The sequence below is a fragment of the Strix aluco genome, chromosome 10 (genome assembly GCF_031877795.1).
Source record: "Strix aluco isolate bStrAlu1 chromosome 10, bStrAlu1.hap1, whole genome shotgun sequence".
NCBI lineage: Eukaryota > Metazoa > Chordata > Aves > Strigiformes > Strigidae > Strix > Strix aluco.
Window position 1 is genome coordinate 14,311,216 of NC_133940.1, and position 72,089 is coordinate 14,383,304.

The 72,089-nt window shown below is 41.3% G+C and overlaps 1 protein-coding gene and 1 long non-coding RNA gene across 3 annotated transcripts; one reads left to right on the forward strand and one right to left on the reverse strand.

Annotated features, from left to right (window-relative positions):
• Positions 1-390: 390 nt before the first annotated feature.
• FGF16 (fibroblast growth factor 16) lies at positions 391-11,511 on the reverse strand. Its single transcript, XM_074834983.1, has 3 exons — positions 11,235-11,511; positions 5,044-5,147; positions 391-761 (listed from the first exon to the last, which is right to left on the reverse strand). The coding sequence occupies exons 1-3, from the start codon at positions 11,509-11,511 to the stop codon at positions 516-518; spliced, it is 627 nt and encodes a 208-aa protein (XP_074691084.1). The 3' UTR covers positions 391-515.
• Positions 11,295-49,037, forward strand: LOC141927731 (uncharacterized). 2 transcript variants are annotated; one of them, XR_012624566.1, is made up of 6 exons: positions 11,306-11,343; positions 28,446-28,511; positions 42,680-42,764; positions 43,292-43,385; positions 44,142-44,554; positions 48,363-49,037. It is a non-coding gene; the product is annotated as an uncharacterized LOC141927731 (long non-coding RNA). The 2 variants fall into 2 exon arrangements; XR_012624567.1 differs by lacking the exon at positions 28,446-28,511 and having other exon boundaries at positions 11,295-11,343.
• The last annotated feature ends 23,052 nt before the right edge of the window (positions 49,038-72,089 follow it).

Sequence of the window (72,089 nt, forward strand, 5' to 3'; positions counted from 1 at the left end):
CACACATCAGGACCAGTCCATGTAGCATCATCCATGTAGCAAACTCCATGGCTGCTTAAGCAGGGTACCATTTTAAAGGCTTTTTCTTAGCAGGTAACCATCCCGAGCTTAGCAGCAGCATCTGCAGCAGTTCCTGTGGTCTCTTGTTTTCTTTCCTTCTCTTCATTTTAAGATTTTTTTCCCCCCCTGGTGATCAGGTTTGCTCGCCTGCTTGTTCCTTTAAGCAACCATAACATTGAATATTTGGCCTCTCTTGTAGCAACCGGGTAAAGAAAGTGAATGAAAATGAAAGATTATATGTAGGGTTCCCTCCCTTCCCCTACCCCCACCCCCATAAATAACCCAGGTTTGATATACACTTGAAACAAGGAGGAACAGCAGTGTCTGAATTCAATGTAAGTGCTTTCCTACGTCATCTACGCTTACAGGAATGATGGAATGACTATTAATATAGTGCTCTGGGAAAAAGCTTGGGAGCCCAAGTATGTACACTGATGGGGCAGCTGCAGGAAACATCACCTGTAGTGAAAGAGGTCTCTGTACATCGCAGGTATTTTGGCAGGGTCCACAGGCCTGGGTAAAAAATGAGTGAATTTTTGATGTCTCTTAGTCCTGTACCCCTCTCGGGGGGAGCCGTCCTTGTTCAGAGCCACGTAGTAATGCCTCTCCGAGTCGGGGTGCTTGTAGAGGGTCGAGGCGTACGTGTTGTACCAGTTCTCTTCAAACTGCTCGCGGAAAACGCACTCCCGTGTGAGCTTCTTCTGCGTTGGGGCAGAGGCGGGAGGGGAAGAAGAAGACATTTGTGTGAAAAATAAAAAAATAAATCTTTTCCTCCTTCCTTCCCTTTATTTTCTTACAATTTTCCCAGCTACCTTCTCCTGGCTGCCCTGAGGACAGGGACTGAGCTGCCGGGGAATGCTTCCCCTGAGTGACAGCTGGAAATGGGCACAAGCTGTACAAACCAGGACTTCTGCAGCTGAAGAGGAAGGAGACAAAAGGAGGAGGAGAAGGTGGGTGTGTGTTTTGCAAAGGTGACCTATAAAGAAATAAACCAGGGCCGTAGCAAAACTCTAAATCTGACTTTGTGATCAGGGCGTGAGTTTGGAGCTTGCTGGGGTGGCTGTGCTGCCTGGCAGGGCCGTGTCCTGGGCAGAGGGCTGCCCACCCGCGGCCACGTCCGCGGGTACCTCACACACACCAACACTGCTCTCTTAGGTGAGAGGCAACCCCGGGAGAAGCAGCAGGCAGAGCATCTGAAACGTTTAAACAGGAGCAAGCACCGCTTTGAAAGTTCAAGGCACATAAATAGTATACACTGCAAGGGGAATGAAAGCATTCCTCAGGCCTTTCATCTTCTGAAGCACCAGAGAGCTGTGATGTGAGGCCATACCAAGACCCAGGGAGGTCTGGATGGGGAGCAGCGCTGCGGGGATGTCTAACCCCAGGGAAGATTTACGGCAGCGATAGGTGATGTGATGAGCATGTGCCAGCCAATGGCTGGTGCATCCCGCACTGGGCCGGGGGGACGGATGACACTGGTGTCCCCGCCACCACAACCAGCCTTTCCCCCCAACCCTTCCGGCCAAGGACTGTCAGTAGCAACTGTTCGATGGCAGCTTCATGCCCGTCGCTCCCTCTGCCTCCCCCATGCCAGCTAAAGGGACGTGCCCAGCCACAGTGAGGAGCGGGGCTGTCCCCCTGTCCCCACCACCCGTTGGTGGCTTTGCCAGTGCTGCCACGCCGTGCCGCAGAGGGACCCGCCATCCCATCCCATCCCGTGGCGGGGGTGCAGGGGGGACGTGGGAGTCCTTTCAGATGAAAGGCAGTCTACAAACGTAGGATGCTAGAATATTGCAAACACTACCTACACTGTAAACTATTCAGGTAGAGAATGTGTCTTATCTACAGCACACGGAGTGCTAAGTAAATGTTATTAACTGCAGTAGATGTTTTGTAATACGATCCAGGAGCTCACCTGCACTTAGAACCTGTTTTGAATGTTTTGCTGCTAATTAAATAAACCCGGAGGTGAGTTGTGAGCCCTAAAAAAGCCTAAGCCACAGCCCTTGCCATCTGAGACCTGGGGAAACGGGAACCGTGGGTTTCTACTCCCAGATCCATCAATAAATACAGACATTTTTTTTCTTCCTGTAGGATGCCATTTACTTGGAATACGTTGGGAACTGCTGACCGGCTGAACTCACACGCTGCTGCTCCGCCCCAGTTTACGTGCTCTTCACCGGGCTGTCTGGAGGTACAGAGTTTGTGTAAAATGTTTGGAGAGTCCGGGGTGACTCTGCAAGGCGCGATTTATTTCTTTCCAAGCCCCGGGATGTCCCCACTGAGCCTGACACTAGACAGGCAGGATGAAGGTGCTGCCTGCGATTTTTCTGCTCTAAGTATTAGTTGCGTTTCTGAAATCAGTGGAAAGCTTAACAGAAACATTAGTACAAGGTTAACAGGGACAGCAAAAAAGCTGCCTGTCCCGAGGGGACTCCACGTGTCACTGTGGGGATGGCTGGCTCTGGCTACATCAACACACAGATCAGCCAAAATTGGCACAGAGGGAAATAATCAACTTGCTGAAAATTTAAAAATACCGCTGTACTGTCATCTCCTAAAATACCATTGTAATGCTAATGCTGTTGTTAGGCACTATTTTATGGACCTTTAATTAAGAATACTGTAGTGGCTTTCGATTTCAAAAAGCCATCATTGTACAACCCACGTATCCCAGATTTTAAAACTCTAGGGTCATTTGGGGACCTGGCTCGTGACTTTTGGATCAGCAGTTTGACTGCGTCCCTGCAGCGTATTGTCTGGTGTGCAAGATGCAACGACAGAGAGAAAAGTCCCATGATTATGTCTTCAGGTCAATTCTGTTGCCAGATGAAGTATTGTAAAATGTGATGATGTGCTGTAAAACGTTATCCTATTTTTGTTTCTGTGTCGTAACATGAACATAGGCCCTAGAATTTAATTAACCCATCATGAAACTGTTGATTCATAATCAGAGCTGCAGGGTTTGAAAGCACGGAAGGGAATATGCAGGCTTGTGTCCTCCTTTTCAGCAGGCACGTGTAAAAGCTGCAACTCCAGGAGCTGCTGAGAGCCTCAGGGTTTGACAGGAGAGGTGCTGCTGCGCGGGTGTAGGCTCCAGCCCTGCTTTCTGAAGTGTGCTTTAAGATTATTTTGTGTTTTACAGAATCCTGGTGATTTTACTTTTTATCTGTCTTGAACATTTGTAATTTAACTGCTGCCTCTAACTTTTGTTTAGGGTAGACGTTGTTATAGAAACAAAGTGGAAGAAGAGCAGTTATCTATGCATATAAACATCAGTAACTGCATCTTAAATAGTGAAAGGGTCTGTGGCAGTCCCAGATGGGGGAATGGGAGAAGAAAAGATGATGGAAATTCGTGGTTTAGTGTTACTGTTTTCGAAGTAAAGGTTTTCTGAAGGCTCCTCTATATGCAGAGTACATTAATTCAACGCTGTGAGATTGATCTGATTTGGTTAGAGGAATTATGTGTCTTCCGCTTTGATTTAAAACTGGTTTATTTTATTTCATTTTAAATTTACTGTGATCCATCCTTAAAAATCAGTATCCTCACATACAGTAGTGCTGTGATCTAGAAACAGGCATTTAAAAAATCACACACAGGTGATGGGATGAATTAAAGGCAATGGGGTATCTGAAGAAAAAGCACCAATACAGTGCAGCAGCTACAGAAAAGGAAACTTAAAAATGGCTACCTAGAATGCAATCAATATTTTAAAATAGAAGTGATTCTTCTAGCTAACTAGAAATAACTATTTTATATTGAGTTAAATAATTAGGAATTGAGTTAAATTAACCTGTAGGAAGCACCTCTGCCCAGTTGTTAAGACCTGACATTTTGACTGCAAGTCTTAACACTTAATTAAATAGAATGAAGCAGAGGAGAGCCCAGATCTCTTCAGGTTGATGGGAGACTTTATCCATGATGCCAAAGCTCTTCACAACACCCTTTCCACACCATCCCGGCTGAGCTTTGCAGAAGCGTTCGATCTGTGTGTGGGTGTTTCATCCAGCAAAACCCTGATACACACTCTCTTTTTGGGGCTGGCTCATCAGAGCACCTGCCCATGTTCAAAATGGTTTACAGGATGGTGCAGGTTCGGTAACATTGGGCAGACAAGCAGCGAGGTGGACCTGAGCTGGTCCCAGCTGTGGCAGTGCAACCCGTGAGTCACGGCTCTAAGGGCATGGCCCAAATCAAGGGAGCAAATGAGAAACTCACAAGCTGCCACCAGAAACCTGAGCCTGGACTGGAAATGGGGTGTCTTCTGCTTTCTCTGTCCTACAGCAGCACAGGATGAGGCAGAATCTGCTATATGTGATGTTAGGAAGAGTCTATAGGTATTCAGGAGTTTGTGTGGAGTGAGAAACTAACAAGGGGTTTACACTTGGTTTTTGGCAAAACAGAAAATTTTAGTCTGAAAAGGGCACTTCTAGAAAATAACGAGCAACCCCCCCTAAGTCCTAAAAGGAGTTGTGGTCTGAGTGTTATTTTATTGTAACATTCTCTACAACTTCAGCTTCTGTTAGTTAAAGGGCTATAACACAAAATCTGCAGATAGGTGCAGGTCCTGACCATGCAGAGAAGAAAATTGATGTGTTCCCAGGCAATGAAAACACACAAAAAGCCCCTGGTTTTATGCTAAATTTCCCCCCTGCCTTTAGTTGACCGTTGCCACACTGTTTCTGCAAGGCAAAAGCTCGATAAGCCCCCCAGCTCCTCAGGCACTGCCCCAAGCGCTGACTGGGGCTGGCACCACCATGGGCTCTCACTGCACGAGCGTATCCTCCCTCTGCAACCCTATTTCATATATATCATTTATGTCGTAACAACAGCAGTATCACGGGTAGGATGGAGGTATGTGGCAGCCCAAGGACTTCGGAGGCCTGTGACACGCACAACTCGTGACACCAATGAGGCCCCGCAGTCTGCATTGCTTGTATGTTATATAGTGTTGTAATCGGCACAAACCCTTAAACTTACCGACCCATACAGCTCGCCTCTCTCGTTCATGCCGAGGTAGAGTCCTGAGTCCACCCCACGGATGCTCACCAGCCCCACTGCCAGGCTAATAAACTCCAAAATCCCTAAAACAGAAAAGAAGTCCAAATCATACAGAGAATAAAACCAACACTATGCTCCAGTGACAAATGTGAACCAGCCTTTCCCAACCTTTGCAGAACTTACTACAGACCCTGTCTTCCTTATTTATAACAACACAGTTCTTAAACCTATAGTCCCACATGCGTGCAATCTTCCAATTTCCACTCTAGGCTTCTCCCCAGCATTGCAAATTTGACTTGCCCAAGAGGAATTACCTTTGCTAATGAGGTTTGCTAGGTTTTGTTGTTTTGAATTATCACCAAGACAACAGATGAAACTTGTGCCTGGCCCACTAGAAATATCAGAAGGCTGTTCCATGCTGGGTTTTATTCTTCACCAAAAGGAGAGTGATTTTTGCCACCATGGGGCTCCTGGTTTGAGATGATAGTCCCACATGTTTTGAAGTGATGAGTTCAATAAAAGTAAGTAAAAAGCACTAGAAGAGATGTCTGTGAGGGCTGTCTTCATGCTGGCACTCCAGTGGGGGGTACTTGCTCCCCCAAATGTATATACAAGCTCCAGGGATAAAATCCAACTTCAAATGTATGCCAGTAGAAATGCCTTCAGAGCCAGGGAGCTGCTGGTCCTTCCTCTGTCACTCCCTGCCACTGTTACTGCCAGAAACCCCCTCCTGCCCCATATGTCCTGCTGCCTGCTCCAGCTTCGTGCCAGCCCCTTCCCAGTCCAGCAGCATCTGTCCCAGCCATCCCCGGCCCTGTGAGCACAACCATTTTACCCGTGGGCTTCAGTCTACAACAATGGCGTCAGATATTTAAGTAATGAGGGGCTGCCTCACTTCCTCTGGCAAAGAAATTAGCGGGGTCTGCTGTGCTGCCTGCTGCACCCCCACTGCCGGTAAGGGGGACAGCAGCTGTTTTGATGGAGGAAAGACTTGTAATTGGAGAACCCTTGGTGAAGCACTTAAAAACAAACAGCCCCCAAGTAGGTGTGTTTTTAACTGGTCTGAACAAAGCCAACATCACAAGTGGTGGAGACCTTCGAACTTCACAGGAAAACCTCCTGAAGGCATTAGTAGGGCTTTGTTAGGCTCTGGATGTCACACGCTCCCCAGCTAGAGGCCACGGGCAGTCTTTACCGCGTCCAGTGCTGAATTAATTAGCTGGGAGGTAGCAGCAGAGGAAGGAAGAGGGTTTTCACCATCCCATCTGATGACTGGACAAGATGTCTCCACTGACAGGAGGACAAAGTTGCTCTAACCTTTAGCGTGGCTCCAGGTCTCTTAATATAGCTCGCAAAATGTCCAGTCCTGAGCAATTGCCACTCTGATCAGGTTACCTCCCAGAGCTCCTCTTAAAATATGCCTTCAGTAAAATCACCACGTGATGAGGAGCCACCTGAGCCAGCTGACTTCAGTGGCAGTCACAGCTCCTGGTCACCCCTCAGCTTGGGGCACGTGTCTTCTGCTCGGCCAGGCATGGATGTAATAACTGATAACTGCATCACTGCCTAAATACAGGACAGATCAGAGAGCCACGGACACCTCTCTCTCACTTTGCTCAGCACAGACTCATCAGTCAGTTGCTGGCAGCTAAGTTGGCTCTTCCTACCTTATATCAGACTTTTTGTCCTCCTTTTGCCCTGCCTACACCTGGGCTTGTGCATCGAATCCAGCCCTGCCTGCAGCCAGCGGGTGCTGGGGGCAGGGGGAGATGAAATACGGACTTGGGAGGAGCAATTCCTTCCCTGTTTGTCTCAAGCAAACAACAGAGAACATGCTTTATGGACCAGTGCAGACGTTTTCCAGGCTGAAATATGCTTAGCATAGAGAGTGTAAAAATTAATATGGGGGGAAAGGAGTACAGGGATGCCTGGAAACAGGGGAGTCTTTCCCAGGCTGGAAACAAGTGGATGTTCAAGTGAAAAATACCCGATAACTGGAGAACAGTAAATCAACTTTCCTGTAGGTACAAACACAGTCCTCAGCACCAGCATATATCTTACTTGTCTTCTGCCACCCCTGGGAAGCAGGAAAACATTGCTGGTCCTGTTTAGAAACCAAGGGATGTCTGAGGTAAGGCAACTGAGAGCTTTTCTTGAGTATACTGACAAGCACACTGTGTACGTGTAACATGAACCCAGGTCTCCAAAGCCCTGGTAAGGAGCAACCCAGGAGGAGCATTAGCATCTTCCCTCTCTGAGTGGGTGAGTGAGACACCCCTCATCTGGTGCAGATTGGGTAAAAACTTGCTGGTTTTGCAAACGAAATTTCTTCAAGGTGTGCCCATGACAATCTCTTCTGACAGCGTCCCTTGCAATAGTCCCCTTTTCTGATCTTTGATTGGCACTTAGAGACGTGCACGGAAGACGACTATGTTGAAACAGCATTAAGAACGTAACTTAAACCCACAAAAGTCAGGAGACAGAGTGAAGGCTGAAAAAATGTGGGCGGATATCCATCCTGTCCTTAACTCACTCCAATTGCTAGACAAAATTGCAGCTTTGTACATCTGATCTCCAGCAGCAGAGGGAGTGGCCACTGGGGCCAGCTCAAGAATTTTCTTTCCAATTGTAGCGGTGTGTTTTTGTGGTAGAACATGCTTTCTTTTTTTCCCCTTTTTCCTTTTTCTCTTTTCTTTACCCCAGGACTTGCCTCTCTTTTCTTGCTTTGATTATTCATTCTGTTTGTTCCTTGAGCCTTTCTAGATAATATTTGAAGAGATTTGATTAAGACTCTGACTGGATTGATTTACCACCAAAGCATGGAATAATCACCCGAGCTTTGCCATGGCTGGACCCACACACTCTGGTCTTACTATAAACCATCCCTCAAAGAACAATTCAGCTCCTTGCACCTGTCTCTTCTTACATGACTATATTCAGGAGCAGGGGTACAGAAACATCAGATGTTGTATTAATGGCTACAAACCTAAAGCTTCGGCTAAAAACCTCAACAACTGTTCAGCAACAGGTGCACTACAGTCTGAATGTCAAAATCTACAGCAAAACTTTCTCTGGAGGTTTCATCAGCTTCTCTAGGAGACTCTGTTACAGATCCATTAGCAGGGTTCGTACCCAAGAAGAGCTTCATTTGCTGCCTTTATTAGTCTGCAGTACAAACTCAAGGCCTTTTTATCTCCTCACTTTCAGTTGAGAGTAGCACCGTTGTGTCACTTGTTTAACGCTGCTGTAAAACAGACATGAGGCAGAAAAGGAGCAATTCCTCCTGGCATTGATTTTCCTGGCAAATTTCTCTCTGTTTCATTCTGAGATGGATTCTCACAGGGAGGCTAATGTCAGTCCAAACTCCCTCCAGATTTTGACCGTCCTTTATTTCTTTGTACAGGAAGGTTCTTAGCAGATGCAGTGAGAATGAGAACAGATACATTTTTGAAAACACTTTTATTTTTTCTGGGATTCCTTAGGCCGAGCTGCCAGTTCAGAGAGTGAACTTGGGCACTTCCCTAGTGTGAGAATCAGCCTTTTTCCAGCGATGCTGGAGGGCTTCACCAAATTTTGTGTTAAGCCTGTTTCCTCTAGGAAAAATAAGCTGCGCCACATTGTTCTTGCATGAATCTCTATTTTTACAAGTATTAAATACTGTGTTCCAGAAGACAGGTGTGATTTAGGAATGCTCCAGACCTCAACCAATGAGAGGGAATAGTTACTGTGATTGCTCAGGCAGTGTGGGTAGGTGATGCTGCTACCTCCCCTGTGTCCTATCGTCACATCCCCTGAATGCTGTGGTACAAAAGAATCCTTCCCTGTAGCCCTCGCTGTTAGGACCTTGGTAATATGTTCTGCAACACCCGGGCTTTGGCTCTTTATTTTCCTCTCTGGAAGACTTGGATGTCTTGCCCATCTGGTAGCTTTTGGGATGGCTGTGCATGCAAGGGTGCAGATACTGTCTGCCTCTTCCTGAACAGTATTAAGGGATGCAAAGTCTGGTTCTACTCTATATGCCATCTGCATCTGCTGTGGTGTCGCAGCCATCCATGAGCACATTACTTATCAGCTCATGGTATCAGGGAGCACCTTCCAGCCACGTGGGCTTGATCTACCAAACCACCATACTGAATTTCTAAGTATTTCCCCAGATGCCTCTAGATTTAAGGCAGCTTTAAACTGCTACCCTGCAACCCTCGTCTAGCTCTGTATCCCTCACCAGTTTTGTAGTTCCCCAGAATTGCTCAGGCTGCCTATTTCTGTAATAAGTTACTGCTTTCTGACTGCTGCATGCAAAATTTAGGAATGCATTGATACATGACATCCTAATACAAACCATACCAGTAACATTGGAATTTAAATATTCATGGCTACTGAATGCAGATGGTGAATACTGTGTGCCAATACGTTATTGCTTTGAGTCCCTGCTGAAGCGAGGTTTAGTCCAACTTTATCTGAACACGAGGATTCCAGTCTAATCCTCTGGGGCTTTGTCTTGCAATTACAACAAATAACTATTTATTTTACACTGCCTCTGGGAAAACCCTGAAGCAGAAAACTATAATATTTTATATCTGAAGTCTGGTCTAGTTTACGTAGCTGGATGCTGACTGCTAAAACACTTAGGGAATGCCAATGTTTCGATTTATTGAACACACTGTGTGATTTAAGCTTAAGCAAAATTCATGAAAAGTTTTCGTCCATTTAGCACATTTTTCCAAAGTTTGTTTGGAAATACACTTCTTTTACACAATCTTTATAAAAAATGTAATTGAGACAAATGCTGCCCTTTGAAACTGGATGTTTACTTGTATAAAGATAAGTAAAAAGAACTGATAGAAATACTACGTGGCAGATTGAACTAAAACCAAGCAGATGCCATGGGTTTGCTTTCAGTTTCCTTTAACATGGAAACCCATCATGTATTGCAGCATGAAAGGTTAAAAGATGTGTGTCTTTTGGGAGGTAATTAAAGAATGCTTGCCCCACAAGCCTATTAGTACCTGACTCTGACCCGCGGGTTATGACTTTCTTGTTGATTTAGGCAGGGACATGCTATGCACACACCTGGTGTTTATGGAAAGCGCAGTACGGAGATAAGTTTCTTCAATTGTTCCAAAAACCTGCCTTACACTACCAACAATAGCAGCAGCAGCGTTCCTGAAGTATCAGAAAGGACCAGTTGCCAACAAGTAAAGGCAAAAAAAAATTCCTTTCACCGAGGAGTTAAATCACTTGAAAACTATAAAAAGTCTTGCGAGCACTTCTTGCAACCTGTTGACAACATAGCTGAGATCACTGACATGGGACTTGTTGATAGCTTACACAGACACCTGCACTACATGCTGAAGTAGCGGGAATTTTTCTTAGCTGTGCTCAAACTTACTGTACTTCTTCGCCTGTGGCTTGGGATGCATTTTTTGAAGATTACATATAGTCTCATTAGAGATCCCTGCTCTTGTGTGACACTGATACAGGCGCTGCGGTCTTCCAGCTGTATCCCGGGCAGCAAGGTAAATCCACGGTGCTCTGCCTATTGTTCCGTCTTCTCCTTTCTTTCTGAGGTCCCCTAAGGGTTTTTCCCCCCTTCAGCTTCCCCTTTCCTTCCCAACAACCTCCCCAAACCGAGCTTCTGACACCCATCCAGCCAACTGATCCCTGCCCGCTTTGGGGAGACGCTCTTCTAATGAGATTCATGCAAGTAAAAGAAATCAGCTCTCAAATATCTGTGGAAGCCAAAAAAAAGGAGGAAAAAAAAATTCCAACGAAACAACGAAAAAGCTAGGAATTAGTTTTTCCAACCTGCTCTTTTTTCTTTTGCCTCCCTCACCGCTAACTTCAAAGGCACAGCTAGAGCCGGTCACCCTCCCGACACGCACTTTTTTAAAAAAATATTTTTTTTTTTAACCCCCCCGCCCCCTAAGGCACGTTTTTGTGCACCTGCAGAAGGGGTGAGCGCCGGGAGAGTAGGAAATTGGAAATAAAAACTCCCGCATTGCTGGAGAGTGAGCGCATTTGTTTAGGAGTCTAATTATATCCGTCCCGGGCTGATTTATATTATTAGCGGGGTAATTAGTTCTGTACGCGGGGCACCTGCTCCCGGGCCGGCCGGGCACCCACCCAGCCGCGGCGGAGCCGCCCGGCCCGGCCCCCCCCGCTGCCCTTACCGAAGCGGCTGTGGTCCTGCCGGGTGCCCTGCACCGTGCCGTTGGGGAAGATCTCCAGGTGGAAGCCGGTGCGGCAGTAGAGCTGCCGCCGCCGCAGGATGCCCTTGAGGTGAGCGAAGTCGGTGGGGGAGCCCCGCTGCAGCCGCCCCTCGATCTGCCCCAGGCGCTCGTTGAGGAAACCGGGGGAGTCGGCGAGGGGCAGCCCGGCGCCCAGCCCGGGGGGGAAGCCGTGCAGGTCGGGGTCCAGCGCGCCCAGGAAGCCGCCCACCTCGGCCATGGGGCCGCGGCCCCGCGGGCGCGGAGCGGCGCGGAGCGGAGCGGCCCCTCAGAGCGCGGGCTGCGGCCGCCCGGCCCCGCGCTGCCGGCCCCGGCCCGGCCCCGCGCTGCCCGCGCCTCCCATAGCTGGATGTGTCCCGCGCTCGGATGCAAACTGCACTTTATATACGTACACACTCCCCTTACATTGACATATTGGATATTTAAATGCAAGCCACACCTCACTGGCATCCCCTTTGGCTATTGCTTTTTTTTTTTCTTCCCCCCTTCTTCTCTGATCCATTTGGCTTTTTTTTTTCTTTAAAAAAAAAAAAAAAAAAGCCAGCTTCACTCCCTCTTTTATTATGAAAAAAATGGCAGGAAAAAGCTACACATCGCAGTGAGGCATAACAGCTCTTGGCAGGTCCCCGCGAAGCCGCCGATGAAATCATGGAGCCCCCGCACGCACCCGGGGATGCGGCGCTGCCGGCCCCCGCCGCTCCCGCCCGGCTCCCCCGCCCCGCCGGCAGCCTCCGGCCCTCTCCCGTCACCCCGCGGCGGGCGTCCCCCCGCAGCCGCGTCCCCCCGAGACCCGGCACGGAGGCGGCGGGTCGGGCCGGGTCTGCCAGGGCCGCCGGGTCTGTCAGGGCCGCCGCCTCCTCAGCCCCGGCCGTGCCCCCACCCCCCCCCCCCCCCCCCCCCGACCGGACACGGTGGAAAAAATAACACGTGAGGAGAGGGCTCGAGACGCGTTTTTCAGATGAATGTGTAAAAACTGAAAGCGATCTTTTTGAAAAGCGATCCCGCGGGCTTTACGGCCGGGTTTACAGGCGGCGGGAGGTGAGGGAGGGCGAGCGGCGCTGCCCGGCCCCGCCGCGGGCTCCCTCCCCACCTTCCCCATGTTGGAAACAGGTGTTTCCGCGCTCTCCCCGGCCCGCCGACACCGTATCTGTAACGGCAGCTGCCGGCCGCGCTGCAGACAGACGGAGTCGGGCTCGGGGAGACGGGCTCGGGGAGACGGGCGGGGCGGGCCGGGGGACACACAAACGCAGACAGGCCGGGGAGGGAGGGAGGCAGAGCGGGCAGGGCCGCCGCCGCCCCCCCCGCGCCCCGCCGCCCGCCCTGCCCGCCCTGCCCGCCAGGCGGCGCTGCTGCTCGCGCCAGGGCCCCGCCGGCCCCGGGGCGGCCGCCGCTTCCTCGCGTCCCGCCGACGGGGAGCTGAGGAGGCCCCGGCAGGCTGGGGAGAGTCGGCCGGGGCTTTCATGTCCCTAAAGTGAGGTGTCGCCCACGCCCTCCTCCGTGCCCCGTCACGGGCGGAGGGAACCGCAGACAAAGCCCCCAGATTGCCCCCCGCTCACCAGCCCGCTCTGCGGTTGGAGACGCCCCGGGCCGCAGCGGCTCCTCCGGGGAGTATCAGCGTCCAGAACTGAGGTACTGGTCGTGCCCACCTCAGCGGGTGTCCCCCACGGCGTATCCCCACATGGGTCTCATCTCAGTGGGGTCTCTCCCCCAGTGAATATCCCCTCAGTGGGTCTCTTCCCCTCAGCGGGTCCCCCCCATGGTGGGCATCCCCTCAGGGTCTGGCCCCTCAGCAGCTATCGTCCTTCAGCAGGTCTCCCCTCAGGGCGTCTCTTCCTTCAGCAAGTCTCCCCATGGTGGGTATCCCCTCAGCAGGTCCTCTCAGAGAGTCTCTCCCCCACAGTGGACACCCCCTCAGTGGGTTTCTCCCCCCAGGAGGTCTTACCCCACAGCAAGGTGCTTTTCCCCACATCCACCCCAAAGGGAGGGTTAAAAGGGCCGTGGCATGCAGCCTCCTTTCCCCACAGGCCCGGGCAGTGCTCTGTTGTGAAGATATGAAGGAAATTGTGATATTGCGACATGGAGCACCCACACGTGTGTCTGCAGTGGGTGAGGAATCTGGTTTTTAAATGGGGGGTGGGAGTGGTTTTTCCTGTCAGAGCTGTGGCTGTAAAAGGGGTGTATTTGATGCAGAACTTGAGACATGAAGCCTAAACCCGTGGTTTTTATAGAAACATGGCCTGCTCCAGAGGTAGTAAAATCTACAGAAGTGTGTTTGTTGGCTGTTTGTTTATCATGTATGGTTACATGGAGATACCGCTGTCTGAGGAGTTCAAGCATCCCACTGCAAAGATTATGGTTTTATTTCTGTAGTATCTATATGGAGACTCAGGTGTGATGAGGGAAATAAACTGTGCCCTGAAAATGACAGAGGTCCAAGATGGGGAATTACTATTAAGGACATAATCCTGTAAATGCTGTGAACATAATGCATGAAATTCATATGTGAATGATCCCACTGCAATCAAATATGCTCTTCTGTAAAGCCTGGTTTTGCTGAAGTAAGTGTGAGTTTTGCCTCTGGGTTCATAGCAGTCACCTTATTTCTGAACATGTATGAGGGTTGATCCAAGGGGTATTAAGAAGAGAGAGGAAAAAACAGTTTCCGCGTCAAAGGACTAACCAAACTCTGCAGAGACTTCTGCCGCTGACTTCAATAGCCTCTGGATTTGTTACAATATCCTTAAACCCAAATCCATACAAGCACTTAGAGGAACACTTAGGATACTGAAAAAGGTAACAGAGTTCGATTACACCACAATAAAATCCAAGATAAAGTAAAAAACACAAACCTGCATGCTTAACTAATGTATAACAAAAGCAGCAAAATCCCCTGTCCGAGCTGACATTCCTCACTTAACAGTTATGATTATGGTCAGCTTTTGAAGTGTCCGCGATACATTTTATTGAGAACTTGTACAGGCTGGTACAACATGTTCTATTTAGGCACAACAGGATGTGAAAAAGGTAGCTTTCTCTTTTTTTTTTTTTTTTGTCTTTAATTTCCTGGTTTATTTATGTTTTTACTAAGCTGAGGAAAAAGCAGAGAGATTTGTAACCTGTATTGTTAGAAGAAAAAAAGGCATGTATTTTAAATACTGAAAGCTGGAATAACTCCTTCAAAAGAAGAAATGTGTTTAGTGATGTTTTTCATGTATTACATAGAATACAGTTCTGCACTCAGTAATTTCTTAAAGGAGGACAGGAACTTGTACACAATTTGTGTCACAGACCATAATGTGTTACAGAATTAATTTTCTGTTCTGCTTTGTTTCCGTTCATGCAATTCCCCCAGGTTTATTCTTTGATTACAGCTTGTATTGTCTACCTTGGGAACTGAAATGGTTACTGCCAAACTGCTCTGCCTTTCAGTTTACAGAAGAATTAGCAGCATTTATACCCAGTTTGCTAAAATGGACCTTGCAGACCCCTTCCCATACACTGTAGAAGTGTATGTTCAGCAAGGTAGTAAAAATATTGATGGCGTTTATTTACAAAATAATTACAATTCATGGAGACCAGCCACATTTGATGTCTGACTATAAAATCAAAGGAAGAGCAGGACTAGGGTCAAAGCAGTAAATTAATTAGAAAAGAGTAAGATAAATGCAATGAGCAAATCTAGATACTGCATATCCTCTGCCTGGGGCAATTCCATTTGGTAAAGAAAAGATCAAGACAGCTGAAAAAAATTTGGAGTAGTAATGGCCATGAATGAAAAATCAGACATGAAGAATATCTGAGGATAAAGAAACAACACAGCCTTGAGCTTTAATAAATAATATTTCTTCTTCCTTAGCACTTCCCACCTCAGGATCTCAAAGCAGTTTATGTACACTAATGAATTAAGACTCACAACCAAGGTCTCTATGCATTTCCTTTTTCCCAGACAGTCTCTTTTTCCACTAAGAGATGTTGTTCGAGGGATATTGATGGCTTTCTGTATTTGTTTGGGATTTTGGATGCATAGCAGCCTTGCTGGAGCAGTAGCCCTGATCAGGCTTCTGTATATCCAGACACCAGACACGTCCACCGTGCAGGCACGAGGAGCTCTTCTGCCTTTTGTTGTGTGGTGACCATCTGTGCCGCACATGCAAGAATGTCTGAGGTTTCCCGGCAGATAAATAGGGCAACCTCCTTTGTGAGGGGGTGAATAAACAAATTTTCTTAAGGGGAGCAGAGGATCGTTTATTGGTTTTTGTCTTTGATTGTTTTTACTTCAACTAGTATTATTATTATCTTTTATAGTACTACTTCCAGGCCCCAGACCCTGTTTGTGCTGGATACTGTGTTAAGAAGTGGGTAACAAACCAGAGTCCTTGACCTGAGGAATTTCAACTGCTCTCTCTTGTGGAAGGATTTCTAGTGGAAGGCAACATGAATGAGGCAACAGAATTTCAGTCAGTGTATAGAAGTATGTATATATTTTTGTGGCAGCTTTAGAATTGGTGGCAGAATGAAGGAAAGGGTCTAAGGATAAAGCTCCAGACTTGCCTAACTGGGTCTTGGGATCAGGTGCTTAAATAAATGATGTGGTCTTCTAAAGAGGAAGTACCCACCTTTTCCAGTTAATGTTTATTTTGGTGTCAAAACGTGGATCTGCTGGTTTTAGTAATCCCAGTGTGGATTAACAAGTAGGAAGTTCTGGCTCACCTCTGACTCACAGGAGCCCCCGTTTGGAGAGAATTGCTGTAACTAAGATCTGTAGTCCTTAGGGGAACAAGTTATGGACAAGCACGTGCAAACAAACATCAGAGCTTTGTTGACCCTCATGTATGCAGTTTTGCCTTGGTTGTGTCCCATTTGAAAATTGCAGGTACTTATTCTTACCAAAAAATTACACCTTTCCTTGGCATGGCCTAAGCACAGGTTTGAGTCCTGATTCAAATGATTCACGCTAATACATTTCCAAGTACTAGATGCTGAATGAGGAATGGGAAAGATGCTGAATGAAGAGTGGGGAAGGCTTCTTTATTGGGGTAAAGTGGTGCATAATGCAGTCATCTCCATTTGTAACTTTTTTTCTTGGGATTTGGGCTAGAATTACAGGACTACTGAGTCATTAGGCCTTTAGTATTTGGCCAAGTGTACCAGAAATACCTGTGTAATTCTACCCCTCAGCATATTACACTCCAATGCAACTTGCCATGTGGCTACTGACTGACACACAATTTTTCTCTCCACAGTGTTTGTATCTTGCATGTACCTTTTGTGTTGTAGTTTATGCTGTAATTTCATGCCAAGACAGCAGCATTTCCTTCCCAGCTGTTGAACCAAGGGGCACAACACAAGTTAGAATAAGAGTATCCCAGTAAAATCCCTTCATTGTCGTTGTCTTTTTTTTTTTTTTTTTTTCCAACCATAGTTTGAGAAAGAATTAAGAAAAGGGTGGTAAGTAGTCTGTTATAGCAAGGATTGTCATCTGGTTCATATCATCTGGTTCATAGGCTTGTAGCTGCTAAGGGGTGGTGGGATGCCGAGTTAGCAGTGAGTCACTTCCTTCTCCGTTTTCACTGATGGAGAAGGAGAAGATAAGGAGGCCATTCAAGTTGCAAAGCATGTTCAGGATGCTGGAGTCTGTAAGGGAACAAGATCTTAAAGGACTGTTTCACTTACCATGACTTCAAATTCTATCCTAGACCTAGAGCATGACTGGAAGTTTTAAGCTGTGTTTTAAAGCACCTGGGTGTTATGGCTGTATTCAACAAACTTGATGGGCAGTTACTTCAGTAGTTCTCCAGAGTTTCTTAAGCTAAGAAGCTCTCAGTCACCAGGATGTGGCTTACAGCTGAAATTGAGCTAGTTCTTTCTACTGGATTTGTCTCTTTTGCTGTAGTTAGGTAATAAAAAGGAGGATAACATCATAACTCCTCTCTGGAAAGCATAGACTCAGAACATACCTAAGGAAACAGAAAAGCCAGTTCTAGTCCTACTCAAATAAAAAAATACTGTCATTTATTATATACTCTTCTAAGTGTGTGCCTTTTAACTATAGCAGCCTTTTACAGAATTATCTGTGACAATGGAGGGGTATGTGTTTAGATCTGCATCAGTTAGTATTGGTCAAATATAAAAAAGAGTCACAGCAAAGGTCTGTCTAGCCCCATATCCTGCCTCTTGATAATGGCTAATAACTTGTGTATGGAAAACAGGGTGAGTATAGAGTGATACTTCCTTTGGTAAACCCGCCCAGCTTCCAGTGGTTTCTGGTTTAGAGACCTTCCTGAGCTGGAGGCTGCAGCTGTATCATTGTTTTTGATACTCCTTGATGGACCTTTTTCCATAAAATTGTCTAATCATTTTTTTTGAAACCCACTTGTATTTTTGGCTGCCATAACATCCCGTGGCAATGAGTTCCACAACATCATTAGGTATTGTGTGAAAATGAACTTCCTTTTGTTTGCTTTTGAACCCACTTGCTGCCTGCCAGTTTGAGTTGGTGCCCTGTGTTCTCTGGTAAGACTACTTTAAAATAATCGTTGCTGTTTACCTTGTCTGGAAGTTAATTGTTATTCTCCTTGTTTTCCAGGTTGAAAGGCTCTAGCTTGCTTAAGTTTTCCTTATGCTAAGGCTTTCCAACATCTCTTGCGCAGCTTTGGTTCTTGCCCTTTCTGTAGCTTTGTATTTCCACAGTTCCTGGAACTGCGCTGAGTATTGAAGAGATGGGTATACTATGGATTTATACAGAGGAATAATGGCATTTTCTGCTTTATTCTTATTCTTCTCCTAAAAAATCCTAACAGGATGGTTTTTCCCAACTGCTGACACCATGCTGATCTTCAGAGAACTATCCACTTCCCCAGGATTTCTTTCGTGACTGATGATAGCTGATTTAAAGCACAGTGAGAATGGCTTTTTCCTCATATGTTATTTTTCATTTATGAACTTTGAATTAAATTTACTATTTTAACACCCACTCACTGAATAAATTTTAGGTTTCATTTTTGGGAATGGCTTTGTATCATCAGCCACCTACCTACAGCATTTCCAGATCATATATGGAATGTGAAACAGCAGTGGTCACATCACAGAGCCTGTTCAGAGGCGACCGGGGAGCTCCCTACATCACTGATGTTGAACATCTATTTCTCTTGCTTATGATCTTTTCACCAGTTATGTCATTTATTCTCACTTTCATTCTTCTTGCAGTAAGGCTCGTTTATGAGCTAGATTTCATACCATAGTTAATAGTCTGGCAATTTCCATGTGGTACCTGTGGGGATTATCAATTAATCCTCATATCATTTTGTTATTTTCATCCATGCTGATGCCTTAAATTAATTCTCCTTGCAAAAAGGCTGTAGGTTTCTGGATTAAACATAAGTACAAAGATTCATTGAGCTTTCTTGCTATCGCCTTATCACCTGGGACCATTTTTTACATATCTCAGTCAACTCTTGGTACTGTGAGCTGTTCAGACTGAGGCACAGATCTGTGCATTGGAACAGAGTTCTGTATTTTTCTGTGGTCAAGTTGCATTGGGATTTTTGGCCCAGTAGCTGAAGCTGAACTTCTCTGTATCTCTCTTTAAGGGTAATGACACTGGTTCTCCCACTGGAGAACTAACACTGAAATATATTGGTGTGTGAGGTAGAGTTAGGAAGTCTGAGCTCAAAGTTACTCTAGAAGTAGGTGATTAGATGGGACATACTAAAATAAAGGACAGAGGGACAGAAAAGGGAAAAATAAAATAAATAAAATCCCCTTTTCCTAATTACACTAAAAAGCTTTTCAGTTTAACTGCTAATGGTTCATGTGAGTAGCATTACTCAAGTTCATTTATATAGTACTGGGTTAATTTGTACAGTATGCTTATAAGGAAACACATTAAAATGTTTAAAAATGTAAATAACCTGATTTACTAATTATTCTGTAATTATTCTTTTCTGTATATAAATTCTTTATATCTTACTAGGTTTGTTCTTTTCTCTGATGAATTAGTTAATTAAAATATAGCATTATTCTCCTGTTGTCAAGAAAGCAGCCAGATACTTTGCAAACTTGACTAGGTAAATGTTAATTGTATGAGAATTCCCTGATCAAACAACTGCCTGCCCTAAAAGTCATGTTGTTTCGTCACTGTATCTCTGCAGAGAGAGGAACTAACTGTTTGTGAAAACCACTGTAAAGGCGTATTTTCAATGAGTTCTGCAAGCAGCCAAAGTAGGGAGGACATACTCAGGAGAGCACAGTCTTGCTTGCATCTGATTGGCACCTACTGAAATGTGCATTGACCTCCTTCAGGATGAGATGTGTTTGCTTTCAGGACAGCTACTTGAGCTTCCTAACATGAGTTTCATTAAAATCTGTCATGAGAAATCGGGAATCAACAGAATACAGTTTCTATAGCATTAACCTTACACAAATGCAGTATATAGTAATCACAGTTCAGGTAGATTGAGTTTCATGTAAGATCTCAAAATGTTTATTTTACAGCATCCTTTGCTGTGTTTGTATAGCATTTCTGTTAGCTTTCTCCAGAGGGGAACATGTAGGAATGCGAAAGGCAGGTGGTTTGCTCAAGGACATGAGAATCTGTCTTCAGAGCACTTACCTGGTGCCTCACTAGCACTTGTGTTAGCTGTGCTTTAGTCTCAGTAGTCACCTGGATTGTGTTGCATTCCCTCTGTGAGCTACTAGCATTCCTTAATACCATGTCTTGCAAGAAAGTTACCCTAAGGAAGTGTAGGGCCCTGAGCAATAAGCACTGAGTGATCTGGCTGCAAAGCCTTTTTTGTCCTGGGATCCTATAGGTGAAAGAAAACTACATCAGGTGGTTCTTTGTGCTGAGGAAGGATGACCCTGGTTTATGTTTTCTCTCTCAGTGAATTGTGATAGGTTTTATCTGTCCTAAGTATGGGAGGTGGGGAAGGCACAAAGGCTTGGTCTTCATCCTTCCTGAGAAGTGGTTCCAACATCAAAAATCAAAGTCTTGTTTTGGTGTTGAGAGCTGGTAGTTCTGGTCCTGGGTGATATAGCTCTGTCTGAAGCATCTCCAGCCTCAGAGTTTTGCCTGTGGATGGGAAGCAGAATTCAGGTTGACATTAAGAGCTGGTGTTGACTGTAGTGAGGAAAGAAATAGAGAGCTGAGCGTAGCTGAGCTGAGACCTCAGGAGTCTGGATTCTCAAACCTCTGCTTTAATAGCATGGGATATTTATGGCCTCGATAAAATTAGGGAAGAAAGATGAGGAGCATCTTATCATGCGGTTGTCTAAAAATGTTGGGAAATCCTGTTGCTGAGGTTTTCTAGAAGTTTAGAAACTTCTCAGATATCTCCCTCAGCAATAAATGTGTCAAAATGTGAAAATTAAAATATCCCTTTCAGAAACGGGAAAGCATCAGTGTGTCAATCACTTTGAAGGTCTTGCTGATGCTGGGGCTATGGTTTAATGTACCTGGAGTCTAGTTCTTTCATTAGAGAAAACAGAATCAAATGCAAAAAAGAAAATAAAATAACACTTCTGCAGCTTTCTTTGTAAACAAATCAGAAACCTTAAGGCCAGGATAAGAACATGGTGGCTACCAACTGGAATAACTCAGCTTAGACTTGATAGAAGGAAATGATAGGTCTCAAGTATGTGCTACCTCACAGGAAGATTGTAATGAAATCCAGCCAGCTTCATGAGAAAACCAAAACCTATTGATTTTATTCCAAGGGAAGAAAGAGAAAAAGAACAGATGTATGGAGTCTTCTGTCCACTTACTGCAATCTGCAGTGCTGACTTAGAAACAGATAATGGCTTAGCCGCCTTTTCTTCCTGTGCTTCCTTCTGTAGAAATGCCCTGGCTTAGACACCAAAAAGATTCAATTTGGGGTAGTAGAGAGGAGGGGGAACAAGGACCTCACACAAGAACTGACCTAAACTCTGAGGAGGTTTGTATAATCTAATTTACAATAAAATGGTATTTACAATGTTATCAGACAAAGCTTAGCAGTGTAAAGTTAAACAGCATATAATGTGATTAGTGGGGGAGTCATGCCCATGATGTCATACACATTCTCTGAACTCTTGGAATGGGCAGATAATGTCTCAGGCATTTATTCTCTTGTGACACATAAGAAAAGCTCCGTAAAGGTTTGGGGGATGGGAAGGAAACATGCATGCTCGGCACATGCTTGACAGTGCGTATGCACACACAGCTACAGTGGAGCCGACAACACTGTAGACAGCTTCTCCCTTTGGCGCAGAACTCGACCTGTGGTTGCACCCTGCTAGCACGGTGCTGTGTAGTGGTTAAAACAGGCCTTTGGGAATAGTTTAGAAGCTCTAAGTTCTATTCTTGACTCTGCCACAGACTTGGTTTTTGACCACTAAATCTTCTTTGCCTCTGGTAACTCCATTTTTAACTAGTAAAGGTAGTCAGCCGTATCTGTAAAGTGCCCTGAGTGAAGAGCTGTATGTAGATGGAAACCACTGGCATTCTGTTCATTATGCAGAACAAATACAGCTAGACCACAAAGAGCTTTGCTGTAGATAACAGCAAGCAATTTCACAGTTAGTAATGGCCCATTCATAGAAAATTAAATCTTTATCTTTCTGTCTCTCCGAGGCATGCAAAATGGTATTAAAAATTTTGGCTAGTCTAATTAATCTGGTAGGCAATACAAATCTCAGCTATAGGTTCACATCAAAGATAATCTAGACCGTATTTATTTTAAAGCATATTTTGGTTTAAAAAAGCTCTTGCTAAAAGCTGCTGAGTCAGGCAAAGCTCCCCTTAAACTTTGAAATCATTGTAGTGGTTGTGACAGGACAGATTCTGGAGTAATTCCATCAAAGAAAAGTATTTTACTCCCCACGTCCACCAGGGACAACGAGCTTAGAATCTAGCCCATGTTAATGTTTAATAGAAACACAAAGATTGCATAAACATTCTTTCTGTCATGGTGTGAAGGCAGTATAAATTGTTTAACTCTGGTGTAGAGATTGACTAGATAGTATTCCTGTTTTCAGTGATGCATGGAATGAATACGGGCTAGACTTGAGTTCAAATGTGAGCTGCAGATGTGGGGAATGAGATGGAGCCTGCAGACAGAGCTGAAAAAACTTGAAGAAAAGTGGTGGGCAGGAAGGAACAAGTGAGCTTGGAAACTCTGGCTCATGCAATGTCAACTCTATTATATGTTAAAATCAACTGCAACACTTGCGTGATACCCATCTTTTATCACAACAAGCAGTCATTGTCTTGGCTGCAACACTGATGCATGTTTATGGCATTAGTGTGGATTTGTTGAGAAATGCGTACATGCGTTTTATTTGACTGCAGAGGGGTGCCGTCAAGAATAAAACTTTGTTGTTCAGAAAGGATAAGCCAAACTTTTGTCTCTGTGGCTGATAAATCAGGAGCAGGGGCCAAGTGTAATATGAACAGAGTGGAGCATTGGCCGGTCTGATCAGACATGTGGGATGTACTAATAACAACAGTGAACGAAAGCGAAGCCTACAGGTAGACACCTTTTAAATAATCAAGGCTGACAGTTTTACTACAGTAGCACAGTTTAACACTTTGTAGGTATGTGCTACATCATAGGTGCTGCTTATATTAAATAGTCTGCAAGCTTATTTAGAGGAGAACTTCTATTTCAGGCATTTTTATGTTTGTTAATGTTTTTTTTTCCACTCTTACAGTCATTACAAATGGAATATCTTATTGTTGCAGATGGTATTGCCAATAGATGACTCCGAATCATGTGCCAGAAAGACATTTTAAATGACCTAGATTAAACTCACAGAGGATTGGGCATCCCAGATATATTCTCAAACACAGAACATTTCCAGGAATGAGTATTTCTGACGCTCCTTATTAAAACCATGTACAAATAGTTATCTGATACCCAGGCAATCAGAGAAGCTGTGTGGAGGCAGATTGCACACAGTGCCTGGAGTCTTGAGAACTGGGCTGGGTTAGGAACGCGCCACAATACCATGGTAAGATGTCCTATCCTGTGCCTCAGTTTACCCATCTGTAAAAAGTGGGGTGTGATGCTTTGTATAGCATCTGGCCTGGGAAAGGTGTTTTGAATGGCTAGTGAGAAACGCCAAGTAGGGACATACACAGTCCTTAAAGTAAAAAACTTCACAAATTGTAGAGCCTGAATATCTCAATGAACAAAATGCCTTCCTCCCAGCTCTCACAGGAAGCAAGTTAATTGGTAGGCCAATAACTATAATGAGGCAGAACCTGGGGTTTTGCATGTGTATAGTGAGATCCTCCCCTTGGGGCCAAACTCCTGTTCCATATTATGAAAGCAGTAAAAGGTCCCCTCAGCAGGTGCTGCATAAAGGCATTTCAGCTTTGCCTTTGCAGTGCTGGAATTGCCAAGCTATTGCTTTCCTGAGTCTCCAAATGAATTCCCCAACTCAATGTGGAACAGCTGTGTGATAGATACAGCCTTGAGAAAAGGGGTGGCAAAAGAACACAACAAATGTGATTCTGTGAAATGGGGATTTAATCAAATAGCACAGGGCTGCAAAACAACATCAGCATGTTTCTACTCAGCTTTCCTTTGGGTAAGGGAGACCCTCTCGGTACCGCAGTTCAGAGAAGAGAGGTAGCGTGTGATCGTATGCTATTAAGGGCCATATTGTGTAGTGAGAGCAAGTGAATAACACTGGCTGTGTTCATTAATGCAGTGAATAGCAGCATGGTTTACCTAGAATGATGCCCGAGAACTTTACATCCTGAAGAAGGATCTTCTAACTGCCCGTGTGTTGCTACTGCCTCTGTAGGGTTAATGAAGGAGTGGTTTACCAAAGCACCTAGGCTTTAGCCATTTGAGCCAGGAAGTGAATTAGAAACTGCCATGAGATGGGGCAAGTCTGAGAGGGTGGAAGTAATTCTTCTAGTAGAAGTTAATTAGGACAGGGTAGCATTTCTCTTTCTTCATAGATGGTTGTGGAAATAGTTGCTTTCTTTGTTATTGAAGTCTTCTGAAACATAGTTTGCACAAGAAATGCTCTCTCAAGTAACAAAAGATTATATTAAGGGCCACAAATGGTGAGAGTTACTGTTTTGTACTTGTCCTTAAAAAGGGTACTTTTAGCGATGCTTTTATTTAATACTTTTTTGAAAGGAAGGTTGTGTGTCAAGTCTACCTGTGCGAGTTTCCAGAGTGCTTCTTAGGAGCTTTTTGGAAGTCTGTCTACCTTGTCTAATACTGACTATGCCTGTTTGATCTGAGTGATTGCTTAGTTACAAGTGTTATGTCTGAAATATAAAACAGACAGGAAAAAAAAGTAAAATGAAGGAAGAGTCTGTAACAAACAGAATATAGCTATCTAATTATTGTAGCAGGATAATGTCTTGGAAAAATCAACACCATTATGAAACTGCCATTTTTTCTTGTTTCCGTGTCACAAAATTTCCTTGAAATCTTCTGGTTTTGAGTGTGTGCACACTTTACAAAGTGATCAGAAGCTAAACAGCAGCATCTGTCAGAGAAGATAAATGACCTACCAGCAAATCATCTCAGTTAAAAGGAAGACAAAAATCTATGAAGTAGGGGAATGAGTTTTAAATTAGCCATTTCACTTAACTTTGCCCTAATGAAGGGCTAATCTTTGGACCCCTGCAAAACAAATGAGAGCATCTAGTTAGATCCAGCGGAAACCAGTCATTGAAAAGCCTTTTTCCTTATGAAGCTAATTGGAAGCAAAATAATTCCTTTGATAGCTGTCTTCATTTAACAGTATCGTTCCCTTTTCCTGATTTATATACAGTAAACTAAGGACTCTGTTAATTACAAACACATTTGCCTTTTTGCACATTGACAACTAAGTAGCTTGGGTGAACCTGGCTAGAGCAGTCACAAATAAGGTGCAAAGATCTGCAGTGCAAGTTCTTTGAGGGTGCCTGAGAAGAGCCTCATCCAGAAGGCAGTAAGGTAGCCTGCACTTAAAAAGCCTTTTCTGTATGTTGAGGCAGCAATATGTGCAGAGTTAAGTGGAGTGTGGGCCACTGTGGCAATTAGCTAAATTTACACATGTTAAAATCTGACCTGGGATTTCAAGATAATTTTATTCATTAAATTAGCTCATTCTATTTTTATATGGAAAAATAAGTATTTATTTACCTAAAAGCTGAAGAAATGATAGAAAAACATTGGACACTTGATTGCTGTAGAAGCAGGATTGTGCCTTTAAGGCAGAAGGAAGGAATGTGTCAGTCATGGCCTGTCTGAAACAGAGACTTATCTCGATTACAGTATTAGCTTGGTAGTAGAATATGATCTCATCACTGTGAAAGATTACATGAAATATCAACTTGGCTGGCCTTAAAACAACTCTATTCTCCGTTGCGTTTTCGATTGCTGCAGCTGACATAGGGTTCTGTAATTTGAAGAGATGGCCATAAAGATGTTTTGCAGAATTTGGCCTATGTATTCAAGTAAAAAAATTCAGGAATGGATAAAAGCATGACTGCCTCTGATGTTTTTTCTTTGACTTTTTTTTTTCTTTGAGTATTTCAAGAGCAAGCAATACTTGAACACCCTTAACATCAGGATACTTAAAATTCGTATCAAACCTGGGAAGATAGATACCTGCCTGATGGAAAGTCACTGAAGTCAATGTAGGCTAAAATGTGAATTATTGTCCACCTTCAAGGAATGATATGCTTGAAGAGACTAAGTGCATAAGACAGTTTTGAGCAGTAGGTGTCCTGGGTACTGTAATGAGAGGGATACGGGAATGCTGTTTGTGGAGCACATGATATGCTGTGCTTGTGCCTTCAGCTGTATGCTTGCTCTGAGGCCTTGAAGCCAAATGACATCTTTCTTGAACAAATTAATATTAGACATAATTTCTTCTTGGGTAGTTTTGGGGAATCGGTTTTGTTTTGAATTTGTGTCCTTCTAAGTATATTTCCACACTGAAGATGGTATACTGAAAGGAACGAATACAACTTTCTACCTTGAAATTAAGCTATAGACTAATTTTTTACTCAAGACAGTAATGGCTTCTCTGGGTGCTGGAACTATCAGTCTGACAGATAAGAACCTACCTGGAAAGTAAATTTCAGCTGAGTACTCAGCTGACAGATCTGATATATCTGAGGCAAGTTCAGAAGGTCTATTAATTTGCTGTTTGTTTTATGTTAGCATCTAAAATGCTTCCTAAAATAAGGAAAAAGTATTTATCTGCTAAATCACATGGATGCCTGGCTTGTGTATTACATATTTACATGTTTTCCTGAGCTTAAATTCAAAGACCACACCAATGCCCTGGCCCAAAAGTAAGGATGGGAAAAGATACAAAAATCCACAGTGGCTGGGGTTTTTTCATGCACTGATTCCAGCCACGATCTCCTCAGAAGCTGTCTTATTTGGAGAAAGACATTTACACCCCTCAACTCGTATGGAAGAAGGGTAGAGGAAGCTCCTAATACTCATTGTGCAATGTTTTTTCATTCTTCTCTCACTTTTTCTTCCCTCAAATTCCACTGTCTACCCATTTATCTCCCCATTTTTCCCTAAATTCAGTTTTCTTCCCCCAATCCAATTTCCTGCTCAGTGCCTTCATGTCCTCTCCTTCCTCATGTGATGTTTGCCAGCATAATGCTGCTCTCAAAAATAGTTTGTGCTCCTGTGTTTTCTGCTGTGCTTACAAACTCCCCCCGAACTTTTACAAAGGAAAACTCTTGCATGTGCTGTGTTTCCCTTGCACCATCTCCTTTCAGATTTCTGCCAAAGTTTGGACTTGTGTCCTGGCTAGGTATAGGGCAGGTTCAATAGCTACTGCACATTCCTTTGAACTACCTACCTCATCTGAAAACTTTCAGGCTAGAAAGCCTTTCAGCTATTCACTCTGTGCCTATGCAGCATAATCTGTTCAGCTCCTGAACGTTTTACTTTATGGCCAAATGCTGTTTTCAGTTTGATTTCTCCAGTGGGGTAGTAGGTGCCATGCACTAAATGAAGCAAATGTCAAGTGAGGGAGGCCATTTGGGCATGATTCGATCCATGGTCTGAACCCCAGGTCTGTGCAAATAAAATGTTGGTAGACCTGCCAAGCCTAAGAAAAACTCTTTTGTTTCTAGGGATAGATCTCAGGAACTGCATTTGGAACATAGGCACTATTCTGAATGACTGCTGCAGCAGATTTTGCGGCGTTTTGTGTATCTTTTCAAAAGCTCAGAAGAATTACTTTAAGCAGGAAGGGGTTCTTGGTCTTAGTGTAGCAGAGGTCAGGTTCTACTGCATTTGTGTATTTCTCTCTGATTCTTTACCTGAAGACTCAGTGGCAGATGTGAGTTAAGATGGTATCTGAAGGCTGAACGGGGAAGACAGTAGACTTTCTCTGCTATAAAGAGCAAAACTTCTGCTTAAAAGGAATGAGTTGTGGGCTTTCTATTTTATAGACAGTTAATTGAGCTAAAAGATGGTGCTATAGTCTTTTCTAAACTACTCTTTCTTGCAACATGTGTATAAGACAAAAGCTCTGGTTAGTATAACTGAAGTTATATAAAATGAAAGAGTGAGTGATGAAACAGGGTAGCACTTATGTCCTGTATCTCCGTATTTCTAGATAATCCTGCAAAAGAGTGTAAAAAGATGAACCATGAAGAGAAGAAAGTTAATGCAGAGCTTTCCAATAGAGTGCAGTGGGTGTTGGCTCAGAACCACGGTTCATTTGACTTGTCTTTTAATGTTCTGAAATTTCTGTCTGTGTCATTCTCAGTGAAGATGCTGAGAAATATTGGGAGCCTAACCTGAAACAGTGAGGTGTTTTCTCTGCTACAAACCTGTAGTGGCTATTGTGAGGTGTAGTGACAGTGTGAGTTTGTGATGAAGCACTCCCCTGCAGCTCTGCAAAGTCCAACAGCTTTTTGGGATGAAATAGAGTTGTGCATTAAGGATCTCAAATTCTTTCCAAGGAATCTCACAGATAGTTGAGAGTGAAGATGTTGAGTCATTTCTTGGGAGAGGATTTTGTTTTTATATCCTCAATACAGGGTGTTACCATAATAGTAATCATTATTATGGATAGAAACAAATGCATCCAGGCTGCAGTTTTAACCTGATCTGTTTTTCTGCTTTTTTTTGCATTGGTATTTGCTAGTGTTAATTGTGTTGTGTGTTTTTTCTTTTTCTGCAGTAATGGTATTTCTAATTATGCCAAATGGGAACAGCAGGAAACAGCATAACCCAACTCTAAAAGCAAGTAAGTTTTCCAAGTTTTTGAATTATAAAGGAAAGTGGGTTTTTTTCCCCTATGTAATCTGATGTTAATGTAACTGCAAGATCATTTGTTTCTTCTCTACTGTACCTTCACTGATCTTAGAGGGTTCAATCTAGATGAAAACATACATATATTTCCTTGTGTTATTTCTTCTATGATTTAAATGCTGTTAAGCTTTAGAAAAAGAAGTTAGTCCTTGAGAGACTGAGGACAAAACTATATTTGAGTAAGTGGTTAACATGCATTAAGCTCTTGATTTTCTTCCTGTGCTGTCTCCTGTGAGATCTCTTCTGCATTCTCCTCTTGCCCAGCTCCTGTATAATAGGCTGTTGTCCTCCCATTCCTATCTTAATGCTAGTCCTCTTTCTCATTGTACTTTCCTAAACCATCACTTCTCTTGTCCAGAAACCTTCTTTAAATTCACATCTTTGACCACACTCGGAATCAGTAAGGTGCAGTAAGTTAAAATAATGTCAGCTTCTCCCTCTGTCTTCCTTGTCTGTCTTCTCTGTCTTGGTCTTCACACTGCCAACATATTAGGGCAAGCATCATCTACCTGGTATGTATTACACAGTGTCTCATTACTTTGCATGTGGTAACTTCTATCAGAGTATTGGTGCATTCTTAGCAAAAAGTACTTTCTGTTTGTCAAGTAAGATGTGTTGAGGGATGCAGTGTCTAGATCTGGATTGAACTAGGATAATATTTGAAGGTTCAGGGCTGAAATGGAGCCATATTTGATACTGGACCTCTGTATGCTCACCAACAGGATTTTGGCCCTGAAATGGGAGGTTTTGGCCACCTGCTCCATCACTTGAGATTAATGGAGCTATTCCAGGTTGCTGTCACCAGATACTTTGTGCCTTTTACCTTCTCCCTTACCTTTGTTAACCAAAATGTTATGACATGTTCCCATCATGCCTTCACAGATTTCTTGCTTTCTTTTACTGTTTATTTCCTCCTAGTTGACTTGTCACCAAAATGAGTTACACGTGCAAAGAAGACATTGAGCCAGAAATGTCTCTACACTGCTGTCAAATCTCTTCGGTAAAGCTGAAGAGCCCCTGGACTTCATTTTTCACTTGCTCTGATTTTACACTGATGTGATGTAATTGATTTCAGTGGATTACTTTGGTTAGCTTAGTGTCAGGCTCAGAGGCTATGGCAAACACTTGCGTGTCGCTTAACATCAAAGCTTTACCTCTCAGTACAGACGTACTCCCTCATCCCTGGCAGAGAGGAAGTGTAACCCCCTCATAATCTCTCCTGTTCCCTAAACCTAAAAGTGCAAAAGGATTTTGATCAGACACTGTCAAAGTACAAGGCCTGTCTCAAAAGGAAAAAAAAGTTGCTGAGGCCAGAGCATTCATCTAACCTTTTCTTTATGATCTTGGGAAGTGTGGGGGAGGGTCTGGCCTTTTTTTGGCCCTGTGTGCTTGTGTTGTGAGTTCAGCCATGCATCCTTTGTGGACTGAGGGGGGATTGCTTTGCGGCATCTCCATCTGCTTGCAAAGAGCTGCTACTGCGGTCTCAGCCATGGGACAAGGAGCTGATCTTCTCCAAGACCCTGTACATGCTGGACAGCTAAGAAGAGGAAGAGAAGAGGCAGGAGCCTCTGGGATTGGCAGACTGATAAGTCTAGGAGTGGGACCAAGGGCTGAAAACTATCTTGCGTGATGCTTTGAAAGAAACGAAATTATGTGAGGATTACAGTATTCATCGTGAAGAGTTTAGAAGCAGTAAGTTACTTGAAAACTGTGTCTAGTGTATCAAGCCTGTGTGGTGATCTACAGTGGATTCAGGGAATAAAATGTATGTAGCAAAAGCTGTGAGGATTGAGGCATAAATTCACCTTGGAACATAAGTATAGAACCTTTTGCTAAAGACTTAGCAATAAAGGAATCTTGTGTGTGGGCAAAGCATCAGCAATCTGCATACAATCACACACAGATTTGGAAGATCCATTACTCTGTGGACAGAAGCAGCTTTGGTAGGGGTCAGGACTTGCCCTTATTGCTTGTTTCAGGAATACAGATACTAAGTTTAGCTACCCCTACTTGAGATGATGGCTATTACTCATTCTGTGCTCCAAATACATCCAGGATTCAGCTGAAGTGTAGACAGAGTCTTCTTTGCACTGGAGAACTTTTAGGGGGTTTTGTGCTGTTTTTACAGACCCACCAAACTATGGGGCCTTATGCCTGTTTCATGTAGGTCAAGCCTATGCTGTAGTTTTTTGTTTCTTCAAGGGAGTTTGAATTTTGTTTAAATAAATCCTGAAGCATCTAGTTTTTCATTCATGGATTAGGAATGTCCAGCATGTGTTACACTGGCTTAAGGGAATTTGCTTTTCTTGAGCTGCTGAGACTGTGTACATTTTTCATTAGCTTTTTTCTTTTTTTCTAGTTTCCCTTTTCTTGGTCTCTGCTAATCAAATCTGAACTTAATGCTTGATTCAAATTCTAAACTCTGATGTTCAAAGTAGATTTGTGATTGGTCTGAAATAATTCATTCTGTCCATGCTGAACCCACCTAATCTACTTGCAAGTTGTATTCTTGGCCTTTGTAGTGCAATGTTTCTGTCACCCAAGAAAGAAAAATAGATCTTCACATGCTTGGCTGATTCATGTAAGCCACTGTTTAGTGAATAGGCCCTTTGGTGTGTCATTTTTTTTTCTACTTGTTTGATAAACTTGAGACATAGTTACTTTGAAGACTGGGCATTATCTACCTGCTCTGGGAACAGTTCCATGAAAACTGAGATTGAATCTCTGGGCTGCTGACAAGCTAATTCTGGACATTATTGCAAGCCTCAAGGTCAGTGTGCCTTTCAACAGCAGAATAGAATTTCTGGTGCATTCATCTCTCGTTTTAAATAGGTCTCTCTAAACCTGAGCTATGCTTTCCTAGTGGTATGAGAATTCAAGCTTATGTACATTGTAGAGGATTTTAAAGATACTGAGATAGGAAAGGAAGAAGACCTTCAAACTCTGGAGAAGTTACTATGTAACAGAAGGAGTGTTCACCCTAATGAACCTCCATCCAACCTCTTGGCTGAAAAAAGCACCCTACTGTGTTATCGTAACTGGTGTGTAAAGAACAGGTGAACACATGTTTCCTGGGAGACAAATAGAAGGGGTTTCTTGAGCGATTTCTGTTGTTGTTGTTGTTATTTACAGGCAGTACTGCAATAAGCCCATTTATTGGCAGTTTCAGTGGGGAAGTGGAAGAGTTGAAAGGACAGGGATGTTGAGCTCAGTTTCTCGAGAGCAACCACAGGGTGTTGACCTGAGGCTGAAGGGGCCAGTGCGAGTCATGGGTCCCACTCTTCATTTGACTCTTTTTGGCTTGGGGGAGCATTTCCCTCCCGCATTCACTGCTGTGCAGTTAGGGAACTGTACTGCTGTCAGAAAGGACTATTGGGTGGCTTCTGCTGTACTGTCAAAATGTGCTTAGCTCTTTTATTATTGCCCGTTAGTCTTGATCATGTATTTAGGCAGAGTAGAACCCTGGTGTGTGTTGACAGTGTATAGAAATCTCAGTTTATGAGCAGAAAAACTGACAAAGATGATACTTTGCAACAAATAATAAATCTTAATTCACTCTCACTTCCATTGTCAAACATAGTTAATGCTGTTACCTGCAGACTGCATCTCTTGTTCAGACTTTGTTTTCTTTTCCTAGAGTCATAGAATCACAGAATGGTTTGGGTTGGAAGGGACCTTTAAAGGTCATCTGGTCCAACCCCCCCTGCAATAAGCAGGGACATCTTCAACGAGATCAGGTTGCTCAAAGGCCCGTCCTCTCTGGGCAACCTGTTCCAGTGTTTCACCACCCTCATCGTAAACGATTTCTTCCTATATCTAGTCTAAATCTACCCTCTTTTATTTAAAACCATTACCCTTGTCCTATTACAACAAGCCCTGTTAAAAAGTTTGTCCTCATCATTCTTACGGGCCCCCTTTAAGCACTGGGAGGCCACTCTAAGGTCTCCCCAGAGCCTTCTCTTCTCCAGGCTGAACAACCCCAACTCTCTCAGCCTGTCTTCATAAGGGAGGTGCTCCAGGTCCCCGATATCTTTGTGGCCTCCTCTGGACCCGCTCGAGCAGGTCCATGTCCTTCTGATGTTGGTGCTTCCAGAGCTGGACACAGCACTGCAGAGGGGGGTCTCACGAGAGCAGAGTAGAGGGGGAGAATCCCCTCCCTCGACCTGCTGGCTGCACTTCTTTTGATGCAGCCCAGGACACGGTTGGCTTTCTGGGCTGTGAGTGCACATTGCTGGGTCATGTCCAGCTTTTCATCCACTAATACCCCCAAGTCCTTCTCCACAGGGCTGCTCTCAATCCACTCCTCACCCAGCCTGGATTTGTGCTTGGGATTGCCCTGACCCATGTGCAGAACCTTGCACTTTTTAGTACTAAGCTTCTGCAATGAAGCTGAAATAGATGTTGGACTTGCCAGCACTTTCAAATCTGTACCGAGGCCATCTCCTTGTGGAGCATCAGGAGGAGCTGGGCCGGCACCCCCTACCCTATGAGATCAGTGTCCCTCAACAGGTGTTGGGTGTGCCAGAACAGAGGATCCACCTCTTCCTTGGGAAGTCAGCCAGGAGGCCTGCTGCTTTCATGCTACAATCTCCTGTGTATCTCTGACCAATGAATAAACTCCAGGGTGTAAATACATTCACAGCTAGTTGGAACCAAACCGAATTGTGAGTAAAAAGACCAGCAGTTAGAAACATTTCAGTTTTCAAGCAATAGGGTAGCAAACATAAACACAGTAACATGTAAAGCAGGAGATTTAGAAGTACAGAGTCCCTGGTGCATGCATTTCCAGGCAACAGAGAAACAGTGTGTTAGGGGAGAGAGAGAGGATGTGTTCTGCAAACCAAGAGATATGTGTTCTGATACACTCACTATACATGAATGTGTGCAAATTGTTCTCTCTCTCCGTTTCTCCAGGAAATAGGGAAAAATTGTAGTCAGATGAATATGCCATGTCAATTATTTTTCTTTCTTATGAAAGATCCTTCCTCTTTATCCACACCCTGCAATGTGTGCCATGGTTTGCAGGCTGTTTTTGAGCCCTCTGACTTGCTGACCTTCTTTGGGCAAATAAAGGTCTGATGTAACTTCCTGTGAGTCCCATCTGATACCACTTCCTTTTGATCCCATCAAAGCTGCTTTATGATGACTGGAGGGACTGCTGCAGAGTTTCCAAAGTTCAGTTTCTTGTCTGACCACTATAGACCCCAACTGTCTGGAAAATCAAAACCGCCTCTGGAGAGAGTCTCTTTGCCTGTTGGAAAGTAGCAGAGAACAGCAGCTATATTTAAACTTTAATAAAGGTCTTTTGAGCAGTATTAGGTGTTTATGGAATGTCTGTGATAGTACATAGTATTAAAGTACATGTTAACATTATTACTACTGCATTTCAAGCAAGGGGGAAGATACTGCAATTTTTAATGAAGTGCTTATGGCTTTGTTGATTGCAGGAGTGTCCAGCTCCCTGTGCTATGGGACTGCAGAGTTCTTGAAGAGGTGGTGCTTAGCTTGGGTCTGCATGTTCAGGCTGATCTGGCTGAGTCTGAGATTATTGACTGCTGAAATCTTGCCTTCGATCTTGCAAGATTTGAGTAGAAGATGGCAGAAATCTTGCAGGAGTAACTTTGTCATTCACGGATGGTCCTGTCAGCTTGGGATGAGGTTTATTAAGACAAGACTCTGGTTTGGCCATGCTGGAATCAGATCTGGGTTTCTTCTGAATAGAGGTCTGGATAAATCAAAAACAAAGAAGCGTGATACTTGGTTTTGAGAATTTAAATCCAGATTGTTCATCACCCAGTTTTCAAGAGGTTCAGATCTGAGGGTTGGATTTCAGGAAATTTTCGTTTAGGGAGTGACTGTTTAAAGAGTTGCAAGAGCCCTAGAAACCAGAGTTCTTTGTTCATAAGCCATGCACAGTGCAGACAACAGCAATAGCAGTAATCTGTTTCCCCATGAATTGCAAACAAGCTTAACCCTGAGTTGGAAAGACCATACTCTGGAGAGGTGAAAGGAAATTCAATATTTGAGCTAAGTGTGTTCTGACTTCCTTGGAAGAAAGACTGCCAACTGTACAAAGTTATGATGATGATGTGACAAGGACCTATCGTCCACTGAGGCCTCCATGAGCCAATGACGTTCATGGAGGACGGCAAAATAAGCAGTCCCACAGGGTGGGGGGGCATGGAGGTAAGTGGTAGGCCTTTATTATTCTTATCCCTGCTGTGCTTGGATGCCTTGGAGAGCTTCAAGGTAAAACTTTTGATGTCTCTTTTACAATGATGTGTTTCTCTACATATTTTTAAATATCTGGTTCCAATGGTACTAAAAATTTGCTGTGACTGAGAACTTTTCCAGTGCAAAGTACTTGTTAAAATGTAACACGTGTCCAGACCAGACTTGAATAGAGATTGTACTATTCTTCAAATTATATTGAAAGTTTGGCAATTTTCTTGAGCTTACAATGTAACTTTCCATTGAAGTCTAATTATAGACTTAAAAGCAAAGCGTCTTTCCTGTTTTATAAAGAATAATATTGACCTTTACCAAGTCCAATCTCTATTTTTGAAGTTGGATATTTAGGGATGTGTTGCTATTTGGGTTTTTTTTTTCTTCTTTCTTTTCAACAAGTGATTCTAAAAAACAGTGTCATCTTTTCCAACCTGTCTTCTGAGCAGTACCATTTCTGTTTGTCAGCCCAAGCTTCATCATAGTCTGATAAATGTTCCTGCTGGACTATTTATGTTACCTTTCTATGTGCTGCATTTTTGTCTCCCTTGGTGTGGGTCTTGTCTTTTTATTCTTACAGTATGTTATTTGGTCCAGGCCTCTGTTTGTCTTCCCCAGCTGGAGGTGGATGTTGCATAGGACAACTACTTACGAATCTTTCTTTTCTGTTTGAGGGAATTTTCCTACAGTAACAAGCAGATGGCATTTTCTGATAAAGGGAGGGTCCTCTCTCTTCTCTTGATACCAATATTGTCCTCTCAGTCAGCCATTTGGAGTTTGAGAGTGGAAATGTTGCTTTTTATTTACATATTTCTAATCGTCTTAATGCAGCTACCAGTGATGTCAATCTGTTTAATTCAGTGAAATCTCTGGGTCCTTAGCACTGCTGGGACATAGGTTACTAACCCAAAGCTGTATTTGGAAACATTTATGTCAACTTTTTTGTGCCTGAGCTTATCCATTATACAAATTAATATGATATAATGCTACATAAATAACTGTGTCATCAGGCAGAAGAACCTGCATTTGCAATATGTTCTCAGTATTTGTGACTCTTTTGTTGAAAGACTACAAGATTAAATGAAAGTATTATGGGGGAAATGGTGTGCATTGCTGCTTTTATTCATTACTCTTTCACATATTTTCCTAATGACAGTGGTTTTAACTCAAAAGCTGACTGATTTCATTTGTTCAAGGAGATTATTCTCACTCTGTCATTTGTGGAATACAGGTGTGTTCCTGAAAAGTCTTAAATGTCTTTCTTGAGCAGCTTCACTGCCTTCAGCTTCTTGCAGGACTGGGCCTACAGTTTATTACTGATAACCCAGATATATTGCTTGTTGACCCCCTACTTGTAGGAGATATTCTGTGGAAAAATGCTTTATTTGATTCTGAGGATCTTCACAAAATTCTTTCTGTTCAAGTTTAGATTATTATTTTATGGTTTTCCTTTATAAGTGAGATTTATACTGTGCAACTGTGTCCAATCAGTGCAAGAGCTCAAAGCCTTTAGTACAAAATATTTTTTATAAGTGCTTAATACTGCAGATAAATTCAATCAAAAGCAGCTATTTGCATCGCTCTGTAGCAAATACCAGAGAGATTTTTCAAGGAAACCTTGTGTATGTATTTTATATTTTTCTTTTATTCATGTTTTCTTTGTTTGTCTTTCTCTACCTTAAATGTGAGAGGCCAGAAATTGTACTTTTGTTGATGCCACAGACTTTTCTTTTTGGATCTATACATTCGTAATGGCTCTTGGAGGTCAATCAGAAGCAAAATCTTTGATCATAGTTATAGGAACTCAATAATTAAAGACTTATTCCTTCTGACATAATATGGCTAGATAGGTACTTGAACAGATAGATAGATCTTGAATCCGTTATACTGGTCAATAAAATGCTTTCTTGTCATGCCATAAGGTTTTGCCATTATTGAACAGGAAAAAAAGTAGGTGGAAAAAAGCAGGTGAGGAGGATAGAAAAGGAGGGCTGTGATATTTTCTTCTTAAAGAATTTATAAACGCTGGTGCAAGTCTTATCCAGCAGAAGGTATGTAAAATATTAGAGATGTTCCTTTTCTGTCGAAGTTCATTTTTTGCTCTTACAAATAGTCTATATTTGGTTTTGAAATCCTCTGTCCTGAAGGTAGCTAAGACTTGGAGAAACTCAGTCTCAGGAATCTCTATAGAACTTGTGTTTACAAAGAAATATGCAGTCTGATTTTCAAAAACAAAGGGTGTCAGATCAATAGTAAAATCATGGAACAATTTGAGGCTTGGTCATCATTCCTCTTTTCTCATATGTTTGTATGCATATGTACTATTTTGTAAAAAAAGAACTAACACCATTAGAGATTGGTGTCTTCCCTTCAGTTACAGGCTGTTATTATAATTTATTATATTGCAGTGGTACTGAGAGACCGTGATTCCCATATGCTGGGCACTGGGCAGGCAGAGGATGAAGTTAGTTTCTTCAGTGAGGGCTTAGTACTTGTTTGCTTCAGCCCTCCCTGAGGAGGAGGTGGCCTTGCTGCTCAAGTCCCCCAGAGGGGTGCAGGTTTGTATCATCACTGGTCTTAAAGCAGTCAGGTCTCATATTCTTCACTTGCCGGTAACCTAGAAAATTTACCTAACTAAATGGGTTAGGCTGCAAACATGTTGAGAGTGACTTCTGAGGGCATGTGAATGAATATGGGTGTGTGTGTGTGTGTGTGTGTGTTTGCATGAATCCTAAAATCATGCTGAGAGAAAGTGTTCTATAGTATGTTCTCTTGTGTCCTCCAATGGGTGTACTCATGTCTGATTTTGATTTGAGCAGATGAATGACTTGATAGCCCATTAGCAAGCATCTGACCTACTGTGTTCCCCATTTCCCTTTCCAGCTTTGACACTCTGTATAATTTATGTAGCAATTACACTTCAGTTGTAACTCAGTTCCCAGTTTTGTTCCTTTAACAGAAATTAGTACTGAAAGGCATCGTAGTGATGGAGGGCTTGGAATAACCACCAAGCTATTTGTCTATTTAATATACATTTTTCAAAGATAGCATTTTAATGACTGAGAGAGCACAATAGGGCTAACTGTACTTCAGAAGTTCAGCGCTGGTTTTCAGACTCTTCAAATTTCAGGCTGCATCGTCAACGCTGAGTGATACCGCTAAAGAACTGTGAAATGGAGAGCTACCCTGTGCCCCCCTCCCTATACCCCTTGAAAAATAAAAAGCAGGGGAGAAAAACAATGCTACTCTGACTTATTTATCTTTATCCAGTTCCTCTGTCAGTAAGGGGATGAAGCGAAAAATTCAGAACAAAGTAACTTAAAAAATCAAAGGATTAAAACCCCATGTATGTGATCCTGATGAATTGGATGATTCAGAAGATGTTAACCAGAGCAACAGCTGTAATGGAAGGAGAGCCTGTAACAAACAGGTTTTCTGATTTATCAGGGTAATCAAGCATAGAAGTGGGCAGGCACTGGGTGGTACAGAATACCAACATTTTTTTTGTGCTGCCTGGGAGATATATTTGAACCTCTAGGGAAGAATTGCCCCCTCCCCCTTAATTCCCCTGAAGATTTTTTTTTTTCCTTTTCCTGAAAATGAAAGCAGGGAACGAGCATGTCCCTGAATCTCATTTTAAATCTTCCTAAGTTTAAAATGGTTACTGCTTGTTTATTACTGTTGGTAGTGTAACTACCCTCACAGAAGACTAGTCCTGCTTGTTGAGGACTCCTTTCCTTAACTTAAGGGAGGTAATAAGTAAAGGGAAATGAACAAATATAAATCTAGAGATGCTGGGCTGCTTAGAGAAATGCAACAAGTGCCCTATGCTGTTTTCAGTGTGCTTTAGTTTTGTAGCAACTAATCATCTCTGGATTGAAGACTTTTAAGAAAAGAACCCACCCTAGAATAACTCCTAACCCATCTCTAATGTTATTTTTCTTGCCTGCTAGTGCAATGTCCCAATCTCTCTTTCATGTGTAAAATCAACGGGAACACGATGCAGACGAAGTTTAACATGACTTGACTGTGCTCATGTTCTTAGAGATAACAATCTGTGTTCAGTGTGGGACTGAGGCTTTCATCAAGTTTTGTCCCTTATAATACACATTACATTTTAACATGTTTTGCAAGTTTGCACCCAGGGAGCATGCCCTGCAGTACAGGCTTTATAGTGATACTCCCTGAAATCTCTAAAGTGGTGTATTTGCTGAAAAATACCAAGTCTTGGTATTTATCAGTTTGGGAGTTTTCTCATGCAGAGCTGTTTTTCTTCTTGAGATCCCTGAAGAGAAGTCCTGTCTAGCATTGACCGGGCATTTTGAGCTTATAGATGACTGGTTACATCATCTATTTGTTCCTCTTTATTAACTCTGGGTATTTTCTAAGGTCAGCCCAACAGCATGAAGTGCTCGCCTCAGTTTCCATTGAGGTGATCTGAGTCCCATTCACACAGCACCTTGCAAAGCTGCCTCTGTGCAACACCGGCCATAAGTAATCAACGTATGTAAATTCCAGCCACTTGTGACTGAAAGGAAGAAAGCATTCAGTTATGTCTCCCTAAACTTTTATTTTCATCAGTATCACTATTTTTTTTTCCTTAGTCTTATGATCTTTCTCAGTAGCGCTTTTGTCTGTTATATGTTTGTTAAGAAAATAATTCTTGTTTGCTTGTTCCAAGAAGAAAGAACTTCACTGCACACATGGGATAACATTTGTTTGATTTCCTGATGTGGTTCCTGAAGCCAGAGTGTGAAAATGTTGATATAGCCTCTTGAGATGATTATCACAGGGAAGTAGTCTTTTCTATTGTGTATGCATACAATTGCCCAGATTTACTTAAATTTTTAACTTATCATTATTATTTTAGTATTATAGGCCCCTTAGAACAGGGTTTTAGTGGTGGAATTCTTTGTTGTTGTTGTTGTTTTTAACAAGATGCATGGTGTTGTGGTCAATAATTTCTCTGCAAGTATTTCAACAAAGCTGTTAACGAGTTGTGAGTTTGCCAAGTGAGTTGAATACTGCTTCTCTTCCCTAACTGGATGCAAGTTCAAAACCACTGCCTGTTCTTAGCTTTTACCATTTGCTATTTCTGCTGCTGAGTTTGCTGCAGTTAGTAGTGTGAGATTAATTTTTCTGTTAGTGAAGCAGTACCTGATAGTCCAGTCACAGGTTGAGAAGCCATTCCATTAGGCTGAATTCAGTATCTACTTAAATGAGAAACCTCTCAAAAATAATATTGGAATCATATCGCAGAGCATTCAAACAAGCAAAAGAAATAAAAAACAAATTAAGAAAACAGACTGCCTTCTGTGCCTTCAGGTGAAGCAAATCTGGGCTCCAGTAAATATTTTCCCCGAGTTTGTCATTTCATAGCTGAGTGACTCCTGACAGAACCACCTGTTTGCCAGCTTTTTACCAGCCCCAAGCTACTCCTTTCTTCCTTGAGTCTCCCTAAAATTTTCCTGCTTTGAGCACCCCCAAGTCAAAGCCCCTGAAACTACTGTGGTTGCCTGCCTGGCTACAGTTGCTGTATCCCTTTTTCCCTCCCATGCTGATGTTAGCACTAGCTCTTTCCATCTTGTTGGCCATTCTGGTCAACTGAGTCCACCTATTTGTTCACCTTTCACCGCAGAAAGCAATTCCGCATCTTCTGGGGCATTGCTCTGGTAGCAGTTTAACAATTAGCTCTGGTAGCAATTTAAGAAAACCTGGACGCCAGCTGGGACTTCCAAGGAAGAAAAATAAGATGTGTCTGAGAGAAAACAGGTGCACCACAGCTCTGGGTTTGGTGAGCTCTAACAATACATCTGATGAAGCAGCAAAAATATTTTGGGTAACCTTAAGAAAAGCTGTCTCCTGCACTACATTATCATTAGTAATGGCACATTCCTGGTTTCAGTAAGTATATCAAGGATGTTTATTTTAAGGAGAAAGGGCACAGTTTATTTTGCACAGAACATGTTTGGGAATGTTTGTCATGATGTGTCAGTGACAATCCAAAAGACCTGGTGTTGCCCTTTTTGCATATCACTGACTCCCTTGGCTCCCATCAGTTTGCATTCTTGGTATTGAACATGTCTCCCCCAGTGAAATGTTGATAATATTTTTAACAAAAAGAGCCTTCATATAATTGATATCTGCAAGAAACTGAGCTCCAAAAGCATGTTTTAACCTGTGTATTTTGTAAACACAGCATGAAAAATTCACAGAGAATTTCTGTTACATCCTGAGGCAACTGTGAGTCTTTTCCAAAGTAAAGGCTAGGGAGCTATATGGTGTATAAGGAAGAGAAATTGAACAAAGAGAAGTCGGATGGGAATGTACAAGTAGAGCTTACAATTAGTATGTCTTGTGCACCCAGCAAAAAATGTTTATTCTGCTGTGACTACAAGACTACCTCATGGAGGCACAGTATATACTGTCAAAAGGTTTTATACTGGTTTAGGGACTTTACCTTCCTGAACAGCAGAAGTTACGCTGACATGGACTCTGTTGCTAGCACAGATAATATCAGTCCATGGAGTCCCACCAATGTAACAGCGTCAGCTACAGGATGTGCATTTTCCATGCCCTGAGCTGACCTTGGGTGTGCAAAACTTTGGCAAAGCTTTACAGTGTAGACATGGCCTAAGGCAGCTAGAATTTGCCAAACGTAGTGTTTAATGAGACAGCCAAATGAGTGTAATACACAGCAGGTTCAGTAAAGCCCCTAAGGGCTGGGGTCCTAGGAATGTTCTGTGATGTAGCAAAATAAGCTGGTGATCCTTTTCATCCACCTCCCTGGTTAGACTGAGCCTGGCTTCTCAGGGGATGCAGTAGGGAGAGGCTCACAGCACGGGGAAGCTGACAGAGCTGCTTTTCTCTTGAGGCATTTAATGGTTCCTCTCTGCGATGATCAGGCACAGTCCTGTTCTGGTACACGGAGAACAGCAGTGTCTTCAGTCCAATATGGCCAAGAGGAAGGGCCACAAAACCCTGCTGTACCTGAAGTGGTTTGCAACTTCAATTCTGTTGTGGTTTGGTGTTTTTTAATAATTGGGTTTTGGTTCTTTTTTTTTTTTTTTTTTTGAAAAGAAGTGTCCAAGTTCAACAAGACCCTAGGAACTTCTGTCTCCCTTAGGAGTAGGATTCTCTCTGGGACAGTGAAGAAAATTGGTGGGGCTGGTAACTGTCAGCACCTGCTTTTTCACTATTGAGGGCATGCTTTCTATGTGATTACTCTTGCTGCACATTGCTTAGAAGCATACATGTGGCATACAGAGCGATGTAGACCCAGTGCAGAGCCAGGCAAAGGGCATGTGGTATCACGGAAGAGAGCTGTCTGGGCAAGGGGGGTGGTGTGGGCAGAGAGAGGGAACACTAGTGCAGAGGACCACATCCAGGCGAGTACTACAAACTCCCTTGTTACGAGCTCCTGGTATAGGATATTTTATGTGGGTTCCCAAAATTTTGGCAGTGTAATTTGGTGCCACTGGGGAACAATCCAGTATGTAATTTTTTTGTTACAAACATGGCTATTCTGAAAAGTGTATTTACTGGTTTGAACAGGTTTAATCTCAAGTACCTGAGGTACAGTAGTTGCATATTATTGTATTCCCCTAAAATGCTCTGATACCATAATTACAAATTCTGTACCTCTCTGGGTAAGTTAACCTGCATCTCTGCACAAATGAGTGCACCATGTCATACAAACACACAGTTCAAACATGCCTGTTGCCTTGTAATTCTCAACATTTCTACAACTGGAAATATGAGAAAAAACTACCAAGTGGATTTCTAAAGGTTTCTGATGGACAAGAGAAGTTTTTGTGGGAGGGTCTTTTTTGTCTTCTTTTTGTTTTAAAAGGCAAATCCTTTTATGTTGTCTGATAGAAAAGCTGCTCATCGATCTTGTGGTTTGTGGTTGAGGACCAGAACCTATTGATCTGTACACCGGAAGGAAGGCACTGATCACTGGGTAAGGCTTTCCTGTGTTTAGCACCTGCTGGTAGATGCAGTACCTTTTCAATGTCTCAGAAAATGACACTTGATTGAATTTTCTTTCATTTCTAGATAAAGTTATTTTCTCCTTTCACACAGCTTTTTCTTTTTTAGATTGATTTAATCATAGGTTAGAACCATTAGAAACAGATGGTTCAAGAGACCTCCTGGATGTGCATCAGACCACACCCAGCAGGTTTGTCTGTCTTTTGCTGGCAAAAGTTTAAACTGCAAGGAGAACCTAATGGGAATGCTAAGAGTTGCAGTTCTAAACACTGAGCTCTCCAAGCAAAATCTCTTTGAACGTGAGAGAAATTAGTTCTATTTCATCAAGGAGATAAGAAAATAAACATGATCATTCCTTGGCTCTGAAATGCTTTTTATTCAACAAAGTAATCTCTGTTTAGAAAGACATTTAGAGCTAGCCTTCTTGACAGTAGCTTGCTCTCTGACACTCATCTTTAGATTGTAAGAAATAATAGACTAATGCTGTTTGTTTTGTAGAATTTGGAAATATGTTGAGAGATGACACTGTGAGACAACCAGAAGCCAGAAGGAAGCCCTGGAGGATGGTAGCACAGCCCTACAATAGGCTAAGGTATACACTAAGGCAGGGGGGAGGAAGATTGAAGTCTGAAGTGCTGCTTGTTTGGCTCCCCCTTCTCCCATTTCTGCTCTGTGAGCACAACCTAAAACAGATCCCCTGCTGATACGGAGGTCACACAGTTTATTTCTGTCACACTCACGTGGTCTTGCCAATAACAGGGGAGCATGAATCAGAAGCTTATTTTAAAACCAAAAATACATGGTGTCACTTTGTATTATGATAGCATCCAGTTAGGATCAGGGCTTCATTTATTACATGCTGAATCTCTTATAAGTTGAACATGTTGTGTTGTTGATCCTCTGAGAAATTTCAACCCAAGATGCAACAAGCTGTAGGAGGAGAAGGGAGGGTAAAGGAGCTGAAATGTTGGGTGGTCTGCATAATGGTAGAAAGGAGACAAAAGGCTATATGCTAAAAACTGTCACTTATAACTATTTAGGCAAGTAACTGAAAGATAAGACTTGGAACAGAGGAAAAGGCCTTCTTTGTTTAACTAAACACTAAAGACATCTGAAAGATCTTGAGTTGATGTGGGGCTCGGGTGGGAGGAGGCAGGACAGGCAGGTGAGCAGATTAATGGCATTGTTGCAGCTTGCCCATATAGTATTCGGGCTCTGTATTTCCTCAACTGTATTTATTTGGTGGAATATTGTTGATACAAGCTTGGTCTGGAAAAATAAAATCAACTTATTTGAAAAGGTCGGCTTCATGAGAATTACATTATTTTGTGCCCCCACTGTTTTTCAGGGCTGGTGACCTATATGTGAAAGCGTGACTAACAGCAGTTGTGACTGCAAATCAAACTGGAGAAGAAATGAAGAAACGCCTCATGCTGAGGATGTAAGATGGGGAAGAGAGAGAATGAAACTAGTTTGTTGCATAGTGCAAAAATGTCTCTCTTTGTCACATCTTCCACTTACTAAAGGCAATATTGTTCTCTCCGGGCACTCAAATGAAAACTCAGAAATGAAAAGTCAGAAAGGCATTAAGTGATCTGTGCATGGATGCTTAATCAGAATCATAAATTTATAAAACTCTGGCTAATGATATTCTCCTTCAGCCTGAGCACTTCTACTGGAACAGGAGAAGGATATTCAGAATCTTCCTGTCTCCTGGAAAGTCCATGGATTTGGAGGCAGTATCATGGAAACCTTGGTTAGGTATGTAGTATTCAGTAACTTCACAGATGAGGTTCCAGGAAACCTTTACAGCTTTTGTAATAAAAATAGCATTGTATATGACTTTGTTTATGGTGGGGCCCCACAGTGAATTGTTTGGGTTTTGTCTGTAAAATTTCTAGCCAGTTGGTCTTGCAAAGAACAAGTGTAAGTTGGAGCCTTACAGCATTTAAACTCTACAAGAAGGAACTAATGTTTTAAGAGAAATCATATTTTGGGCCCAGCAAGTTTGATATTGACTAGTGCTGCCAGAGTTTTTAGTATTATCGAATTCAGCAATCTTTTCCATCAAATTCCAGAATCATCTGGAACATTCCCTCTTATGTGAAATACACACTTGTAAGCTGCCAGGTGATTAACAATGTTTGCTGAGATGTGAGGGTGTCTCAGGAGACTCTGCTTTGTTTTGCTACTGTAATTTCCAGTAAAGATTTGGTCAAGACTTGAAACTGTCTCAAATGATGTATTTTGCAGCTTTAAGTTAAAATTCAGACCTGCCAAAAGGTTCTTGATTGTTAGTTTTTCTGGCTGAAACCACCTAATTTTTCCACTGTGCTTTGTACATCTAGTTATGGATGACCATTTTATCTTTCTGGCTTCAGAAAAGACAAACACTGTATCACTTCCTCAGTGTGAGGGGAAAAAAAGCCTACTAAAATATTAGTAAGAATTTTCAAAGGATTACAAATTAATCAGATATTGTACAAATAAACAGTGGAAGTGTAGGCCCTAGTGAGATTTGCAGCCTAAAAGAGACAAGCTATTGCTTATGTTTAAAGGAAAGGGTAGAGGTGGAGAAATTAATGGTTTTGAGGAGGAATCTAAATTAAGAGGGCATTTGGGAGACAGAATGAAAGACTAATCAAGCATAAAGAGCAGCAAAAACTCAGTCACCAAATAAAGCAGGGAAGAAATGGGAAGACCATAAGAAATAAAAATTGAAATGAAACCGAGGATACCTGGACCCTGTAAGTGATATCAGAAAGACTGTTAGCTAATAGTGTGAATTCGTTAGCAATTTATTGCAGATTCAGGGTATCATTGTGAAATGACTAAGTGTTCTTTTCAAGTTGTGAGCCACATGTAGCACCAGTGCAGCACCTGCTAATTTTGTTAATGCGAGGGGATGCCTAAATGGTGTTGGGTCTTCAGCATTTTAAGCTATGCAGCTCTCACTGTTCTGGTTCATACGGTTCTGCAGAAATTGTAGTGGTCCCATGGGCACAATCAATAACCGTGCCTGCAGTGTTTTAGCTGTCAGCATATGGGGTCCACTGAGTACCTGAGATATTTTGCAGTGGAACTATTTTGATTTCAATGTTGTTTATACCATACTTTCAAAATCACTTGGAAAAGTTTCTGAGTATATGCATGTTCTGCTTTTGTGGAATAAATAAATGTGCATGGGAAGCAGTGGAAAACTGCAGTTGTTGTAAACGTGACTAGAGGGTGAACTGCAACAATGTTTGTTTCACTGACCCAGAACCATGATCACCAACCAACACTGATAAATATATAAGTGTGTGTGTGCATGTGTGTGCACGGGCATGCATATATATTTAGACATTTATAGTGAAACTCTAATGGAAACAGCATAAATGTCATAATTAATGACTCTAGCATACTATACAGTCTTCTTTCAGGTAAAAAACTATCATTTATGTGTCTCCATTGTGTATGTATACTTATGTATAATACATTACATAGAATGGATATTTTTCATGGTGGTAAGCCATTCCTTTTAAGTCTTTAAATTTTCTAAACTGTAAAGTGTAATTAATAATAAGTGGAAGTTTTGTTTTCATGATAGGAAGCTTTTATTATTCTTTTTTTTTTTTTTTCTGTTCCAAGATATGTTTCATTTGTTTTGTATGTTACAAAAACCAGACAAATGGTCTTATGAAGTGTGAGCAGAGATGGCTCTGTGGATTTCTGTAAGAAAAAGAATATGAACAAACAAAAACCTCTGCACTGGTAGCTGAATGGAAAACTTATTAGAAGAATAATTTTAGCTATGATTTTTGATAATGTGAAAAACTAGGCCAGTATTTGGATTTTCAAAATCAAGTTAGTAAAAGTAGTTAAATCATTTAGTCACTTCTACCTTTTCACAGCTGAAACACAGTTAAACAGATTTAAACATTATTTATAGAAAATAAATGCATTTGGAATGAAAAACATCAGATGCCTTTTTAACATTGCTGCTTTCTAAGCTATGTAAATGCAGGTTTATGAAGAAATGATGACTGATACCAGTAATTTCAAGAACGATTTCTTCTATGTAGTATCCTTCAGCTGGAGACAGTAATGTTTTTCATTCTTTTTCTAGTTATAGCATGGTTTTGTGTTTTAACTGTGCAGTGTATGAATTACCTTGCCCTAACTGAAATGCATGTATGTGATGCAGCATTGGCACAGTAAACACCCATGTGTATATAAATTGTACACCAAATAAGAGTAATTCTTCAGAGTAGTATTAAGATATGACCTCATTCTGATGCTGCACAGAGATTATTTGTGTCATAGTATTAGCAACTTGTGAAGAAAGGTGCAAAGGCAGCACGAAGGCTGACAGGTCTCACTCTTTACACACTAGTTAGAATTTGGAGATTCCCCATATGAAGCAGATCACATATGCAGGAAACTTTCCTGTATATGAATGAAACTTTTTATTATTTCTTGTTTAGACTTAGGTATTCAAGAGATTAGTTACTATGAGGAGACCTTAAGAAAATGACATTGAAAAGACAACTAAATTTGCTTGAAGAAGAGTGACAACATGAATTAGGAAGGAACAAATTCCTAAAATTTTGTTGAAGTGCTGCAATGCCAGATAGCCTCCCAGAACAAACATGGACAGCAGACAAAGTGACATGAAAGTCAGATGAACTGAGGAAGCACCTCAAATAGATCCTCCATGAGAAGAGCCAGTTTAGTTTTCCAAGTCAGCAAGCTACATAAAGCTGTCGGCAGCCTTCGTTACACAACCTAGGCAAGTGATACTGTAGTCTCTTGGGCGTGAGCCAGTATGGAGAGGTGCGATGTAGTAATCTTGCACTGGCAGGAGTAGGAAGAGATGCACCAATTGACCTAGTAGGTATTTCCCCTACTCATCAAAAAGAAATAGGCACAGACAAGCCACAGGGAGCACTATGCCACTAAACAGCCTTCTGTCTAGTTATAGTGTCTCACCTTCTATTTTAAGTGTCTCATGAAAGTGCTAAGGAAAAGCAATATAAAAGAGAAAGAATGTAAATATTATGGTTCAGGGCTATCAGCCCCAGTCCAAGTGCAAAAACCTGCCTTTCAGTGAAAGCTTTGAGGGGCTTCTAGTTCAAAGGATTTCAGAGATGTGGAGAGGCAGCTATGTACATTACTTTCTTCTTCTCTATCGGTTACCCCTTATTGATGGCAGATAAGTTAAACCAAGGAAAAGCTTCCCTCCTAAGCAGTTCTGAGAGGACAAAAATACTGGCATGGGAAAGAGCAGCTACAAGGTGGTAAATACTTTTTCAAAAGACAGGATAATTTTTCTGCTGAGGCTGGAAGTGTCAATGTTGAAACAGCTTTTCCTTGTGTCTCAGACCACCTGATGCAATCGGCTATTTCAGTGCGTAATAAAATAGGAAAAAACCCCACAGTTTTAAGGCTTTATTTTAGGACGGCTTTCTGCTCTTCATAAATGTAGTGATCTTATTGTGGTTTTATCTTTCAGGATTAAAGGACTACTGGCAGATATCTTGGGACTAAAATGCGGCTTAGACTTTGCTTTTTGTTTTGCTTTTTACAGAGTCTGATGTGAATGGGAATATCTGTGAGCTGGAAAATCTATCCACAGACCACTGGAAACTGCATATTTTTATTTAAACTTGATCCTGCTGTGTTTAGTGTCAGAGCTAAAAAGTAAACCTGGTATGAACAGAAAGTGAAGCAGAAAACTACAATTTGGCTTCCCCAAATCAACAAACGGCAAAATCAAGTGAGATACTGAATGTAAAAAGTGAATGCTTAAAATGTTTGGGGCTTAATCACAATTTTTATTGTTAAGGACTTTTAAAACTACACTGTTTGCTACAATAGCATTATATGTATCTACAGACTGAAAGCACCCTGCATATATTCTGGTCAATTATTTCTTTGCTAAAGCAGCATAAGTTCAAAGATATTGTTACTTTTCTGATTTATTTCTCTCATCTGGGTTTGCGTAAGCTCTCTGTGTTGACAATATTAAAATGCTTTCTAATTTGTGATTAGTGTGTGGTAGCAAGGGGAAGGAAGAGTTGGCATGGATAGCTCTTAATAAGTAGGTATGTGTTTCTTTTTTATCTCTCAGCCAGGGCTTTGTCAGAGTGGAGGAGCTGAGATTGGTTAATACTCAGACAAGCTGTTGATGTTCCAGTCTGGTTTTCTAATTTAGAAGCGCTACTGGATGACAAATGGTAGGAATAATTGTAAATTCTATGTGAAAAAAATAAAATGGAAGTCCTTGAGGCTGTAAGAAAAGGTCTAAAGTAGTCCTTTAAAAGCTAGAACAGCTTCAGAAATTATTATAGTCCCAGTTTGAGTGTTATGCTTATATTTCAAGTGAATATTTTTCTCACTGATTCACTGTTTAAACTCACCTTATGATACTCATTTGCCATCTAGTTTGAATCAAGGAAATGAAAAAGAATGAATGGTAATCAGTGAGCTACCCTTGAAAAAAATACAGTACTGACAGACTGAACAAAGCCAGCAAGAACAGATGAATTCTTTATTTGCAGTTTCAGAATTTTTGTTATTGTTGAGAGGTTCTGAGATTGTAAGAAAACTAAGTAGACTCTGTACTGCTTTCTGAGTGCTTTAGATACTGTCATTCCTTCCTCCAGTGATTCCTTCTTTCAGCTTCTGCCACCTTCTCTCCCTAAAAACAATACACAAAAAAATAGTATATAAAAATTATAAATTTCACAGGCTGACCAGGTCTTATCCTGTGATCATGTTGTGTCATCTGCTGGCTGTCTTCATCTGCCTGTGCTCTTATTCTTCATTCTGCTGCAGAGTACCCCCATATACAGTTGGCACCAGAAGCTTTAGATTGAGGATTGTCCAGTTCCTCAAACAGAACAACATTGCCCTTTTGTTCCCCATGATGCATCAGATGAATAATTGACTGGGTTGGTGGTGGGACTGCTCTGTCTGTTCACTTTAGCTCCCTTCCATCCTGATCAACAGTTAAAAGTATAGATATTTCCTCTGCAGCAAAAGAATGTTTAGTCTTTTCAGAGCCCTTCTCATCTCTGGAAAGCCTTCACAGGAAAAAAGTTGAGGATGAGGGCAGATAATGGCAATACAGCTTTGGGGTCTTATCATACTCTTGTTTCTTTTTTCCGCTCCTCTCCGCTCCGCTCCGCTCCGCTCCGCTCCTCTCCTCTCCGCTCCGCTCCGCTCCGCTCTCCTTTCTCCTCACTCCTCTCCTCTTCCCCCCCTTTTTTTTTTCTCCTTATTTTTTTCCCTGTGCAGTTTGCATTGTGAGGCACATGGAAGATTTATTAGGAAATCTGTAGCCAGAGTGCCCTACTACTTCACCACAGACTTTTAAAAGCTTGTTCTCTTCCCTTATCCGTAAAAGTAAAGGTGATCTTAGTTTACCTTGCTTCTCAGCTAACCTGGCCACCTCAGTATTTGAAAAGTACCAAGTTCATTTGAAAAACATTAAGTCCTGCAATAGATTACATTGGAAGAGGGGCTAACTGGGCTGGAGATAAGGGGGGACTCTGAGCAATCTTAATTGATGGAAGGAGATGATAGGGAAGGAAAAACTCTGCCTACTGAAATGCCATGTACCTACGACCAGTCCTGTGTAAACTGTCAGAGCTCCCAAGTACTGGCTTTTATACTGTACTTCAAGTGAGACCAAAGGATGGAAAACTGGTTGTCTGAGTTATTTTGAGGTTTTTATTATGTTCAGGGATTAATTTGGATGACAACAATGGTGTTTTTAGTGCAACAAGTAGAATTAAATAAGCAGTCTGGCAGAAGATCTGAGAAGCAGAAGGTGAAAATAAATAAAATGGAGCAGTGAAGAATGCAGAAAGAAACAGAAAGTGTTCAAAGGCATGTAAACGCAATGAAGGCTGAAGCCAAATTCATATGCAAACATCTAAGGTACAAATCATCTTCGCTCCTTTTTTCCTTCCCCTGACGATGTGCGTATACAGCCCCTGCCCCCTCTTGCGTTTACTCTTATGACAGAATTTAAGCGATGGAACAGAGGAAAAAGGAGGCAGATGTGACTATGTGGGAAGTTGCTTTGCCACTCAGTTGTGTATGGGAACCACATCTTTTTATGTAGTTTGTGGGAGGGGGATTTATTCTTTCAGCATTTTGAGAAAGACTTATGATTCCACCTGGATTTATACACAATAGCTTTCCTGTCTGTACTCTTTATCTTTCTTTGAGAGCTCTTTGACTAAGTTATTTTCCTCCTGGGATGTATAAAGTATGCTCTCACCTACACTGGGATAAGAGACTCTTGAATACAAAGGCCTCTGCTGAAGGCCTTCTGCAAGTATTGTCCATTCCCATCAAATTTCACCTGGAGCTCATATGTAGGGCCTTACTCAGGTTGGGTCATGTGGTAGGGCATTATAAACTCAAAATGCTGTAGCTGTGTGCTATTATACTCATTATAGGCAGTTCACACCAAGGCTCTAAACTAGCAAGTCATTTAAGCTTTTTAATTGTAATGATTTCTAAGTCATCTCACTGAAGTCAGTGGTACAGTGCCTGAGCTTAAAGCTGAAATCATGCTGAAGTGCTTTGCTGGCTTAAAGCCCAAGCTGGCTTTCAGTGTATTATAGGCAGCCTTTCCTGGGATGATGGTGAATTAGAATTGTGCTAAAGCATTTCCAGCAAGATGAAAAATCACCTCACATCTAAAGGTTTTATTGCTTTTTCCACTTTCTATGAATTAAAAAATGAGGCCATTTCTATGAAAAATGGTACTTGTGAATATGAAATTTCCAGAAGAAGTGGGGATCCCTTTTTTAACAGAAGTTGAATGCACAGTTAACAATCCTTTTGAAAAAAACAGCGCTATCTCTGGAAATGATTGTCCTGTGTGAAGCTTTGGACCTGCAAAATTAACTAAATGCTGTGAACTATGTCTGGTTCTAAATTAAATTTACCTTAGTGCCCCAATCCTGTACTGAGGTCTGCCCAGAGAAGGTGTGATAGGGCTTCAGAGATGCCTGTGGGTCTGCCTGTCTTGTGTTCATTTGCTGCTGGGGACCTGTGTACAATGAGGTGACGTGTATGTATTGTTCTCAGTGCCTGCTAACGGTTGTCTTCACGGTTTCTCAGTACAGAACTGCTTAGTGAGTCCATGCAAAATCCTGCTCCTAAAGAAGAGATTGGTTGGTGTTTATGGAACAGAAAGTGAGTCATAGCCAACAGTTAACTAGTATCTGATAGTTTCTATTCTTTGCGTATTTCTCCAGACACATTTGTCCTGCTATGGGCAGGGTACTCCTGAAGAGCCATATTCTTCTGTAGTCTGTAGTTGCATAGTGAGTAATTTGAAACCATGTAATTTATTTAATGCCATTTCACTACTTAGCTTGCAGAATCTCTGTGAGAAATATTCCAGGTCCCTTGACCTTATTTTTTTCAGATTTGTTTTGAATAGCATGTCTGGAACATGTGTTTCATGTGTTATATTTCCTCTGTGGATTCATCTTTGACATTCAACGTGTGAACTTTTCTTATAATTAGTTCTGATCAGTAGAGCTAGTTCAAGTACCACTGTAGATAGTTTAACTCTGCTTTTTGTTGGCGGTCACAAAACACTTACAGGATGCAGTCCTGTAGTTGGGTGGGAAGGGGTGGAATTCTGCCCCTAACTGATTTCCTACTGAAATCAGAGGGTACTCATGCACACGTTTGTATGCCCATATCAGGTCTGCAAAGCCAGTGGTCAAGTATTTAGCAGATGCATTCCACACACAAATTTCCACAGATCCTTGGGTTTGTGCATTAGTTAGATAAATCTACCTCTCAGCTGTATGAGGTTTTATTCCATGATTTCATGAGCACTTGCTTTACAAACATCTATAAATTTAAAGTGGACTTACTTTCAATACCTTTGCCAGTTGGATTTGACTGTTTCAAGTGGCACCTGAAGAGGAAAACAAAAGGAGCATTACAGTGGTTAGAGCAGACTCACTGAAAATTGAAATATTCCCTTTTTTCCTTTTATTTGCTTGAGGTTTTGGGTAGGTTTTAGGGGGGGGATGTGTTAATTAGTCATTAGAAAAAAAATCCAAAGCAGCAAGAGCAAAAAACCCAGACTACTCTGGAAATGGTATGAAGTTTTTTCTTTACCTTTGATTGTATATCTTGCCTGCACTTTGTTGCCAACAGTTGCAGAAGTCTTGCCTGTTTCGGGAAGGGGGATGAGGGCACTGGAGAAATGTCGACTATTTTATTTATGATTATCTTAGTAGCATTAAATAACGCACTGTACTGTCCATGCTAGTATCTGATGACTTTTGTGGCTTTGAATCCAAGGGCAGAAACAGCAGCAAGGGCAGAGAACATGAGCTGCATTTTGGAAATGCCTTTTGTCAGGCAACCTGTTACGGGTGGGTTGGGAGTCTCTCCTGCTGCTGCTCAGGCCTGGGCACACCCTGTGTGTACATTCTGCACATTCCACAAGTGACTTTGCTTATATAACCCTCGCTGTGCTACCTTCCCCTCCCCACATAGGTGAACTGCTGGCTGCCCTCACTTAAACAGCAGCACCATCCTCACCCACCATCCAGGCTTACTATATACAAGTCAGTCTTCATTTCTGATTCCATTTCTCTTGTTTCTAATAGCGAAACACTAAGAGCCACAGTCTTGGGGTATTTATTTTCAGGGCAGAGCTAAGGCAGTTGTCTAGCACTTGCAGAAGCCAAAGTGACTTTGTATGTCACTGTACTTTCCTGAATTGAAATATTAAAAACTGGTCACCCAGAAGAACTGCATAGCATTCCCACTCAGCAATATGGATGATGGAAGGTTGCAGGCTGGAGCCCAGTATATGAGGCAGCTGCTGCTGTTGCTGCTGCTGTTTTCATGGAAATGCCTTGTGCTGGGCAAACCTGTGCATCACCCTGAACCACCTCTTCTCTTTCCACATGGAAGAAATGCTAACACCCAACTTGTAAAAAAAACCAAAAAAACTGAAAAAAACAAAACCCCAACAACAAAAATAATCCCCAAACAAACAAACTCCCAAACACCAAACCTCTGAGATCCTTGCACAAAGATGTGCGTTAGGTGCAAAGTTTACCTACACACATTTAAAATAGTGTCATTAAAATAGATTAATCCAGGGCATGATTTCAAGTTTCAGCTTTTCTTGCCAGGTGCTGGTGATTTCATAAAAGTGAACATTTTTCTCTTTGGATTGCTGTACCAATGCTGTCAATAATCTGTTGGCAATAATTGGTAATAAATGATTGTAATGATAATGTTGTCAGTGCTAATAATAAATATAGAATCTGCTACTCAATGGTAGGTTGCACAGGTAAAGGGAGTAATAGTCTTGAAAGACTGTGTTCTGTAATAAGCTTACTGTGTTTTACTGGTTTAGGGTTTTTAATTTTAAAATTTGGTTTCCAAAGATTTTAAGTGTCACCTTTAACCAGCATCAGATTCATCTGCAGAAATTTCTGCTGGAACACATAGGATGGTTTTCATTTTCAAAGCTGCAGAGCATTTCTGGTTCCTGCTGCAGTCAGTTGGAACTGTGGGCATGCAGGAACTTTAGGAATGAATTGTTAGTTGTTATTAATTTATTTGGGAAACACAAACAGTATGACTCATTAACTCATGTCTTGAAAAATGCTGTACTCTTTCTTCACAATAAGCAAACTACTGGAAAGCACTACCTTCTAACATTGACTTTAAGTAGAATTTGGGCAACAGAATTATGAATGGGGACTTATTTCACTAATCTGCAAAGCCCTGGAAAGTTGATAATATACAACAGAGACAAAAATGTGGGAGTTCAAAATCATATGCTTTGTATCTTTAATGAAACCACCAGAATATGTCTCAATGACATAGGACATACATAAATATGATGTCACCAGCTTGAAAGCATGTCTTCCTGAGGTTTTTTGCATTGGTTCCTGATCTGGGGTTTTAATTTGATGTCATCTATTTGATCATTATATCCTGTTTCTTTTAAAATTCTTGGCTAATTTACTTTCTTTTGCTGTAATTTCCATTTCCAAATTCTTTGATAAGTGTCAGCCAGTGCCTTTTCAGACATTTCCTCTGTATATAACCCAGAGAGCTGCTTAATCATAAGTCATATGTGCGGCAATATGGTTTTATTATTATTCATGTCTTTCTAAAAGCTGAAGCCAAATCTTAATTTGAGAGCACAATAGCTGAGTCTTTGAAAAAAAGAGAAAGAATAGTAAGTCAGTTACTGTGGACCCAACAATTTCCTTAGCAACCTTTCATAATAAAGGGCTCTATAAAGTACTTTTCACTCTTAGATTCTGCCATCTGTGTGTCTTTGGATCTGCCCTTTGTTCTTGTGACAGTCTTTGCTCAGTCAAGCTCTGTACCATAATTGAAGTGATGTGTTTCAGAAAGCTAGACTGCAGAGGAAATCTTCTTCCTGACTCTTCTTTGGTGTGTTTCTTTTTTGAAAAGGCAGACTTCTTTTGGAAGAGATCTGTATGTGACTGAGTCCCCACAGTTTATAGTGTCATCTCTGGAGGTGGCAACATTCCCAGTACCTATCAGCACTGAGTGCCATAAGCACCAAATTTCACATCTATCTCCTTAGTGAGGAATATAAATAGAAATCAAAACCAGTTGTGCAAATGCATTCTGTAAGTAAGCTGAAAAGATATGCCTCCTGCCTGTATGTACTGTAACTCCTCTGTCTAGATACTTCCATTGATACATTCTATTTGCTGGTTGTAAATCTAAATCACTGTGTCTGAAGATATTTGCAACTAGATCATCCAATATAAAACTATCGAGAGAGAGAGAGACAGAGATCATCTAGCACAGGAAATATTCTATTGGAAAGGAGAAAAAAATGGAGACATGAACTAAAAAGTCATTACATTTTGCACTGTTAAACATTCTAAAACTAAACTGGGAACATAAAAGTATCTGATACATACTTTTTTTTTCTTTCCCTCTCTTCTTCTCCTTCTCAGATGTGTACTCATAATATTTAATGGAGTGGAATTGCCTGAAAGAACAGAACCATTTTTAATATACCTTTCTGTGGCTTCTTGGTACATATGTGAACAATTTTAATAAAAAATGTTGATTCGTAGTGATTCTTAGACGTCTTGTGGTTGATCATCTGTATTGGACAGATGGATTCAGTCACTGTAAGCCAAATAAATAAATTAGCACTATCTTTGAAATGTATAGCCACACTTGGCATCTGCAGTTACCATACTCCCTCCCCTCAGTTCAGATGCCTTCACCTATACTGCTGAAGTGGCCTAACTTTATATTCTGTTTGGCCTTGAGTTAGAACAGAGGACCACCTGCATGAAAGAGATGTGAAATGTTATGCGTGCCTTTGTAATGGGATAAAGTACCAGAGTACCAAGTCTGCAAATATTTTACTGAACAGGTCATGTATTAAGTAAAGCACTGAAAGGTAAAATGATAAATGATGAGGTCATCGTTTTAGAACTGGTGTCCAGGTGGTGAAAAGCCAGAAGGCTGAGATTTAGAAAAAAGTGACTTCCTTTAAGCTTCACTGACTTGGTGTGTTGCCTTCACTGTGCAGGATGAAGTTGTATTGTCTTGGCTAGCTTTTTGGCCTGTTTGTGTGTAAATCTGCCTGTAAAGCAAGAACCTTGTAAAGGAAGGATATAGATGTGCTTTTGACTGTCGTGATTCATCTTTTCAAGTAGCTCATGGGCTGCAAAAATACATTCTGTGTAATGCTAGAATTATAACTAGTCTAATGTAAATATTTGTGAAATGCTTTAATTAATTCTGCCTGACAAGGTGGGATATGGAGGCTGTATTTAGATATTTTCCCTCTCCTCCTTCTCCCCATTTTTAACCCAGCATATCAGCTAGTAACTGTGATCTCCAAACCAACCCAATGGTTCCGAACTCAGTGGAAACAAATTCAGGTGAAAACTTTCTGTCCTGTCCTGTCTTTTGGGGTTAGCTTTCTGCCAGGTTACTTGATTGCAGAAGAATCTAATAACTGCAGGAGATGAGGGAAAAGGTACTGGATTGATCAGGGCATTTAACGTAACTTCTCTGTCGCTTTCATTATAAAGTATTGTTAGTATAACTCATAAGGAAATTCTGTTTGATTTGAAATTACCTCTCTCATTTGTGACTGTTCCTTTAGTTCAGTGTGTGATCTAGGTGCCCGGGTGTGAACATACGCATTTAGACTGATGTGGGTAGCACAAAGGTATGGGGTGGAGGGCCTATCAGTCATTTTTCAAAGCACTTGTGCTTTGTCAACTATGCAGCAAGCTGCTTTATTCTTTTTCTTCTGCCTGGGGCAGTGGAACATCAGTCAAGTATTTCCAGAGTGAAAGTCAGTTGTTTTCTGGTGGTCTAGAGAGCTGAATGTGCTTGCTAAAGGGTCAGTTCAAAGCCAGCACTGATGCAAAGGCAGAAGTGGGATGGCATAGGCAGAAGGAGGGCAGGCTGGGGGAGAAAGCTGATCTTTCTGTGGCAGCAGGCTACAAGCAGGTAGAAAACATAATCTTGTAAACTGGTGTAATTTAAAGAGAGTTTCAAGAAGAGAATTCAGGTTTGAATAATATGCATATGTAATTACTGCCCTTAGGCTCCAATCCTAAAGAATAAATTGCACAGATCTTCAAGAACGGTAGCTTCCGTATTTCTTAGGGACTTTGTTTCTGAGTACAGAATTCATCTCCTTATGTTACCTGTCAATGCCCTAACGGGATTCCCCTTTCAGTAATGTCATTGCATCCTTTTGTAAGTGGAAAGCTCATCGCGGATTGAGACATGAGTAGTGGCCTACTACCATTTTACTGGCAGTGCTACCTGGAAGCCACCAGCTTGTTGCCTAAAAGGTCTTCTGATGGCAACAAATTCTTTGGTGCTGTTGGCTAAGGCACAGCACTGGCAAAGAGGTAAGACGGTTTTGTCTAGCCTGGATGTGCACTTGCTTGGTGCCAAGTCCTCAACGCTGTCCTGAACCTTCTTTCTGTTTTGAGAGAGGAGAAAGTGAGAAAATGCATACCTTGCCTAGATGTAGGGGGGAATTAGTCTTTGGGCAGGAGAATTGCACAATTACCACATGTGAATTTTTTTTCTCTTTCTGTGTTTGTATGTGTATAAAAACACTTGGAAAGCGCACAAGCACTTGTGGCTCAGCTCTGAGTGAGGTAGTGTTGAAGCACAAAGTAGGCAAATCTGAAACGGTTTGGAGACTCTTCAGAGCTTCTCATTATCTCATCTGTGCATTTAATGGTTATTGTGAGTGCACGCATCAAGAGTTTTTTCGGTTTGGGTGCCACTGGCAGCAGTTGGAGGGACAGAGAGACCTACTTGCAGCACGGACACACAGCTGTCAGGTGGATTGGTTCCCTGGAGAAGGAATCCTGGAAAACAACAGTGGGGACAAAGCTGGTGTGCGAGTAGTGTGGAGGCCCAGTGACATGTCTGCTACCAGTAGCTTAATGCAAAGAAAAACCCACTGTTGATTAAAGACACCCAGACAAGGCAGAGTGCTGCCTGGTTGGGATAGAGTCCTTACAGCAGTAGGACTTTTCTAGAGAGGCAAGCCATCTGTCAGAACAGCATCTTTAGCTCTCTGAGCAAGGTGGGGGAAGGATAATCTCAGTGTATTGGTGGTAGACATTACGTGTTGATAGCCTGGGGCATTCTGCATAGCCAGAACAGGCAGTCGTGTGGAATGGATGATGTGCTCATTTAATATGGTGAGGAAGGAGTTTGAAAAGAGCTCAGGTACGTTAAGGGTAGAAATATCCCTGAAAACCAGGGGACTTTAATGATTTCGAGTCATGTATGAGCTTTTGAAAATTATGTTGTCTCCGAACTCCTCAGCAGAAACTTTCAGCTAATAAAACTGTTCAAAGCAGAAAATCACTCTTCACACAGCAGTGGGCAAAGTGGTGGAGTCCTGGGTGCCTCATGCAGGTACTCAGTAGTGTGGGCTTCTCTCCAGAGTCTGTAGTGCTTAGGCTAGCTGAGTAACTGACAGGGTTAGCTCTGTTGCAACCAGTTGTCTGAAAGATCATGAAATCAGTGTAGGATTCTCATGCATGTGTCATAAACCCAGTCCTAGCTAAAAAGAGAGAGAGGCTGGATAATAAGGTTTAGAGTTTTTTATCTAATTTGCTTTTATTACAATAAAATATGGAAGTATGAAACTGAGGGCTGCTTATAACTCCTGTCCAAGGCGCTGCTTCCTTCTGATTAATATGTCTAAAATAGTGAAGCAGCAGGATGCGGTAAGGTGAAGAAATTAAACCACAATAATTGAGTAAAATTTTTGATGAATTAAAAAAATAAATTAAAACCTTATGTAAAAAATATACAGAGAAATCAATCCTTTCTTTCTGTCTTTCTTTTTCTGTCTTTCTGTCTTTCTTGGAATCCACCCTGAACCAGATGTTGGGAGTCTGTAGTTTAGTGTTTTTGGATCACTGCCCAGACTTTTACCTATCTTTTCAGCTATTTACATGGGTTTTATTTCTCCAGCTGCGCTTTCACTGATACTGTAAAGTCACAGACCTGCTAAGTTGGGAGTCACTAATAGGGGGAGTTACTGTATTTTCATTGAGATGAACAGTGATACAAAACATCAAATGGAAATAATTTTGTCTTTGCTCAAAGAGTAAGAGGATCAGGCTTAATGAAGGGTGTGAAGAAATCTGCTGTGGACAATGATAACACAGAAGGAGGGAAGGGAGTGGCATAGGAATTTTCTTTCCAACACCATCACAGAGAAGGAGCAGACAGCTGCTGTATAGGAAAAGGCGCAGGGGAATGTCTTTTGTTTAAAACAGACTAAACTTCCATTGTGTTGTTTGGCTTTAAGTCGTTTTTAGTTCTGATGGTTTCTACCCTTATTACCTTTCAATTTCCATTTAAAATTATTTTCTTCTTTATATGTTTATTAATTATTACTATGAAATTTTAGTTATTATGGATTTTTGATCCATAAGGATTCAGTATGGAGGAAATAGAAGATTGTTGGCATAACTACTTGTAGTCTCTATGCTCTGGGCATAACAAAGTTCTATCATTTGTCTCTTGTGTTATAGCATGTATCGACAGCAAAATCATGACTCTACACGTCAGTCCTCTGGAAGACCACTAAATCTAGTTCATAGGGTTGCTCATACAGTTCCACTAAAACTTTTATTTTGTGTTGGCGTAACATTTTGCACATTTCTAAATTATAGCCCTCCAACTTGTAGTGGTCTCAGCTATAAGGTTCAGACTGGAGAGAGGAGAAATTTTCTTAACAAAAGATTGGTAAGGGCTCTCCTGAGTGAAGGGGTATAAGTTTTAAAGGTGTCATGTGGCAGCCTGCCTAAGAGACTGATGCTTCAAGTTTGGTCCTGACTCTGAATTTAAGCCAATACCCTAGAGGTTAAATATTCCATAGTCTGTTACCAATCCCTTGAGCAATCTAGTGTCTCCAGGTGCTGGTATTTTACACAGGCTTCTTAGCAAAAGCAATTTCATTGGCAGTAAGAATCGGCTAGTTCAGTTCAACTGGAATTTTTTAATGAAGTCTCTCATACCAGTCAGGCTGAGGATCATCTAATGGAAGAAAAGGCAAGGGGAAATGGGGATTTTCTGAAAGGCTGTTTTACAGTGCTGTGTTTAGGAAGAGGTGGCAGAAGGGTGTGCCTAAGAACGGGTGTGATGGGTCTGGGTGTCTGAGCTATCTAAGAACAACCATTTTGTTACTGAGCTTGCTACCTGACATGCAGCACTTGTTATTTCATAAACAGCATTAGCTGTAAGCCTAACTATTTGAAAAAAAAAAAAATCTCCCCCCAACATAATTTTTCAGGATGGATATAAAATGGATGCCTGAGCTATTGTCACCCAGCACAGCTGACAGTGGTGGCCCTACTCTTTAAGTGGATTGTATCACACATCACCATGCTTGTCCCTAGCTGGGAGGTACGCTACAAATATGCAACATTTGATACAAATTTGGATACTTGTGAATGTTAACGCAGTACTAGTAGATTCTTTTAAGTCAGTATTTTTGATGGCAAAATAAAATAAGACAGATTTTTAAAGAAAATATAAAGTTGTTACTAACTTTATCGTCTAGAGCTAGAAGGAGGTGACCGATAGGTCAAGAACATCTCTCATTTGTGTTCCTAAATCAGTTACATGATTCCTCTTTAGAGCTAAATTGTGGTCCCACAGTTTGTTTACTTCCACACCGTTCTGTACGAAAGACAATGTCTGTTACCACAGCATGAACGTTTATCATTAGTGCTTTTTTAGCATATGAATTTTGATCCCTTTGATTCCCAAATAGATTGTTGGGAATTTTAAAGTTTTTTTTAAGATTGAAAAAGAGCACAGTTTATGTGTAAACAGACACATGGCCTGAGTATTCAGGTTTACACATCTTAGGTATGGGGAGATAGGTTTGTGCAAATGTGTATGGCCACATCAGCCAAAAGAGACTGTTCAAAGAGCACTCTTTATACACATAGTTTATGCAATTTGTTAATGCTGCATTGCATTTTAAGGGCCTCTTGAGGCCATCAAGTTTACCACTTGGGTAGATGCTATGTTGCTAACATGGCTCCTGTTAAAATCTGAAGGCTCTGGTTCTCTACTTACATTTTGATTGTGATTCAATCCTTATTTCTACAACTCACATTTCACTGTTTTCTTCTCTTCAATTTTTTCCCCATCCCAGCAGCCATCTGGTACTTTATTCTGTCAGCCAAGTTTCTGTTCTTTACCTGGAGCCTTTCAAACAGAGACTCTAGAAGAGAGTGGATTAACAGTTGTCACTGGAAAATGAGTTTACTTCCAGCTGGAAAAGCTGTGAAATATAACTATTCATTGATATGTTATACATTTGTTCTTGGACACTTTTAATTCTATTTGAAGGCAAATACCTGGGAATAGTTTTCCTTAGGGTTAAAATTCTGTGAGAAGACCCTTAGTATCTTTAAAGTGAGTTGGCTGACTTTACTTGCTCATATTATGCATGGGTTCTCAACATAACAAATGTGTTCTTTAGCAGACAGGTATTTGGGGTTAGCCAAAGATGAGTCTTGAGACTTTAATCTGAGTCAGATTTAGTCCAAATGAAAGAGATTTGTGGGCATCCTACTATGCTTACTTTTCTTTTTCTCTTTTTGTAGTAAACTCTGAAGGTAGTATTTGCCCTGCATTATCTTTGTCCCTTTTATAATAAAGCAGAAGTGCATAAATCACTTGAGAAGCAACCTATCCTCTTTTCTGTCCGTGGTTTATTCTAAGCATCCAAAGAATAAAATTTGCTTGTGTACTTTTAATTATTTCAAGAACTGAAATGTCTAGGCTAGTAGTAAAAGTGTCATGAAATTACTGTAAGGTTGCATGAGTTTTGGCTGTAAATCTTATTCACCTTGACTAGATCTCATACTTTAATTCACTGGGGTATAAAATACCATTTACATTAGTTCTTAGTTCACTTAATCATAATTAAATGACTTCAGAGGGCAATAATTCCTAGAGACTCTTTCTTTGATGTGACACAAATAACAAACTGTGTTTGTAATGTGAAGGTGTTCTACTTCGCTTTTACATTTGCCCTAGCCTTATACAGCATATAATGTTCTCTTTAGGTATAGACATATGCTCTTGTTACATGCACCATATGGGTCACAGATGTGGCTGACATGGCTACATGACATCTTTTTTAATTTCACTGCACTATACCAAGGCTGTGCATAGACCTTTTCATGATGGTTTGAAGGGATTTCTGCTCAAGGTTTTAATTTTTTTCACCTGAATGATGACCGGGGCGGGGAGGGGGCCCTCTTTTTCTGCTATGAGGTTATATGGTGTTAATACAAACCCTTATGAAAGTAATATTTTGCTGAATTCGTTGTCACCTTAAGCATGGCTTCGCTGCAATGTACTGGTAGTTCCTTTTTTTCTCTGTGTATACCTAATACTTGGGCTTTGCCTTGCTTTTCCTCTTCTGATCACAGTCAAAGGGTACTTTTCGGAAGGAGAAGTGCCATCTATAGATTCTTCATGAACTTAAAGAGTTTGAAAACCAATTTTAAGTTTTACAACTACATTCTGATTTAAATGCAACTTAAGAAATACTTTTATGTTAAGGAACATATTTGGAAGTGGGGGTTTGTTGCTGTTCAATTTTGTCATAGAGTATATAGTTTTACTGATCTGAAATGCTAATATTACCTGTTAACATATACAGCTCACTTGGCCTCTAAGTTCTGAAACAGAATGACAATATATTGCTCTCATGTAGCATCTCCTATCCATGCACAGTAACCTATGAATGCAGCTACCATGGTAACTACTGTGGACCAAACTTGGGATTTCCATGTAAAGACACAGACCTCCAGCTGTGAATGGGACATTTGGATGTTATCTCAGTCCAAATATCTGTCTGTCTAACTAACTAACTAAAGGCTTAGTCAACTCTTAGTTTTGTTGTGTCAGGTTGGAGGAATAGAAGTTATCTGAACAATAGTATTGGTAAGGAAGTGAACTAATAAAAAAAAGTTCGAGGGCAATACTTGTTACATGTTGAAGACTCTCATAATGTATAAATGGTCTTTTTTGTGTTGCCTCCAGTGAAAGCTGGATTAGTTCCAAGAGGAAACATATAGTTTATCATATCAAAGTTGAACAGGAGACTACCTGTGTTCTTCCAGTAGCAGCAAACTTACCCATGGAAGTTGAGTGCCCAAGTTAGCTTAGAGCTGAAGATGGGTAATTACTTGCTTATGTCTAATAATCAACAGTGGAAAGTGAATAACCACCAAATGGCGTATTTGTATTAGGCAACTCATCCAACACTATCCCTGTTCACTCAGTGAAACCTATCCTTGGCAAGACCAATGAAAACTATATGCTTCAATCACCTAAATTGTTTTGTTATTTATTGTGAATACATTGTGTAGCCTAATGTAAGGATAGGGAGCTTGTACAAAGCCCAAAAGGTAGGGCAGGAGAAGCCATAGGTGGAGGAACACCTATCAGACTTAGAAATAGTCTTTACTTCAATTTGAAGTTCTTTAGTGTGGCCTGTGAAAATCCTAACGCCTTGCAGATTTGCACCTCTTGGGGTAGAAAAAATTGCAATTAAGCCAGAGGTTTTTCATTAAAATATTTTATACATTTAATTGCCAAAATGTGAAAGAACCCATCAGATCTGCAAGTATGGCATTTCTTTTTCACAAAGTGACCACACCTGAAACGAAATACTGAGAGGACATGGGCTGACATGAACTGCTTCAAGAACTCTGACAACCCAAATAATAGGTCTTGTTCCTTTTTCTGAGATAGAGGATCAGGGATAAGTGATGTTTGGGGATTTTCAGTGCACATTTATTCATTAATCTGAAATTTCTTCTGCCTGTAGGATGAAACAAGAAATGACAACACACATAAGATAAGTCTTTGTTTTAGTTTCATCTAATGTCTGTTCTTTTCACATAATTACAAAGTTATTACTTCTGAAATGCAAAATGTTTTCCATGATTAACTGGTCAGGTAGTTTAATGAAACAAGTAGAATAATCTATTACATCTGTTGTACCACATATTGTTAGCAATATCCCATCCTCTGTCTCAGGACATCAGAAATGCAGAATCAGAACTCTAAATGAAAAATTGGGAATTCTATATGTATTTCAGTTATCTACTTTTTTAATGGACATAGAAGCTACATTCAGATATTTAAAAATTGTGCTAAATTATGTATAGTTTCTAATGTAAATGTCTGTTAGTAGGCAAATGTAATGAGAACACATTTTTCTTTTGATAAATTTGCTGCATGTAACTCTGATGCTTTCCTACTCTTCCTGAAAGCCACTCCAGTTTTCTGAATGTACTTGGTAGTCTTTTAATGCAGTTATTATCAGGCTCACTTAACTTTCTATATGACTTTACATGACATCTGTAGCAGTGTATTGCCCTCTCACTTCCCATGCACCTGCAGCCACTGGAAGAAAGTGTGGTGGAGCTCAGGAGATTCCTGCTGACTGAGTCTCAGTGCACAATGAGTTCCCAAAGCACAGGGTGGCTTCCTGTCACTGATGCTATCTGTGAGATCAGGGCAAATTTTAGTAAATTTAGAAAGTTTTCATTTCAACTTTGGCCTTCTATTTGAATATACATTCACTTAAATTTGAAAAGCAGAAGTAGATTGCAATTCAGAGGAACTCATTTGTTCAAAAAATTTAGAAAGGACATTTGGATAGTTTCAAAAGGTTCGGGCTTTGTTTTAATGGGAAATTTGCCCAAATTAATTTGCTTCCACTGTTTCTGTTTTGCTGAAGCAGCAAAGAGTTTTCTCACCCCTCCCTGCCCAAATCATCTCTTCTTGATCAACCTCTTTCTGAATCTCACTGATATTGATGGAAATTAGATATGAATGATATTCATGTGGAAAGAAGCAATTCAGAAATGAGTTTGAATTGACATTCACCAGTGTTGGCAACCATAATTGGGCTAATTATACTAAACATGCTTCTTTATTTTGTAATCCAGAGAGGCTGGATACTGCGAGTGGAACCATCTCTGGCCTAAACCTCTTGATCACAGTTTTTCCATCAATGCATGTAATGCATTCAAGGTCCTACTTGATTCCTTACAGCTTTTAAGGAATTTTTTTAGATTACTGCATTGCACCTTTCATCAAGCTTATTTTGTAAAAGATTATGCAAAGGCAAGTAGTCCTATTTCTGCAGAATAATCTTTATTAAAGGTCATGGCCTTTCTTCCTCCTTCTGAAACCTTAGAAGAGCCATAGGCTTTGTATCCCCTCCAGACATTAAGGGGTCCATTTCAAAGCAGTGAATGTGGGAGGTGTACACACAAATCTTTTTAACAAATAATGGGATTTATTTTTTGACTTGACCCTTCTGAGCATGACTTTGAAAACTTACCCGAGAACATCTATCTGAAAAGTCTTCAGTCACCACTCTCTAGGATAGAGAATTTATGGGCAAGCAGGGTTTGGGCTTTGCTTAACCTTAGCTGTATGGCAAAAGATAATTAATTGTCTCATGGCTATTTCGCTTCCTTGGGGCAACTGCTGCCTAAGTTGACCATGGCAGGGTACTGTTATACTGGAGCCTACTTATATCTATAGTAGAAGGGATGCACATAGCCCTGCTGCAGTACAAGGAATTTGTTTCCCAGCCCTGTTGCTAGCCCATAACATCTTGACACACCATGCTGTTAAACTGATATGTCATCCTGTCTGCTGCTTTTACATCAGCTTTTTACAGCAATCTGGAATGTACTTTCTGGAGAGATTGTTTCTCTACATTCTATGAAGGTTCAGACAACTGAATTTCAGCTTTAAACCATGCATGGAGGAGTTTCTAACACAAAGGCTGGTCAACTGAGAAGAGAGACTAATGACTGCAAAAGAGACCTGAAGGAGTGTATTCCTTAGAGTAAAGGTGCATGAAAGATGCACAGACAGGGCTGTGATGATAGTGGGTGGGAGGTCATCAAGATGGAACCGAGATTGAAGTATGGGCCGCAAAGATTAATGCTGAGTATTGAAAAGGAAGAGTGAAAAAGTGATCCCCAAGTCCATTCCTGGTTTTTCATGTCATAGGAGTCATTGATACAAAGAACAGCTACAACAGAACAACTTGAAATTCCCCTGGCACATTTACTTGCTAGACCAGCCTAAACTCAAATGGGTTGATACTAACCCTTCCCTCTAGGGAGTCCATGAAGTCCATGGCAGGTTTCTTAGTGCTCTGTGATGTTGCCAGTCAAACCCAGGCATTTGGCAAGTCTTGTAGAGAGGAGTTCTGTGAGCTTGGCTTAACCAAGGCAGAGATCAAATTTGTACTGAAGATGGGAGATGTTTCATGAATTCAGGACAGGTGCTGTAGAAAGGCAGCTGAGACCTACCGCGACCATTTCCTAAAGTGCTTTCAGACTATCTGTGCCCCAAGAGGTTCTGAAACAGGAAAGAACTGGTGCTGAGCCAGAAGCAATCTAAGGAAATAAAAAAACAACTGGATGAATTAGATGGGATAAGTCATATGATTATATAACTGGATACAGTCAGAGGTAGTTTTAGCAGGTCAGTTTCTGACTGTGTGCACCAGACATTAAATCTCCAATATTACAGCATAATTCTTTAGTCTAAATACCACTATCAACTCAGAATAAATCAGTGAAAAAGAATTCTCTTACGCCTTAAGGAATGAGTTTGGGGTTTTTTTGTTGGTTTTACACTGTAAAAAACAAATCGCATCTACCTTTGGCTGTAGCTGTAGATGAGGTATTTCTTTAATAGTGTATTGCTACTGATATATGGCCTCCAGAAGGTATACTCCATCTGGATGCATGATTCATTCAGATAAATTACTTATCCAATCCTGGGATCTGTAGTAGAAAAGCAAGCAATTAACCTTTCCTAATAAGAGCCAGAAGTAGGCCTTAAGGAAGTTAAAATGAAGGGAGGTAGCTGGTGTTTAGTTTCCAGAGCAAGTTTTAACACCAGCAGATGGTGCTAAAATGTCCATTAAAAGGAAAAAAACCCAACAACCCAAACATCTCAAATTTCCTTAAAATCATAAACTGTCAGGGAAAGATAAATTGAGATACTTTAGCTAATTGCTGTGGAAAGTTGAATCTAGGGTGATGTTAGTCATCTTTTACTTAGACTAGCATAACACACATGAAGATGTGTGTAGCCTTTATTTTCTAGTTTGCTTTCAAGATGGATCAATTTTCCTTCAGTCAGATCTTTACCTTGAATAAGGGGACTCAAATATTTTAGGAATTTTCATTCATATTCAAACAGAGGATTAAAAACTTTGTTGTATAATTTTGCTGATTAATTAAAGGAAAGATTTAAGATTCTTAGACTCCTTCACTCTGAATAAGTACTTGAAACAACTGGCAATTGTTTTTCTAAGGACATTGCTGTATAATTTTGTTAGTGACTAAAGGAAAGCTATGGGGGTTTTTTTATGTACAGAAGCCCTTAATATCACATGAAGAATAACTTTAAAAATACATTGTAGAGGAGCTGTGTAGCTAACTTGGGGAAATTTGGTATAGGAATGCAGAACTTTTCAATTCTAGTTCAACTGGTCACATTGGTCTAAAGTGGATAACTACTGGAGGCTGCTAGACACTAAGAAATGTGTTAGGAGGGTTTCATGAGGCAGCCTGCAGCCACCCCAGGCAATCTGCATCCAGGACAACAAATGGAAACCTTCTCGACAGCCTCTGCAAAGGGGACATGCCACTAAAATGGCTCTTTTCCTCTTAGACTAATTCTAATATGTATTTGCATGTGTGCAGTAGCAAAGAGAAAAATGACAGGGGGAAGGGGGTAGATGATGGAGAGTTAAGTGATCTCAGAACTAGCCAGAGTGAGTTTCCTTCCTAAATACCCAATAGTTTAGGTAGTACCTGCTCTTATTTGGTTCACTGTTTGAGTCTCATCCCCTCAGGGATGACTGTGTGATTTATATAGTAGTTGTTTGATATGCATGGATTAATAATGATGGTTGAGTTACGGTCAGAGCTGGGCACATTTCGTTAAGCAGCATAAAGAAATTATGCTGAATTTTCTGAGCACTAATGCTACAATAGAGCCCCAAAGCAACTGTCAGGCATTCAAAATGCTATATTCTAGTTTAAAATGTACAGCCCTGTCAGATTTTGGAGGTAAGGACTGCAACAAACTTGGTTTAGATTTAAAAGACCCTGGCTTCATGAACAGTGACTATTTTATGTCACGTCAGAGGATGAAGCAACATAGTACTGAGTCTATAGAGTCTGCGAAGCCAATCCTACAAAATGAGAACATCCTTTCTAAGGATCTAAAAGTTATTCCCAGCAAGATAATTAATATAAAATTACTTCTAGCAGAATAATTTTATCTAATGCATCCAAGAATGATGAGCCACATCCTGATGTCTCTTACATGTACTTCTGACAGTCTTGCCTAAATAAGGACTGAGAAACACCTTCAGAGTTGATCCCAAAATAATGTAATATGGCTTCTAAATATTCATTAATTGTGTGACCACTTGGGACTGCACTTATATACCTCCCTGCTGCTCACTTTGTGAATACTCCTCTGCAAGAATCATCCAGGTGACTGAGTAATGCAAGGTGTAGGCATACACAACAACTTATTATAATGTCCTATTTAATTCTTTTTTTGGCAGTGATGGTCTATAATTATTTACTGACCTATCGAATTGGTTACTGAATTACGGTGAAATTCAGATTCTAAGAAGCACTGTCATTTTGATAATTAGAGGCTCTGTCTTACGAGAATGTGTGCTTGTTAAGTTGTAATTTGCTTAAAAAAATAATTAAAGACAGAGGGTATTTAGGAAGGAAGGCTTAAGACCAAGATTATATTCAAAGGAAATTAAAGACAGGAAGCCCCAGGGTATTACAGCCCTGCCATGCAGCTCCTATTAAAGAAAATGAAGTCTTACAAGCAGCACAAATAGTGATGTCTGCCATAAGGCTGCCCAGCACTTTCTATTATAAGATTCTGTTTTCTATTGCTTATAACTTTGCCAAAATTGAACCATTTGGGCCAAAATTTTCCATGCTGTCTGCCTTGGGCAAATATTTTTGAAAGGCTGCTCTAAAATGCTCAGCCATTTCTCCAACTGGGGTTAGGGAAAAAGAAAGATACTATTTTGCCCACGTTTACAGGGATATGTGTAGGTATGCATGTATATATGCCCATATGTGTAAGAAATTCTTGTCTTTTTGGGAAATAGTGCTTTCATGGTCTGTAGTGAGGACTTGAAATTTTACTTTTTTTTTTAGAAAAAAAAAAATCTAGAAAATGACAAATTTAACATGCTTGGGGAAAGCCTTTTGAATTTGCCAGATATGTTTTTAGGAAACAGCACCCATGCAGTCAACTTGGAAGATAAACTGAGCATAGGCTGAAGAGGACTTAGGAAGCAATTGCATCCCCCTGGTCGCACTGTAGCTGTAGTAAGTCTGGACAGAAGATTAGAAAACAGGGATGACCGACTCTCCAACTCAGCTCGGTATTGCTCTTGACTAGTGTTAAGGCAGTGGAGAAGGGGTCTGCCTTACTGTATTGCAAAAAGTGAAGGACAGTGGGTGAGGGAAAGAATGGCAGGGCAATAGGATAGAGGTAAGAGGAAAGAAAAAAGAATTTACAAAGGTAAGCATATAAAAACAGTGAAAAAAATTAGTGAAAAATTGGAAAAGGTGCTCTGGAGAGAGTGTAGACAGACAGAAGTGCTTTGTAACCACTACACCTCTACATTTGAAACCCAAAGACATGGCTTGTTTTTCCATCACTTTCTAGTGGCAAAGTCAAGCAGAGTATGTTGTATATCTCGGGTTGCCTGACCATCTGGTGTGGTGGAATTCTACCTGATGACATTTGATTTCCAGTGTAAGCATTTTAAAGAATTTAGTCAAGTCAATAAATATCCCTCTTTCCTCTACAAACTATTAAAATAATGTTTACAATGTGAAGTCAAAGGTCTTATGATGGTTAATTAAGAACTTAAACATTATTTTAATAGCTTGTGGGTGTAACTGTTCACTTACTATGTCCATTTGCCATTCACCTACAGCTTCTGCCGTGTGCCCCTCCTACATCACGTGCTCCCATCTTCCTTCTCATCACTGCCCTCTTCAGTGAACTTCTTTGCTACTCGCCTCTCCTCATATGCCCTTATTCTGCACGTTCCTTTTTAATTTCTCTTTTTAGATCATCTTTCACAAATCCCAGTCCTTACATTGCACTTTCTTTTACCTTCTCTTTTCCTTTTGCTACTGTGAACAAACCCCACATTCTCCTATTGCCAAAGGCCATATCTTGATTTCTTTTTTAGCCTGGCCTTCTCTTCTCCAGATTTGCACAGGCTGGCTGTGGATAAATCTTCCTGCCTCTTCCAACCTGGCATGCAGAGAACCTGCCCTTTATGTAAACATGTACACGTTTAGCAAAGGCTCCTTTTGGTTCGTGTTCTATTAAAGCAACGTCCTCCTCTCCGGTCTTGCTTTCTGCAACGTTGCCCTTGCAAAGTCCATTCAAACTCTGTGACTTAGATCATTTTCCTGGCTCTTTGTCCTATTTCACATGTTCTGCTGTCTTCCTCTTCCCTCTTCCACTTTCACCTTGTTCTATGTCTCAGATTGTACTGCATCATTATTTACAGCTGTCTTCACTTTTCAGCAACACAAGCTTTTCCCACATGATAGTCTACTGCAATCATTTCCATGCTTTCTGTCATGTTGTGAGATGTATAAGAAAGCCTACAAAGCTAAAAGTTTATTATCATTTGAAACTTTTCTTAAAACTAGCTTGTATCACAATGCTACTGAACAATACTTGCTGACTAGGTAGTGGCATGCCAAACTATATAAGCATCTCTATTCAGATTACTGCTGCTTTGGCTTTCCATTCATACTACCCCAACTCACCCTTTTTTCCCCTTTATTCCTCTGTTTCCTGAAAATAACCTAGATTATAAGTTATGACCTGCCTTTTTACAATTTATGCACAGTACCTTGCACAATATATCTTTCTCAAATCCTTGACTGGCTTCAGGCAGCAGCACTTTATACATAATGTTTAAAATAATTGATGCAACTTTGAAAAAACCCCAGTAATTTAGAAATTTGCATTTTGAAAAATGAGTCTTAAAGGAGCCAGTCTGTTTCATCACAGTGGGACTATCAAAGCAGTAGCACACTCTCATCTTTTTGTAATTAGGAGAAAATATCCTATGTTATTGTTGAGCATTGGAAACATTTTTTGACATTTTTTTTTCTTTAACCTTACATTGTATGTTTTGTCTTTGCAACAATACTTCTTGCTATGGTAACAACTTTTTTATTGGAATCCAGAGCATGAATGTGTAATGCTGCATCGACCCTATTACTCCTGAGAGAAATTAACGTTAGGAAGATTTGTTTTGGCCAAACTTTCAAGGAGGAAACAAAATGTAAAAATATGCATTAACTGAAAAAAAGGGCTTACTTTTAAGCAATATTTCCCATTATTATATGCCATTGTCCTTTCATTACAGCCTTAGGTTTGAAGACATTAGCTGTTTTTTTGTAAATGACAGGGTGGGGAATGTTATTTTGCTCACATTATTTTATTCTCATAATTTTTCACATCAGCAAGTAAATGGTTTCTTTCTTGAGTCAAATGAACAACAGCTGGATCTTCCTGTGCCCCCTCCCATTCTTCCAGTTGGGGATCAACATCAGCTGTGGCTTTGTGCAGAGGC

What these genes read in the sequence shown, in the direction of transcription:
- FGF16 (XM_074834983.1), bottom strand. Translation starts at nt 11,511, where the DNA reads ATGGCCGAGGTGGGCGGCTTCCTGGGCGCGCTGGACCCCGACCTGCAC. An exon ending in GCAGGACCACAGCCGCTTCG is followed by an intron (nt 5,148 to 11,234) that starts GTAAGGGCAGCG and finishes TTTCTGTTTTAG; the next exon opens with GGATTTTGGAGTTTATTAGC. An exon ending in GAGGCGAGCTGTATGGGTCG is followed by an intron (nt 762 to 5,043) that starts GTAAGTTTAAGG and finishes GCCCCAACGCAG; the next exon opens with AAGAAGCTCACACGGGAGTG.